At 37.2% G+C, this 62,768-nt stretch overlaps 3 pseudogenes; 2 read left to right on the forward strand and 1 right to left on the reverse strand.

The window, feature by feature from the left end:
• The first annotated feature begins 28,811 nt into the window (after positions 1-28,811).
• LOC108532515 (heterogeneous nuclear ribonucleoprotein A1-like) lies at positions 28,812-29,772 on the forward strand (annotated as a pseudogene).
• A 24,242-nt stretch (positions 29,773-54,014) lies between these two features.
• Positions 54,015-54,611, reverse strand: LOC108532516 (high mobility group protein B1 pseudogene; annotated as a pseudogene).
• Positions 54,612-59,414: 4,803 nt separating this feature from the next.
• LOC108532505 (serine/arginine-rich splicing factor 10 pseudogene) lies at positions 59,415-60,911 on the forward strand (annotated as a pseudogene).
• Positions 60,912-62,768: the final 1,857 nt, after the last annotated feature.

Here is a 62,768-nt window from a genome sequence, read left to right on the forward strand (position 1 = left end):
AAAAAAAAAAAAAAAAAAAAAAAAAGAGAGATAGTTGTAATATAAGACTTAAGACAAAAGACTTGGGAGCCAGGTTGCCTGGATTCAAGTTCCAACTCTGCCTTGGGCATTTTCCTTGTTCTCTTGGTCCCTTAGTTTCCTAATCTCTAATATAGGGATCAAGAAAGTGCATGCCCTAGGGTGTCATGAGGATTAAAGGCATTTATATTTGAGTGTTATTAGCAGTAATTATCTCTCTATTTTCCTGGAAAGATTGTCACATAGTATTATAGAATATTCATAACATACCTAGGTCTTTGTCAGACCCTGCTTCCTCCCTCTTTTATCTGTCAGAGGCATTTCTCCCAAATGAACCTTTGTATTCCTAACTCCACCTCGGCATCTGCTTCCCAGAGGACCCAACCAATATGGAAACTCTGCTAATTTGAAAGGGGGAAAGAGACATTTCATTATTCTACTTGCACTTCTTTGATTACAGATGTGGTCTAATGTTTATTTAATATCTTTATTAGGCTCTGAAATTCCCTGCTTTGTGATGTTCTTTGCCCATTTTTCCTGCTGGGATATTACTGTTTTATTAGTCTGTTTGTATAAGCTCTTTATATAGAAAAGAAATTAGCTATTTCTGTCATAATTTTTTTGATGTATAGAAGTTTTACATTATTATATAGTCAAATGCTGATAAATTACTTTATAATTCTTACTTTTGCTCTTATGTGAAGAAGCCCATTCTCTTTCAGAGATCAGAGTCACTTTAGTCTCTATTTGTTAAGAGTTTACATTTAGTCCATCTAGAATAAATTTCCACAAACATTGTGAAATGAAAATGAAAGTGATTATTTTCTGAATAACCACATCTCTCCAGACCATTTAGTGGACAATCTTGCCCTTTTTGATTAATTTGTCATGTCTTCCAATAGCATTTATTAAAATTTTATATAAGATGGGTTCTTTTCCTGTTACATTACTTTATTTGTCTTTTGCTGTACTCTGTACTTGCTAAATTACTGTAGTTTTATTATCAGTTTTAATATCTGCTGAGTCTCAATCAATAAACTTCTTAGGCTTCTGTGTTTTTTCCAAAGTGCAGTTATAGCACTTTAGATGGTTTCTATACAGAGGTCACTTTCTATTTCTACTCTCCTATGATTGGGAAATTTGTTATTCCTGAGGCTTGTGGTGATGATGATAATAATATGGAGAACTCTCATAATCCTGCTCCATAAAGGAGGAGAAACTCATTTGTGAAACAGGGCTGTTTAAAACACAATATAAATGTGATTAGAATGACCTCTTTAGCTGGTGTAGGTGCCTGTCAGTTTCATCCTATTTTCAAGTTAAGAGTCTGAGGTCCAGAATGTGACAGTGACATCCCAAGGCATAGCAGTGTGTACTTTGCAGTTACATGAAGCAAAGTTTCATGATGAAGGTGTGACCAATAGCATCATCTATTCTTGGATGAAGAAGGTGGTCAATAAATATAAACAGAGAAGTGAGTAGAAAGAGAAGATTATGGACAAAACTTGTTTAGTCACTTCTATTGCCTCCACCAGCATTTTTTCGACAATCCTGGCCAAACTGAGTTTAGAAGGAGAGAGAAAAGGGGAATGACAGGGAGAGCAGTAGACAGAAGATGCCAGCCAGCAGCTGCTGCAGGAGTCCTACTCGGTCATCTCCAGGATGAATACTACCAAGGAAAAACAAAAAACAAACCCCAAAAAGCAGGTATAAACACTTAAAGGACTACAGAATTCCTTTGTAGTAACAATCATGTGCTAGGTAAACTGCAACTGTGAGAATGTGTTTTACTTGCCGCAATTTCATTTAGGGTATAATTAACTCTTTATGTTATCTTAGGTATCTGTTGCCAGTGGATTTCTCTTGACCTCTATGGCGGGAGAGAAAAGACAAATGTTATTTTTTTTCCTCCTTATTTTTTTCACCAAATATTTTGGTGCCTTTTAAGTGGGTTTTTTATAAGCATGTACCTTTCATTCACTCAGATGGATAAATAGGAAAAGGGCAAACAACTCTTTCACGGTCAATAGAGCAAACAAGAATAGGATCACACATGCAGCTGAGGCTTAGAGAGTGAAATAGACTCTATTTGGAGATTCTGTGTTATTAGTCAGCATTCTCCAGAGAAACAAAAACAATGGGATATAATAGAGACATAAGATGAGATTTAATATGGGAATTGGCTCACATGATTCTGGAGGCCATTCTCAAATTGCTATAAAGAAATACCTGAGATTGAGTAATTTATAAGAAAAAAAGATTTAATTGGCTCACAGTTCTGCAGGCTGTACAGGAAGCATGGTGCTGACATCTGCTCAGCTTCTGAGGAAGCCTCAGGAAACTTAAAATCATGGCAGAAGGTGAAGGGGGAGCAGGCACATCACATGGCAAAAGCAGGAGCAAGAGATGGGGAGAGGTGCCACACACTTCTAAATAACCAGATCTTGTGAGAACTCACTCATTATTGCAAGGATAGCACCAAAAGGATGGTGCTAACCCATTTATGAGAAATCAGTCCCCATGATCCAATCACATCCCACCAGACCCCACCTCCAGCATTGGGGATTACATTTCCACATGAGATTTGGGCAGGTACACACTTTCAAACTATATCAGAGGCTGAGAGATGCCATCATCTGCTGTCTGCAAGCTGTAGAACCAGGAAAGCTGGTATAATTCAGTCCAAGTCAACCAGGAGCTCCAGAGTTTTAGGGCAACATAGGACGGATGTCTCAGTTTAAGAAGAGAGATCCAATTTGCCCCTCCCCACCTTTTTGTCCTATTCAGGCCTTCAATGGATTGGATGATGCTGACCCACACTGGAAAGGATGATCTTTTTTACTCCATTCATTTATTCAAATGCTAATCTCTTCTGGAAACATCCTCACAGACACACCTAGACATAATGTTTTACCAGCTATAGAGGCATCCCTTCACCCAGTGAAGTTGACATATAAAATTAACTGTCCATACTATGGGAAGAAAATTTTTCTTTTAACCAGTAACTTTTTACCCTATCTGAAGCAGCTACAATTTTAAAAGATGAAGGTGAAGATAGTTCTTAGGAGGAAATAGATGCTCCTGCGCTGTGCTTAGGGGCCTGCCAGCATCACCTAAGGCTGTTAAGAGTTGGCAAGCTGGGGCTGTGCTATGAAGCCATATTCTGAAATAGTCCCTTCAGAGCAGCAGTTAAACTCCAGACTGGATAAGGAATTTGAAGAGTCTTCTGTGTGGATAATAAAAGGTAATCTGACTTTGAAAAACACCTTGGAGGTGCACATTTTTATAACATTGGAAAACTAGATCAAGTCCTAGGAATAATGAGGCATCATCTCCCTCTGACTAGATGCTGCAGTGCAGGGCAAAGACTAAATTACCCAAAACCAACAATTATCACAAATATTATCTAGAAAAGGAAAGGCATAGTGGTCCTAGGTAAAGATGTTGGTTTTGAAGATGTAAATTATGGCATCATAGAAGATGTATATCAGCATGATAATTCAAAGTATGGATCTAATTGTCAAACAAATTCAGATCTGAATCTTTTTTTTTTCTTTTTTTTGAGACGGAGTCTCACTCAGTCGCCCAGGCTGGAGTGCAGTGGTGCAATCTCGGCTCACAGCAAGCTCTGTCTCCTGGGTTCACGCCATTCTCCTGCCTCAGCCTCCTGAGTAGCTGGGACTACAGGCGCCCACCACCATGCCCTGCTAATTTTTTTGTATTTTTAGTAGAGACAGGGTTTCACCGTGTCAGCCAGGATGGTCTCAATCTCCTGACCTCGTGATCCACACACCCCGGCCTCCGAAAGTGCTGGGATTACAGGCATGAGCCACTGCGCCTGGCCCAGATCTGAATCTGTTACCTTAAGGCTCTGGAACAACGGGTTTCTTCATCTGTGAAGTAGACGTATTATTTCTTACCTCACAGACTTGTTGTAGAAATTAAATGATATAGGTAAGTGAGGTACTTGGCCTAGAACCTGGCATATAAAAAGCACTCAATAAATGGTCGCTATTATCATTATTATTATTTATCATCATCACCCTAGAACAGAAGGAGCTAGGTAGGTTTTCCAGTCCATCCTCCCACTTCTAATTTGTATCACATTTAAATACTTACATAAAACAAAATGAGTCCCTTTCCTGTTTTTAAGAATACTTTAGGAAAAGAAAGTACACAATTTCCTACAGGAATTCTTTCTTATTCATAAATGTTTTCTAGTTTTTCCAAAATCCTCTCATGTTGCAACTTAAACCTATTTCTTCTTGACTAACTTTACTGAAGATGTAAAAGAGTTTCACATCCTCTTTAGTAACCTTCTAAAGACTGTACTTGAAGAAAATTCTGACAGTACTTCTTTCTTTCTCTTTCTTCTATGCCCCACCCCAAACACAGAGCTAACTTCTTCATTGCTTTCACTTCTCTGAGAGGAAATAATAATCTTACTAATGTTGGATTATAGTTCACAGGATGAAAAAAATTACAAGTCCTGAACACTAGGCAATGATTCTCTTGTAATATATCAAGGAATGGGTCTGTACCAAGAAGAATGATGGCAAAGCTGAGTAATTGAGTCAAGTAAATATACCTGTTCCAAATGGGAGAAATTGGCCAAAATGAAGGCACTACAGGCCCCATCCAAGTATAAAATCCAGAGGGGCAGTCAAATCTTAAAGCTCCAAAATGATTTCCTTTGACTCCATGTTGCACATCTAGGTCATGGTGATGCAAAGGGTGGACTCCCATGGCCTTGGGCAGCTCTGCCTCTGTGGCTTTGCAGGGTATAGCCCCACTCCTGGCTGCTTTCAAGTTCTGGCACTGAGTGTCTGCAGCTTTTCCAGGTGCACGGTGCAAGCTGTCAGTGGGTCTATCATTCTGCAGGCTGGAGAATGGTGGCCCTCTTCTCACAGCTCCACTAAGCAGTGCCCTTTTGGGGACTCTGTGTGGGGGCTTCAACCCCACATTTCCTTTCCATACTGACCTAGCAGAGGTTCTCCATGAGGGTTCCACCCCTGCAGCAGACTTCTGTCTGGACATCAAGGTGTTTCTATACATTCTCTGAAATCTAGGCAGAGGCTCCAAACCTCAATTCTTGACTTCTGTGCACCCCTGCAGGCCCAACACCATTTAGAAGACGCCAAGGCTTGGGACTTGGACCCTCTGAAGCAATGGCCTGAGCTCTACATTGGCCCCTTTTAGCCATGACTGGGATGCAGGGCAACAAGTCCTGAGACTGCACAAAGCATCAAGGCCCTGGGCCTTGCCCACAAAACCATTTTTTTCTCCTAGGCCTCTGGGGCTATGATGGGATAGGCTGCCTTGAAGACCTTTGACATGCCCTGGAGATATTTCCCCATTGTTTTATGAGGAATCATTACTTATGCAAATTTCTGCAGCCAGATTGAATTTCTTCTCAGAAAATGGGTTTTTCTTTTCTATTGCATCATCAGGCTGCAAATTGTCTGAACCTTTATGCCCTGCTTCCCTTTTAAACATAAGTTACAATTCCAAACCCATATATTTGTGGATACATAAACCTGAATGCTTTTAATAGCACTCAAGTCTGTCAGATGTAGTGGCTCATGCCTGTAAATCCAGTACTTTGGGAGGTCAAGGCAGGCAGATCACCTGAGGTCAGGAGTTCGAGACCAGCCTGACCAACATGGAGAAACCCCATCTATACTAAAAATACAAAATTAGCTGGGTGTGGTGGCAGGCATCTCTAATCCCAGCTACTCAGGAGGCTCAGGCAGGAGAATCGCTTGAACCCAGGAGGCAGAGGTTGCAGTGAGCCAAGATCGCACCATTGCACTCCAGCTTGGGCAGCAAGAGTGAATCTCTGTCTCAAAAAAAAAAAAAAAAAATAGCACTCAAGTGACTGCTTGAACGTTTTGCTGCTTAGAAATTTCTTCTGCCAGATGCCCTAAATCATCTCTCTCAAGTTAAAACTTCCACAAATCCCTACAGCAGGGTCCAAATGTCCTTAGCTAAAACATAGCAAGAGTCACCTTTATTCCAGTTCCCAAGTTCTTCATCTCCATCTGAGATCACCTCAACCTGGACCTCATTGTCCATATCACTATCAGCATTTTGGTCAAAGTCATTCAACAAATCTCTAGGAAGTTCCAAACTTTCTCGTATTTTCTTGTCCTCTTCTGAGCTCTCCAAACTGTTCCAGCCTCTGCCTGTTACGCGTTGCAAAATCACTTTTACATTTTCAGGTACGTTTATTGCAGCACCCACTCCCAGTACCAATTTACTGTATTAGTCTTTTTTCACACTGCTAATAAAAACATATCTGAGACTGGATAATTTTTGAAGGAAAGAAGTTTAATGCAGTCACAGTTCCACATGGCTGGGGAAGCCTCACAATCATGGCAGAAGGCAAAGGAGAAGCAAAGCCACGTCTTACATGGTGGCGGGAGAGAGAGCTTGTCCAGGGGAACTCCCATTAATAAAACCATCAGATCTTGTGAGACTTTTTCCCTACTATGAGAAAAGTATGGGATAAACCACCCTCATGATTCAGTTGTCTCTACCTGGTCCACTCCTGACACGTGAGGATTATTACAACTCAAGGTGAGATCTGGGTGGGGACACAGCCAAACCATATCAGAGTGATGGGGTCCTGGGGAGAGCGAAGTCCAGCAGGTTCTAATAAAGAGCTTGATTTGTTCGAGGGGTCAATGTCTCAGTCAGTTGGGCTACTATTCGCCTTAGGGTGAATAATTTTAAAATAATAGAAATTTATTTTTATAACTGGAGGCTGGGAAGTCCAGAATCTAGATGCCAAGAGATTTAGGATCTGGTAAAGGCTTATTCTGTACTCCAAAATGGCATCTGCTTCCTATATCCTCACTTGAAGGAAGGCAAAAGGGCCAAACAGGCTCCTTCAAGCCCTTTTATGTGGGCACTAATCCCATTCATGGTTGTGGAGCCCTCATGACCTAATCACCTCCTAAAGATCCCATCTCTTACTATTATTGCATTGGGGATTCATTGCACATGAATTTTGGAAGTACACAAACATTTAAACCACAGCATTCAGTATTGTGGAACAATCACACCTCTTCCTCCTGATTAAATTAAAATCACAGAAACAGAATATAAAAGGAATAATTTTAATACAAAAAAAGCAAAAAGGAAGGGCTCCATTGGTGAATAATAGATTATGCCAAATTTCTGGAAGACTGAGAGCTGATAGAGAAGTATCTGTTGGTGAAGTAAGAAGGAAGAAACCTCATTCTAGAGGGAGAGAAAAAGGGTGTGTGTGTGTGTGTGTGTGTGTGTGTGTGTGTGTGTGTGTGTGTAAGTATTAAGGACAGGGGCAGGACATTTGCATCTAAGGACAAAAACAATCTGAAGAATGCAGGAGAGGCACAGGACACAGATATACCAGGTACAACAAATAATGACATTAAGCAGTAAAAACAAAGGGATTATTTAGTATATATTCAGAAGAGTTCACCTCTCTAGGCCTCTTGAAAAAATCTTAGCATTTACCTTAAAGAAAAGTGTTCTTTCCTAAAGAAATGGAATAAGATCAATCTAGGAGATCCAACACCAATTAATAGGAGTTTCAGGAAGGAAACACAGAAAAAGTGGAGATAAAGACATTTTCAAATAAATACATTTCCTAGAGATGAAGGACAATGTCTTTATGTTAAGATATTCCCAACTCCTCAGCACAATGCAATGAAAAAACACCTATATCCATACAGATAACTGTCAATGTGAAGAATAAAAAGACACTGAAATCTTCCCTAAAAAACAAACAACATAGCAATGTTATCAAATAGCATTCCAATTCTCTACGATAATATGAGTTGCCAGAAAACAGTGGAATAGTATTTTTAAGGTTCTTTTTTTTTTTTTTTTTTTGAGACAGAGTCTCGCATTGTCGCCGGGCCTGGAGTGCAGGGCCGGATCTCAGCTCACTGCAAGCTCCGCCCTCCCGTGGTTTCGCCATTCCCTGCCTCAGCCTCCCGAGTAGGGCTGGGACTACAGGCTGCCCGCCACCTCCGGCCGGCTAGCTTTTTTGGTTTTTTTTAGTAGAGACGGGGTTTCACATGTTAGGCCAGGATGTTCTCGATCTCCGTGACCTTCGTCGATCCGCCCGTCTTCGGCCATCCCAAGTGCTTGGATTACAGGCTTGAGCCACCGCGGCCGCGGCCTGTATTTTTTAAGGTTTCTAAAGGAAACGCATTTTGAACCTGCCGAATTCTTGCTACCCACCCAAAACTATCAATCAGAATATGGTGCTAAACTAGACTCATTCTATATAACACTTAGAACATTTACCTTTCATATACCATTGTCTTAGGAAACTTCTTAAAGATGGTGTTCCAGTAAAATTCCCAAACAATCAAGAAGGTGAAGGAGACCCAGCGTGCAGCTGTGCTATCAAGTCTTGAAGGCAGCTCAGATTGCGAGAAGATGGATTGGATGGTCTTGAGTTTCCGTTGATGGAGAAAAGGCAAGATACTCAAGTCACATATCTGAAATTTCTGTAGAGTATGAAAATAATAATCAGGACTATACTAAAGGCAAATTGTGAACAAAGAAAGCGCGCTCTTTAAAAACATTTCATGGGAAAAAAGCCTACACAAGGAAAACATGAATCATATTATTAATATTGTGTCAATTTTTGCAATGTTTATAAATTACAGGTTAGTATTTTACCGCTTTCAACTTTTTTTTTTTTTTTTTTTTTTTTGAGATGCGAGTTTTGCTCTTCATCACCCCAGGCTGGAGTGCAATTGTGCAATCTCAGTCACTGGCAACCTCCGCCCCTGGATTCAAGCTGTTCTCATGCCTCGGCCTCCCAAATAGCTGGGCTTACAGACTTGCACCACCACACCCTGCTAATTTTTGTACTTTTAGTAGAGATGGTGTTTCACCATGTTGGCCAGGCTGGTCTCAAACTCCTGATCTCAGATGATCCACCCATCTTGGCCTCCCAAAGTGCTGGAATTACTGGTGTGAGCCACCACACCCAGCCCTGCTTTTCAACTTATAGGCAATGTACGTAATACTATATTTTGGTTGCAGAATAAATTATAAAATGTTATCAACTTTGGAGAGGCAAAAGAGAAAGTATAGAGGTTAGAAGTTAGGAAGAAGAACTGAATGGAAGGATAGAGGCATTAACATCCTATCTTACAAGCTGGGCAATCAAGGATAATACCTATCATTGATAAAATGATAAATGAAGCTGTGATAATAACTCTTAGAGTTACCAGGGAAGTAGTGGATGACATCACTGAATGGATAACTTACTTCTCATTTATTATAGAGGATGAAAATTCAGATAATGTCTTATCAGCGGAATCACCCCCAATATTTCAATGTAGGTTCTTTCTATTTTCCGTAGGTATCAGCCAGCTGAGAAATAAAGAGAAACAGTACAAAGAGAGGAATTTTACAGCTGGGTTGCCAGGGGTGACATCACATATCGGTAGGACCGTGATGCCCACCTGATCCTCAAAACAGCAAGTTTTTTATCAAGAGTTTCAAAAGAGGAGGGAGTGACAGAGAGTAGGTACAAAGATCACATGCTTCAAAGGGCAAACAGCAGAACAAAGATCACAAGGCAAAGGGCAAGAGCAGAACTACTGATAAGGGTCTATGGTCAACGGTGCATGTATTGTGTTGATAAACATCTTAAACAACAGAAAACATGGTCTGAGAGCAGAGAAATGGTCTGACCACAAATTCACCAGGGTGGAGTTTTTCCCCACCCTAATAAGCCTGAGGGTACTGCAGGAGACCAGGGCATATCTCAGTCCTTATCTCAACTGCATAAGATGGACATTCCCAGAGCAGCCGTTTATAGACCTCCCCCCAGGAATGCCTTCCTTTCCCAGCGTATTAATATTAATATTCCTTGCTAGGAAAAGAATTTCGTGATATCTTCCCTACTTGCACGTCCACGTGTAGGCTCTCTGCAAGAAGAAAAATATGGCTCTTTTTGCCCAATCCCGCAGGCAGTCAGACCTTATGGTTGTCTTCCCTTGTTCCCTTAAAATCACTGTTATTCTGTTCTTTCTCAAGGTGCACTGATTTCACATTGTTCAAACACACATGTTTTACAATCAATCTGTACAGTTAACACAATTATGACAGTAGTCCTGAGGTGATGTACATCCTCAGCTTACGAAGATAACAAGATTAAGAGATTAAAGTAAGGCAGGTGTAAGAAATTACAAAAGTATTATATGGGAACTGATAGATGTCCATATTAAAATGAAATCTTCACAATTTATGTTCCTCTGCCATGGCTCCAGCCAGTGCCTCCATTCGGGGTCTCTGACTTCCTGCAACAATGTCTAAAATTAATAAATCAAGCAATGATAGAAGAAGCATATTTAATAACACAGAAGTAATACCAAAAATGTGTTATAAGGGATTGACTCTACAGAATGAGGTGAAGGTAGAATCAATAGGGTGAAGAGTATTAAGTAAATAAAAATTTTATGTAGGGAGATAGAAATAGATTGAAAGACAAACAGCAAAGTGTTTGATAGAATGAACTTATTTTTTAAGTCATAGTCAACATAAAGCCTATAAGGTCAAGTTAATTGGAAAGATAGGAAGTCATAGAAATAAGGGTGTGGGGAAAAGAACGAGAGATCAGCTTGTTACCATGTCTATATAGAAGGAAGTAGACATAAAAGACTCCATTTAGTTCTGTATTTGAGATGCTGTTAATCTGTGACCTTACCTTCAACTTTGTCCTTGCAAGAGACATGTGCGAAGGTGATTTAAGGTTAAAAGGATTTTGGGCTGTGCAGAATGTGCTTTGTTAAACAAGTGCCTAAAGGCTGCTTGTGGTTAAAAGTCATCACCATTCTCTTAAATCTCAAGAAAGAGAAAAACATTTGTCTCCTGCCCCTCCCTGGGCAATGGAACATCTCCGGGTAATACCCATTGTGTGCCTTGTTTACTGAGTGAGGAGAAACCGCCTTTAGGAATAAGGTGGGACTTGCTGGAGCAATACTGCTAAAAGGTTTATGGAGATGTCGCATATACATCTCAAGGCACAGCATTTTCCTTTAAACTTATTCATATTACAAGGATTTTTTCATATGTCTTACTGCTGATTTCCTCCCTACAATAATCCTATTGTCCAGCCACTCCCTTATCCTTTTAATGACTAAGATAATTCTCAATAAATACTAAGGGAACTCAGAGGCCGGTGCCGGCGTGGGTCCTCTGTAAGCTGAGCGCCGGTCCCCTGGGCCCCGCTTTTCTTTCTCTACACTTTGTCTCTGTGTTTTATTCCTTTTCTCAAGTCTTTCGTTTCCACCTAACGAGAAACACCCACAAGTGTGGAGGGGCAGGCCACCCCTTCACAAGGGCAATATCTCGAGGGCAGCTGTTACTACGGGATCTCTAGCTCTCCTCTAAGGTATTTGATCTACTCCTCCCACAGTGCAAGATTTTCTGGTTCTAAAGAACTATCAAGCAGATAACGTAATCAATTATCTAAATTATTTACATCAGTATAAGAACTTTTTTTTAAAACAAAGACTAATTTTAATAGCAGTTTGAAGTTCACACCAAAACTGAGCTGGAAGTTATAGAGATTTCCCATATACCCCTTGTTCCCACAAATACGTATCCTTCCCATTATCAACACCCCACTCCAGAGCGCTGTATTTGTTACAATTGATGAATCTACATTGTTACATCTTTATCATCCAAAGTCCATAATTAACATTAGGGTTCACTGTGGGTGTTATACATTCTGTGAGTTTGTACAAATTTATGAGTATATGTATACATCACTATAGTATCATACAGAGTAGTTTCACTGCCCTAAAAATTCTTTGTGTTCCACCTATTCATCCCTTTTTCCCTCGAGCCCTAGAAACCACTGATGTTTTTCTTGTCTCCACAGTTTTGTCTTTTCCAAAGTGTTGTATAGTTAAAACCATACAGTATATAGCCTTTTCAGTACGCAGCTTACTCTCTCACTTAGAAATGTGCACTTTATGTTTTCTCAATGTGTTTTCATGGCACAATAGGTCATTACTTTTTAGTGTGGAATAATATTCCATTGCTTGGATCTACCACCATTTATTTGTCCATTCACCTACTGGAGGATATCTGGATTGCTTCCAAGTTTTGGCAACAAATACATCTACTGTAAACATCTGTGTGCAGGTTTTCGTGTGGACGTAAGTTTTCAGCTCCTTTGGGTAAGTACCAAAGAGTGTGATTGCTAGATCATACAGTAAAATATATTTAGTTTTGTAAGAAACCACCAAGCTGTTTTACAAAGTGACTGTATCACTTTGCACTCTTACCAGCAGTGAGAGAGAGTTCCTGTTGCTCCACATCCTTGCCAGCATTTGATGTTGTCAGTGTTCTGGATTGTGGTCATTCTAGTAAGTGTGTAGTAGCACATAACAACTTTTAGTACCCATAATGAAGTCAGGGCTACATCATGCAGCTGAATATTCAAAACATTAGAATAAACCTATTGGATCAGGAAGGGAGAAAAGAATCGAGATGACTGCCCCTGAACTGAGTGAGGCTCTTTTTGGTCCTCCAGGATTCAGGACCAGGATCCTGTGGGGTGTTCCCAAAGACCTTAGTCTCTCTAGTGAAACGAATAGGTCATTGGGCTTTGGTGTCTCAGATTAGAAATTGTAGGCTACAAGTTTATGGACTAGCAAGTTTGGAGTGTGTCTCCATGACAATATAATGAATTTGTACAACAATAAGGAGCTAAATGTCAGACAGACCTGGATGCAAACACTGGCTCCACTCTTAACTAGAACCATGAATAGCATTCTACCTTCCTAACATTGGTTTCTTTGTAGTATGGGAATCATTATACCCACACAATTAGATATTGTTTAGAACAGTGTTTGATAAATTGCTACTGTGGCTGCTAAACACAAAGTACATCATGAAATTCTGAAAATATAATTACAAATCAAAATACACATTTAAACAAAAAATTACGATGAGATACCACTTTATACCTGCTGGGATGGCTATAATCAAAAAGACCATATCAACTTTGGGCAAGGATGTGGGGAAATTGAAACCCTCTTTTAATACTTATGAGACTATAAGATGGAGCAGCTACTTTGGAAAACAGGATGGCAATTCCTCAAAAAGTTAAACATAGAGCTATCATATGACCTAGTAACTCCACTCCTGGAATATACCAAAGAGAAATGGAAACACAGGCTCACACAAGAACTGATACACAAATAATCATAGCAACATTATCTGTAATAGCCTAGGACTGGATATGACCTAAGTTCCATCAACTGATGAACTAACAAATAAATGTAGTAAATACACACAATGGAATATTATTAGGCAATAAAAAGAAAGAAAGTACTGATGCATGTTGCAATGTGATGGAGCTTAAAAACTTTCTACTGAATCAAAGAAGCCAGACACAAAAGGTCACGGATAGTATGATTTCATTTCTGTGAAATGTTCATGATAGGCAAATCCATAGAGACAGAAAGTAGATTAGTGGTTGTCAGGGGCTGGGAAAAAGAGGAAATGGTGAGTGACTGCTAATGGATACAAAGTTCTTTTTAGGGTGATATAAATGTTCTGGAATGAGATAGCAGTGATGACTGAACAACTGTGACTCTATCAAAAACCACTGAATTGTGTACTTTAAAAGAGTGAATAGTATGACACGTGAATTACATCTCAATAAAGCTGTTATAACATACATTTAACTTTAAAAATAAAATAAGTCATACTAATATTATGTATGTGAGGTGTGATGAAAAACAGATACGATTAAGGAAGGAAACAAGGAGAAAGGAAGGACTGCAGAATTAATCATGTTTACTTGTTACAACTCCAAAAGGCTTAGAAATTATTGTTTTAATTTGGATCATTAGGAGAAGCTAGGATTATATTGATAAGTGGCATGCAAAGGTTTCCAACAAAATCAGAACTTACTTTTTTTTAAGTTATAATAATATTTTATTTAAATGGTACAGAAGAAATTATGTATACTTAAAATGATTAAAATTCATGTTAGGAAATGCTAAAACCCAATAATTTACTGAATGATGAAATCTAAGTGATGAGAAAACATAAAATACTTTCATTTGGTCCTCTCACCTAACAAAACTATTATAAACATGAGATTATAGTAATTACTGAAATTGGGTTAAAGGCACAAGACAACACAATTCCTTTATACACATCCAGCCATTTTATACAAGAAACCATTATACCTTAAATGGAAGAGTGAACAATTTGTTTAAAATAATGAGAGTGCATTATGCACCTATAATGAAACCACTTTCTCCAAAGATCCAAACAGATTAACATTGCAAAGTGGTATTTCTATATAACACTGATTTCAACAATGGACATACAAAGTCACAATGTTTCCCAAGAAACCATTCACTTTATGGTTTCAAAAACACATTGTAGCTTTTCTGTTACTGATCTGCCTTGTTTTCAACTAGCTGCATGTTTATTCATCCACTTCAAATTTACATGTCCAGCCTGGCATGGTGGCATGGGCCTGTACTCCCAACTACTTCAGAGGCTGAGGCAGGAGGATCAGTTGATCCCAGGAGTTCAAAGCCAGTCTGGGCAACAGAGCAAGGCCCTGTGTCTTCAGAAATCATTCAAGGAGTGAGATAAACATTACAACCCCCATATACCAGGTAAACAACAATAACGGAGTGAAAAATGACCACATATGCCCTAAAGCAATATTGACGCAAACTCCTGATGTAATAAAGGCAGCAGTTGTAATGGGTACCTGGAACAGTATCATGGAATTGGAGAACTTACTTTTTTAATGAAAGGAAAGCTAGCTTGAAAGAAATGTTTTTGAGGTTTTCTTTTGTTTTTCTCCTTTTGTTTGGTTCAGGTTTGAAGTTTAGATTGGCTTGGCTTAAATTCAGGTGGGTAAAAAAAATATTGTTTTGGGAGGAATTAATATTTATCAAATTTTCCCTTCTTTCATGTAAACCCCAATGAATGATATGAAATTTGAAGAAATAGGAGAGAGCAAGAGCCATAGAATGGAGTCAGAAAAACCCTGCTCTTCTTTAAAATAGAGAGGCTAATTTTAAAATGTTGAGCTTGGGACCTGGAATGCAAAACATCTCAACTTAGCACTTTGAATGCTTTCTCCTCCCAAGCCGGTCGTATTCCTTTCTCTATCTTCATGTTAAGGCTGGGTGGAAGGTTCATCAATTCCTGGGTATGATCCAAAATAGACTTAGATTTGTATCTATGAGAACCAATGATCTTAGCAGTACGTGGCTTACATCCAATTCTCAGAACTTAATGCTTACCATTGTAACATTATGATAATAAAACACTGGCAGATATAAAGACATGTCATTTATTTTAGTCATATCGAATCTCTTAGAATAAATTATTTCTTTTTTAGAAAAAAATCTTTAAGAGTAAAATTTACATAAATCAAAGGTATTCCTGTTATAATTTTAAATGAACATCCATCTACCCCCAATGCTTTAAGTATTAGAGAGTAGACTTGAAGTCCGTCTAAGACTCCTTCCAGCTTTACATAAGGTTTCATTACTATGTTGCTTTGGATCCTCTTGTTCTCTGTTTTCTTCAGAAAATGATGCTCACAGAGGTTAGGTAAACTGGCCAAGGTAACACAGTAATGGCTGTACTATATTTCAACTCCAGCTTTTTAAATCCATGCTTAATACTTTTTCTCAACACCTCCCAGTTGCCTCACATGATTTCAGATTCTTCTTTGGGACTCCTTGAATTCACCCTATGTAGCATTTCCCTTGGCAAGAGAAAAAAAAATTAAAATGTGCTTTCTTAATAGGCAAAGCAGGAGATGTATAGTTCTTCAAATAACTTAAAAAGGGAAGTCCATATTTATTAAGTGAAAAGACCAAGTGCAATCATGTTAGCTTGAAAGGGGAATAAGTGATTACATGATATAATTGGACTGCTGGACAGGAACAGATACGGGACTTTTCCATGAGTTATTTATTTTGGTCTTTTATTTAAAGCAGCCCTTATTTTTAGATTGTTTGATTAACAGACAAATTAGAAACTCAGCCAATTTTTTAGTGGACAATTTTAGTTTTCCAAAAATGTCCTTGTATTTCCGCTACCCTCTTTAAAAATGAAACCTATCCATCTTCAGGACACTGGTCCCAAGACAGAGCATCTAGAAGTACCCAAATGCCTCCAAATAGATCAGAACCAATTCAACTATTTCTAGAAAAAAAACAAAGTCTGTGCTTCGTATTGGATGTCAGCAATATGTTCTCCCTGCTCTTCTAGATTGCTTATTTTCTATTTATCAAAATTCGTCAGCTAAGTTCATTATTTTCTATCCATCAAAATCAATTAACCAGCTACCTTGGAACCTATCACCCAGAATATTCCTTCTTTTCCTAGCCATTGTCTGTGTTCATAAGTCATATTGTGAAGCAAATGAGAATGAATTAGGAGGGAAAAAATGGGAAATAGGGTTTTAGGAGAGACGAGATTTCTCTAAGTTGGTCAGGCTGGTCTCAAACTCCTGACCTCAAGTGATCTGCCCACGTCAGCCTCCCAAAGTGCTGGGATTAGAGGCATAAGCCACACCACCCGGCAATATTTTAATTTTTTTGTAGAGATGGGGTCTTACTGTGTTGCCCAGGATGGTCTTAAACTCCTGGGCTCAAGCAATCTTCCTGTCTCAGTCTCCCGAAGTGCTGGGATTGCAGGCATCAGTCACTGCACCTGGCCCAGTCAGTGGGTTTGTTGTTGTTGTTGTTGTTGTTGTTGTTGTTGTTGTTGTTGTTTGTGTTTTGAGACAGAGTCTCATTCTGTTGCCCAGGCTGGAGTACAGAAGTGAGATCTCGACTCACTGCAACCTCCACCTCCCAGGTTCAAGCAATTCTCCTGCCTCAGCCTCCCGAGTAGCTGCGACTACTGGTGTGCACCACCACGCCCAGCTAACTTCGTTATTTTTAATAGAGATGGGGTTTCACCACGTTGGCCAGGGTGGTCTCAAACTCCTGACCTCAGGTGATCCACCTGCCTCAGCCTCCCAAAGTGCTGGGATTATAGACATGAGCCGCTGCTCATGTGGTTTTAGCAATGCCTTGTACATTAACTTTGACTGGCAAGACAAGAATTGAGCTCACAGAGAAATTAATGCTTAGATGGGAACTGAATAGGGTGAGAAAGAAAGGCAAAGAAGCCCACTAAAAGTCAGACTTGGTGATTGCGTAGGAACCTGAACATGAAAAGTCAGAGTAAATGGGAAAGGCCTCACCCAGACCACCACAGATTCCTGGGACCAAAGGCAAGAATGGTATATGGCCTCACTTTCTGATGGTTCATTGCCATTTCACCTCCCACCACCCACAACCCCATTTTTTTAGATAAGAATGTACATTTGACCCTTGAACAACACAGGTTTGAACTGTGTGCGTCTACTTAAAGGCAAATTTTCTCCTGCCTCTGCTGCTACCCCTGAGACAGCAAGACCAACCCCTCCTCTTCCTTCTTCTTCTCAGCCTACTCATCATGAAGACGATGAGGAAGAAGACCTTTATGATGATCCACTTTCACTAAACAAACAGTAAATATATTTTCTCTTCCTTATGATTTTCTTTTCTCTAGCTTACTTTATTGTTAAAATACAGTATACAATGCCTATAACATACAAAATGTGTTCTAAATGACTTTATGTTATCGGTAAGGCTTCAGGTCAATAGTAGGCTATTAGTTAGGTTTTGGGGGAGTCAAAAATTATATGTGGATTTTTGACTGTGCATGGGGTCAGCTTCCCTAACCCTTCATTATTCAAGGGTCAGCTGTACAATATATACATATTTAGGATTTCTCTTACCTTCAGTAGGTTTGGCTGTGGTCCCAGTGAACTATGTCTGCTGTCAAATACAGGGGTTGAGGATAGGACCAAGTCTAAGCCAATCTATGTGTTCCATCCCTTGATCACAATAATTAGGCCAATCAGTACCAATAATCCTGAGATCTAGGACCTCTCTTTGGGTTTTTCAAGGAAGAGTACCATCCTTTCTATTGGACTTAGAGACATGGGGTAACCTGGAGCTATGAATGGAGTCAATGCATTAGAACAGAGCTCAAAAATGAAGACAAACAGAAGGTGAGTTCTGATAGCATTGTTTGAGCCTCAAATCCTGCCCTAAATGAAGTCCCTGGATTTTTCAGTTCACGGGTCAATGAATTCCCCTTCTTTAATGAAACCAGTTTAAGTTGGGTCTTCCATCACTAGCAATAGAAAGAGTGCAAACTGATATACATTTCATTTACACAAATGACTTTGTGTAATGTTTTCATATTTTCAGTCATTTCTATTAGGAGATAACTTGCAGAATCTGTGGAAGTAGACATTGTTAGATATATATCTAGGACAAATGGAAGTAATAATGTACTTTGTAAAATATGAAACTATGAAACATTACTTTGTTGCACCAGAGCATTATTACAATCGGAACTCCTTCACAGACACATCATTGACCACCATTGGGACCACAAGTGAATCTGACCAATCTGAGGTCAGCAATGTCCAGACCGTCACATGCAGAGAGCTGTTTATTTATGTAAGCAATCAGAATTTAGTAATTAAACTGAGTAGTAGATGACGTTTCACTTTATAAGCAATGTAAGTCAATTTAGAAGGGAATTGCCAGAGATTAGGGACTAATAATAAAATAATAAGGTTATGCTAAAAAAAAGTTTGAGTGGAAAAAAAATGGCATGTGATTTAGGTCATGAAAAAAACATAGTCTTTTATTGTCTTCATATTTGACTTTCTGTTTTAAGTCTTGATCATTTTAATGACACTACTGATGGACGGGAAGGGAAAGGAATATTTATTTCTAAGTGTCTGTTATCAGTTAGGAAGCTTTCTGCAGAACAAACGCAACTAAAACTGGCTCAAAAGGCTGGGCCGGTGGCTCATGCCTATAATCCCAGCACTTTGGGAGGCCAAGGTGGGTGGATCACTTGAGGTCAGGAGTTCAAGACCAGTCTGGCCAACAGGGTGAAATCCCATTTCTGCTAAAAACAACAACAACAGCAACAACAAAAATTAGCCTGGCGTGGTGGTGGGCGCCTGTAATCCCAGCTACTCAGGAGGCTGTGGCAGGAGAATTGCTTGAATCCGGGAGGCAGAGGTTCCAGTGAGGCGAGATTGCACCACTGCAATCCGGCCTGGATAACAAAAGCAAAGCTCCAGCTCAGGGGAAAAAAAACAAAAAACAAAACAACTGGTTCAGAGAATAAGAGAGTTTATTGAATCACATAACTAGAAAGACTAGAGAGCAAACTTTAGGGTTACTTTGGGCCAAAGGTTTATAATATTATCATCAGGGTCATTGTTCCTTTTTTTTAAATGTTCATTTCCCTTGGTTGTGCTCTCCTTCTTGCACTGGCTTTTTATTTAGGCTGGCTTTCCATAGCAAGGTGGCTACTCACAGCTCCTAGGGCTAAATGCTTTCTCATTTGCACTGGGGGCAAGAAGGGGTTCCTTTTCCTTCCAACCATAAAACCAAATTCTTAAGCTTCCCACTGACTGAACTTTCTCACCTCTGAAAAAAATTAGAATGGCTAAGGAAGTCACAGTAATTTTAGACCTGGGAAATGAGCCCATCTAAACCAACAACCACCAGGCCTAGACTAGTGAGAATCCACCTCTAGAGTTAGGAGAGAACAGTCACATAGTTTCTACCCAAAGTAAGAGGGTGAAACGGATGTTGTGTGTGCAACCACAATGTTTTTCACTCTTATGTACCAGACTGAAGCTAAACAACAGGATGAATTTGCTGAGCACTTTCCTTGGCTGCCAATCTATACAGAGTTTTCACTGGAAAAGTACCTTGATGAAGAAAGTTATTCAGGGATAGCTCATGTGAGGGTTGTGTTCCCTAAGCGTTGCATAATTCCAGCCTAATTTTCCTGTAGGCATAAATGGAAACTAGGGAGGGATGGATTCTCATAGCACATGCATCTACTACGATTTTTGCTGATTTTCACTTTAATAGTTGTTTTATTTTTTTCAAGATTATTTCTAATATTTCATAGCACGCTTTCTTCAAAATGTACAGCCCAGTGTGTCAGGGTGTTTGGTCTTATTTTAGCATGTCTAGCTTCTATTCCAAAGATACTGATTTTCAGGACCATTTTCTTAGCAGCATCATTTGGACCACCTTCAAACGAATGCTTAGATGGTATTACTACTGGATACTAAAAATACTTTAAATTGTAATAACAGTGATTTTTTAAATGAAGGCAAAAATAGTTAGAGTTACAAAGTGCACAATTTTGGTGCCCTGGGTCATTTACCCTAAGCCCATTTCTGATCTCCCGTGACAGTGGACAGTATGACATAATCAAAAACACACATTTGATCTCTGTCTTCAGTTCCTGTCACAGAGCTCTTGAGAGTAATTTCCTGAACAACAGTTTTGTTAAGTGCATATCTTTTCTCTAATATTTGGTCCTTGACCTTGCTTTCTAACACAGAGCTCCAAATACCTTGGAATTTTTGTGTTTTGTTCTAATGAGGCAAACATTGGTGGGCTCCTGGGTGGAGGCTGGTCATCAGAAAGACCAAACCAGAATTAGAAGCTTGAATCTTTCAGCCGCAGCCCCCATCCTCTGGGCAGGAAACAGGGGCTAGAAACTGAGTTAATAATCAATCATCCCTGCATAATAAAGCCGGCATTAAAATCTCTAAACTACAGGATTTGGGGAGCTTCAGGGTAGGTGACCATCTGGAGGTCCTGGGAAGGTGGTGTGACTGCAGTGGGCATAGAAGCTCCGTACCCCTTCTCCATCCGTTGCCCTATGCATCCCTTCCATCTGATTGTTCCTGAGTTGTGTCTTTTATAACAACCAGTAATCTAGTAAGTAAATTTTTTTCCTGCGTTGTGTGCGCTAGTCTAGCAAATGATTCACCTAGGGAGGGGGTTGTGGAGAGCCTGATTTATAGTTGGCTGGTCCGAACCATGAGTGACAACCTGGACTTGGGATTGGCATCTGAATTGGGAGCAGTTTTGTGGGATTAAATCCTTGACCTGTGGAATCTGATGCTAACTCTGATTAGTGTCCGAATTGTAGGAGTCGATGCTAACTCTGATGAGTGTATGAAATTGAACTGAATTCTAGGATACCTGGTTGCTGTCTGTAGAGAATTGCAGAATCACTTGGTGTGGGAAACTTTACACACAGGCGCACACACACACACATACACACACACAGTATCAGAAGTGAATTACTGAGGGTGAAAAACAGTGAGTTTTTTCTATACAGACAGTCTCACATCAAACATTACCATGAGTCTTTTCATTTTCTGCCCTGGAGCCTTCTTTGAAATCTGAAGCCACAGGTACCTACTTGGCCCATAGGCAAACGAAGCCAGGAAGTATAGTAGGTGTTCAATCAATATATGCTGAATGATTGAATAGTAGAATATAACAGATTGCCATTAAACTGCCTTGTCAGTAGATGAGCACACTAAGGGGCACATATATTTGGAATCTGAATTACTTGGGAACTAGCAGTACTGTCCAGTAGAGCTTTCTGCATATCAGTGCTGTCTAATAAAATAGCCACTATCCACAGGTGGCTATTTAGCACTTGAAATGTAGCTGGTATGAGTAGCTGGTAAATAACCAATTTTTAAATTGTATTTTGTTTTAATTAATTTACAGTTAAATTTAAAGAGCCAAGCGTGTCTAATGGCTACCATTTTAGATAGCATAGGATAGGAGATGCCAACTGCTGTCACAAAAGTCCTCTTACTCCTTGCCACACTTAGCCTAAAAAGTATGTATTTAGTAACAGTTTGTGGGTACACAAAATAATTAGCCTACCTGGGAAACCCGCATGGCTTGGAGCAGCCCCAAAACTACACTGCAAGCCTTTTTTTCTTCTCAAAGTCAAGGTCTAGCAAAAACGGGCAGGTGGAATCAAGAAGTTGTTCCTTGCATGGAGCTCCTTGGCTTGTGTTTATGATGAGGTTTGAGCACAGACTTTCACTGCTATGTTTCTCTGTGTTGGCGCAGACAGGTAGAGGAGAATGCGACTTAGAAATGCATGTGACAGTTTAAATCCAGCCCATTCAGATTCATTTACATTTAAATAAGAAAAAAAGTGCTGCTTTTAAACAACCATTCATGTCTAGGAAAACATCTTTGAATCCTCTAATTTATTATTTGAAAAAGTCCCTTTCACTAGGAAGAAAAGGAAATATATGTTTTACGTAATTGTCAGTGTGCAGGTTGCAAAGACTGAACCTCTAGTTTCAAAGAAGTTTCTAAACTTGGTAAGCCCCCCTTCCCATTAGTAATAATAAAAAATGCTTTGTGTGCACACACCTAGTTTAACAGCTAGGTCACAGGCGGGCCTCAGGTGCTCAGGGGTTCTAGTCTCAGCTCTCTCACTGACTCAGCCTTTGACCTCAGGAAAGCTGGGTTAGATTTAGACTAAAGGCTCCACAGTGCACAGTTGGAATGTGTGCATCCTACGAGTTTTTCTCCTTTTCTGGAAACTCACAGCAGCACTTTTGATTCTGCTTTGATGGAATGGGTCATGGTACAGCTATACACCATCTTGACCAGTTCCCCAGGCTTCTCAGGGACTACCTTCCCCTTTCTTCTCTTCCACATTCCTCTCTTTCCCCATGCTACTTTTCCATGATGACTGTGGCATCATTTTAGATCTTGGGGTTACAAATAAATGCAGGCAGGTGAGCCTCATATATAGTCTTATTACTTAAACCTGCTTGAAGCAGTTGAGCACATTGGTGGTTGGTTGGTTTGTCTGAAGCAGAGGATTTGATCCCTGCACAACTGCAGTTGCCCCAAGAGCACAATGACACTTTATGTTCCAGACCCAAATCGGCAGTTTCACTGCACTCCCCACAGTCCCTCAGACCTAGATTCCAACTTGCATCTGTGTATCAAGGCTTCCTCTCCTGGGACCCCTTGTGGATGAAATCTGCTGTAGGTTCCAAGCTTGCAAATTTAGTTGTTACGGCTCTTTAGAGGTCCTAGGGAACTGAAAAAAAAAAAAAAAAAAAAAAAAAGCCAAGGCCAGTGTGGCTGACAGCTACTGGGGAGATTCTGCCCCCCTTCTACAGTCCAAGAACAACACGATGCCTCAAGCTGATTTCCAACGGCACATTTTTTAAATTTAGATTTTATGACTATGGCTTTTACTCCGGGTGAAATGAGTTGCTACTGGAGGATTTTGAGCAGAGGAATGACAAATTAGACTTAACTTTTAAAGTCTCCCTCTGGCTGCTGAATTTGGATCTCTGAATATTACTCACCCTTGCATTTTCCATTGCTGTGTTCCTGGCAATAAACTTTATGCTTGCTCTGCCTGCTGGGCTCGCTTCCTCTCCCTCACAACCAACAACAGGCTCTGCTCTTCCATCTCTGCTTCTAGACTCGACCTTAGTCAGTGAGGCAGCTCTACCTCCTGACCCAAGCATCACTCTTCCTGGCCATGCTGCTGCAGTGAACAGAGCCAGTGTAGCTGATTCCTTATCATCAACAATGTGTTAATACTTTATCATCTGAAATCAGTATTGAGCTCTGTATTTATTGAACTTCACATGGAATTTTCATTTTTCTTAGAGATCCCCAGGTCAGGATGACCCAAATTGTAAGTGCTCCTTCTCCCACACTGGCACCTTGACCCCTGCTGATCTTGGTGTCTCTGCTTCTCACCTTTAAATGTGTTGCTTCATAAGGATGTTCCTGCACTTTTCTGTATGTGAACCACTGCCTTTTCATGATCACTTATTAAAAAAAAAAGCTGAACTAATTTTTTATTGAAAATTAACTATTTTTGATAAAATGATGGAAAACCTGGACAATACAGATTGACTTAAATAGGAAAAATATTTGCAAATATCTATAATCCTACTAATACAAATATATTTTCTAAAATTATAGGCATATATATGTATAGTTTGTTTTACAAAATTACACTATATACCTATATTTGCATTCTACTTTTTCACCTTATAGTATATAATGAGCATTTTCCAATCTTGTTAAGTGATTTTTAGTAGCTGCATAGTACAGTGTGGCTGTATCATTATGTAATCTCCTACTTAAGTAATTGGACTGTTTCCAGGTTTTTGATATTATAACCATGTTATTGCAAATGTTATATATATGAATATCTGAATAGCTCTCTGACAATTTTATTCAATTAAATTCCCAGAAGTAGAATTATCGGGTCAGGCCAGGTGCAGTGGCTTACGCCTGTAATCCCAGCACTTTGGGAGACCGAGGCAGGTGGATCACTTGACGTCAAGAGTTCAAGACCAGCCTGACCAATATGGTGAAACCCCATCTCTACTAAAAATACAAAAATTAGCCAGGTGCAGTGGCAGGCACTTGTAGTTCCAGCTACTCAGGAGGCTGAGGCAGGAGAATCACTTGAACCTGGGAGGCAGAGGTTGCAGTGAGCCGAGATCATGCCACTGCACTCCAGCCTAGCAACAGAGCAAGACTCTGTCTCAAAAAAAAAAAAAAGAAAAGAAAAGGAAAAAGAAAGAATTATTGGGTCAGAGGGTAAAAACATATTAAAGGCAGCCTGAGACTCTCTAAATAAAACTTCAAATCCTGATGGCAGTGAGAAGCATCACATCATGGTCCAGTCCCCTCATGATCCCTGACCATGGACAAGATGTAAAGTTGGGGTGGATTCTAGAAGCCTCTGCATAAGCAAGGGGTTTAATAATTTAAACTAATTTCTAAAGACCTGCACCTGCCGGAGCATATTAATCAATGTTGATGAAGTAGCTTCAGCTATCAGGAATTGCAGATGGGTAAAGACATCTGGCTTCACACCACTGCTGGCTTCAGTTCTTAAGAACTTGAGTTCTTTCAGATCAGCAATGGGCATCAGGCAAAAATGTAATCATCTTCACTCTTTCTCTCAGTGCATGCAGTGAGCCACCAATTGACCTTTGCTCTGATTGCTAACTACATTTTGAGATTATACTAAATCGGAAGAGCAGCTATTCAATGGAAATGAGAGACTCGCAAAGCATGAATACTATTTAGATTGGGAATGGGTGGAAACAGCAAATTGCTTAGGTACTTGCAATATCAGCAAATCAAGGAGAGTAGGATTTTATGTAGACACATAACAGCAGAGAACGGCAGGGTGATTTTTTTTCTTGATTTTTGTGCAACAATCATCCTCTGAATGATTACTCTCCTACAACTGTATATTGATTCTCAAAATATACCTGTGATATAAATCAAAATACTTGCCTCTTTTGCAGATAAGGCAAGGCAGACAAACAGATTATTTTATTTGTCTCAAATCATTTATTTAGGCTAAATTCATTTCCTTCAACTTTTATTTGAATGCCTCCTATGAGCCAGGTACTGTGCTGTGTTACAGACTTATAAAGATCTTGCAGACAGGATCTCTGACCTTGCTTGAGGAAGGCGAAGTGTACTCATGGAAGCAAAAATTCTGCTAATGTGTTCAAGTACACTTAGGGAAGAAAAAAAGCTGCAATATATTGAGAAGGAAGTAAGCTAAACCAAGGCTAAAGTTAACATTTGTTTAGGTAAAAACTACAAATGCACCAGGAATCTGACATCTGGAAAAATGACATAAATGTGGATCTAACAGGTAAATTCATTCTCCACTATTGAACCCTAGAGATCAGATGCATTTACACCCAAATCAAAATTTGTAAAGATGAATAACTACTCTTTAGATCTTTTTCCAATGCAGTAATTGCTTTTCATAAAAGCTCATTATAAACACTTTCCACATCAATTAAAAATCAATGCCTTTGTTTGCATAATTGGAGAATGCCACGTCATACATGATGCTGGCTCAAGAAAGAAAGATTCAGATGAGCAGATCTGTTTACAATTACAAATGCTAATTAAGGGAAATAGTTGACCCTAGATAATTCAGTGATAGACTATAGAGTTTGGGGATTATTTAGACACTTTTCTTTTTCTCCTCTTTTTTTCCCCCTCCTACTGGATGGGCTTTCCCTATTTGCTACTTACTGCTACTCTCTCCTGGGCCTGTAGAGAGGCAGAAAGTTGAGGTCCAGCATCAGTTTTGCAACTCCATAGCAGTTCTGATGAGAGTTTGGAAGGAAACAATATTGAAGAACATATGTTAGTATAAATAATGTTTGGAAATTTTCCAGGAATTTTAATGGTCTTTGATGCTTCCAAGCCTTTTAACTCAAAGAATGAAAAATTAGCTAACACTGTCATTAAACATGCATAAGCTCAAGCTTTCCAAATTTTAACTGTCTAATCACCATTTAAACATAAGCTTCTTGTCTTATATTTTTAGAGGCATCCAGACAGTCCAAGGCCCATGCTTCACTTTAGGAAACTGAATGAATGTCACTGTAACAGGACATGTCCACGCAGTAATGGTCTCCTGCTGCTAGATAACATCTGAAGCAAATCCACTGATGAGAAATAAATGGGGAAGCAAAGCAGAGTGTATTTCCAGAGCCAGAAACACTGACCCTTTTAAGGCACTCGATCATTCTGACTTTGTTTCTATTTATCAGGAAGTGAGTGTTGAAGAATGAATCATGTTAGTTCAACAGACGCTGGCAGGATCAATAGATGCTTTTGCATCATACTCTTACTTGATGCTTGCTGCCAGAGAGGCTGCCTTATAAAGCAGAACCATGGGCAGAATAGCACTCCTGCCACTGAGAAGCAGTCTGCTCTGGCTGGATCAACTATTTTACATTCTAGATCAATTTTTATTCATCTTCATTTCTGATCCTATCTCTGGTTGAAGAAATAAGGCTCAGCAATTTGGGATCACCTAGCCAGCAGAATCAGCTGTCACTATACTAGTAGGAGAGTTTCATATATAAGCTGACACTTTGCTCCTTCAAAGGAATGATTCTTATTGTGCTTTTTCAAAGAGTGAGTGACTCTGTTTACGCATTAATTGCCAGGACTTAATGCACTGTGACTCAAGTGTTCATCTCTACCTCATGGAGTCACTGACTTCATGCAGATTGGAGGTCCAGCCAAGAAAACTAAATTCTTGCTTCAGTATTATTTTGTTAAGTAAAATTTGGAGTGTATTTTTCCAGTTCCCACTTCATTCACTTTGCAATTTTAGTAAAAAGGAAGGAAATGCATTTCCTTTTCCCCTACACTGTTGAGCTCTGGCTTTAGAATAGACCTACAACCTTGTAACATAACTTCAAATATCTCAAACATACACCTACAACCTTGTCATATAACTTTAAATATCTCAAACACAGAAAGCACAAACACTCCCCAAATCTTAGGGGTTGAGGAGAGAGAAAGACTTCAAAAGAAGTACTTAGAGCAAACATTTATGTTTAACTGGCTCACTAGGTATTCCTATTTCCTTTCTCCATGCCGCTTTCTACTGTGTAGTCAGTATTTACCTTGTTCAGCCTCCTTGAAGCCAGATGTGGCCAAGTGACACAGTAGCAGCCAATGAGCTCTAAAGGGAAGTGTACTGGGGGTTTCTGGGGAGGCTTTTGATTTCCTCATAAAAAGGACAGACATGGCTGTCATAGCTCCCTTTCCTCTTCTTCCTGCCTTGCACTTGAGTCTAGCATCTGGAGCTGCAGTAGCATTCTTGTGAGCATGTGGTGATAAACTGACACTTAAGAATGGCTGAGTGGGAGAAGTTTGATCTTTTAATAACATTCTTGAGTCCCTGCACCAGCCATGGACTATCTCTGGTCTATGAGAAAAAAAATGAACCACAATTTGCTACCTACCTTCATGGAGCTCACAGTCTATCAAGAGAGATAAACTGTAATAGAGTTTACCTCAGAGGATACAATAAGACACACTGCAATAAATTCTAATATTAGGTAAGCAGATGATACAATGAGAGTTCATAAGTGTAGCAGTTTATTCAAACTTTTGCATTGAGGGAGGATTTCCTGGAAGAACTGAGACTTAATAGTTCATTTGGCAAAATATTTGGGGAAGATAATTCTAAGCGGAGGGCAACATGTACAAAGGCCTAGAGGAGAGAAGGCATGATATCTTTGGGAAACAACCATAAAGAGATCGGTATGTATGGAGCTTAAAGTGGAGTTGAGTGAAATGAGGTTCAAGAGGTAAGTACAGCTATTATCATGGGTCTTGACAGCTTATGCAATGCAAAATCAATCAAGGACCTTCAACAGTGAAGTGATAGAATCAAATATGCCACACTGGCTGCAGTTGGGGAGAATGAATTAGAAGGGGAGAGTCTGCAGGCAGGGAAACCAGTCAGAGCTATGCTGTCCAATATCATAGCCACCAGCCACATGTGGCTACTGAGCTCTTCAAATGTGGCTGGTACAAATTGAGATTATTTAAAGTGGAAAATGCACACTGGATGTCAGAGACTTAGTGTAAACATAACAACGTAAAGTATATCATTCATTTATATATATGTATAATTTTACAGTGACTACATGTTGCAGTGATGATATTTTGCATATGTTGGGTTAAATAAAGTATATTTTTTAAACTAATTTTATCTCTTATATTTGTTTTTTAATGTGGCTATTAGAAAATTTCAAATTACATACACAGTTTGTGTACATGGCTGACATTATATTTCTATTGAACGATGGGTTACTTTGGCAATATATGTAAGATGATAAAGGCTTTAGTTAAGTTAAATGCAATTTGAGTGAAGTGGACTTACTTGAGGGCTATAAAGAATGAGGATAATGCCTTTCTGCCCATCGATGCCACCGAAGAAGCATCGTTAAAGTCTCTCTTCACCCTGCCGTTATGTCTAAGTCAGAGTCTCCTAAAGAACCTGAACAGCTCAGGAAGCTCTTCATTGGAGGATTGAGCTTTGAAACAGCTGATGAGAGCCTGAGGAGCCATTTTGAGCAATGGGGAACACTCACGGACTGTGCAGTAATGAGAGATTCAAACACCAAGCGCTCAGGGGCTTTGGGTTTGTCACATATGCCACTGTGGAGGAGGTGGGTGCAGCCATGGAGGCAAGGCTGCACAAGGTGGCTGGAAGAGTCATGGAACCAAAGACAGCTGTCTCAAGAGAAGATTCTCAAAGACCAGGTGCCTACTTAACTGTAAAAAAAAGATTTATTGGTGGCATTAAAGAAGACAGTGAAGAACATCACCTAAGAGATTATTTTGCACAGTATGGGAAAATTGAAGTGATTGAAATCATGACTGACCAAGGCAGTGGCAAGAAAAAGGGCTTTGCCTTTGTAACCTTTGATGACCATGACTCCGTGGATAAGATTGTCATTCAGAAATACCACACTGTGAATGGCCACAACTGTGAATCTAGAAAAGCCTTGTCAAAGCAAGAGATGGCTAGTGCTTTATCCAGTCAAAGAGGCAAAGTGGTTCTGGAAACTTTGGTGGTGGTCATGGAGGTGGTTTCGACGGGAATGACAACTCTGGTCATGGTAGAAACTTCAGTGGTCATGGTGGCTTTGGTGGCAGCCATGGTAGTGGTAGATATGGTGGCAGTGTGGATGGCTATAATGGATTTGGTAATGATGGAAGCAATTTCAGAGGTGGTGGAAGCTGCAATTATTTTGGCAATTACAACAATCAGTCTTCAAATTTTGGACCCATGAAGGGAGGAAACTCTGGAGGCAGAAGCTCTGGCCCCTATGGTGGTGGAGGCCAATACTTTGCCCAACCAGGAAACCAAGGTGGCCATGGCGGTTCCAGTAACAGTAGTAGCTATGGCAGTGGCAGAAGATTTTAATTGGGAAACAAGGCTTAACAGGAGAGCGGAGTCAGAGAAGTGACAGGGAAGCTACAGGTTGCAACAGATTTGTGAACTCAGTCAAGCACAGTGGTGGCAGGGCCTAGCTGCTACAAAGAAGACATGTTTTAGACAAATACTCATGTGTATGGGCAAAAAACTCAGGGATTGTATTTGTGACTAATTGTATAACAGGTTATTTTAGTTTCTGTTCTGTGGAAAGTGTAAAGCATTCCAACAAAGGGTTTCAATGTAGATTTTTTTTTGCATCCATGCTGTTGATTGCTAAATGTAATAGTCTGATTGTGACACTGAATAAATGTNATGGCTATAATGGATTTGGTAATGATGGAAGCAATTTCAGAGGTGGTGGAAGCTGCAATTATTTTGGCAATTACAACAATCAGTCTTCAAATTTTGGACCCATGAAGGGAGGAAACTCTGGAGGCAGAAGCTCTGGCCCCTATGGTGGTGGAGGCCAATACTTTGCCCAACCAGGAAACCAAGGTGGCCATGGCGGTTCCAGTAACAGTAGTAGCTATGGCAGTGGCAGAAGATTTTAATTGGGAAACAAGGCTTAACAGGAGAGCGGAGTCAGAGAAGTGACAGGGAAGCTACAGGTTGCAACAGATTTGTGAACTCAGTCAAGCACAGTGGTGGCAGGGCCTAGCTGCTACAAAGAAGACATGTTTTAGACAAATACTCATGTGTATGGGCAAAAAACTCAGGGATTGTATTTGTGACTAATTGTATAACAGGTTATTTTAGTTTCTGTTCTGTGGAAAGTGTAAAGCATTCCAACAAAGGGTTTCAATGTAGATTTTTTTTTGCATCCATGCTGTTGATTGCTAAATGTAATAGTCTGATTGTGACACTGAATAAATGTCTTTTAAGAAAAAAAAATGAGGATAGTTAGGTTATGTTGATGGTTGTATGGGAAGACAGAGTGAGTAAAAAGAGTTAAGGATGGCTCCCAGGTGTCTGATTTGGGCAATTGAGTGGATATCAGTGGTCTCCAATAATAAAACAAGAAAACAGCAGGAGGAGCGGGTTTGAGAGGAAGCTACTGAGCTCAGTTTTGGATAATTGAGTTTGAAGTTCTCAATACTCGGTTTGAAAAATTGGATAGGCAGGTGTGCATATGTATCTAAAGTTCAGGAGACAGAGTTGGTGAATTTGCACATACAGACATGATCAGACTGCAAGTGGCATTTAAAGCCTTGAGTACAACTGAGAGTACCCAGAGAGAGCAGGCTGTAGTGGAAGAGGACTGAAGAACAACCATAATAAACATATAGACTTCATAGCTATTAAGCAAATACCAACACTTACTCTAAGGTAGTGTTTTCCATATTGTGTTTTCCAGAACACTAGTCTCACAAGATATTCCTAAGAAGAAATCTTTCTGTGACTGGGAAGAATATTGCCCACTAGAGGTTACAACACACACTAACATATTCACGTAGCTACAGTTCTGAGAAGTCCTATAGCAAATAAACCTCTTTAACCAGGCATTTTAAAAATCATATATAACTACAGAAATCTTTCTTCTCCTCCAATAATACTGGTTAATTTCTTAGGAAATATACTCAAGAAACACACTTTGAGAATTGTTTTTTCTTTGGTAATCCAATTCATCAGTGGGACAAAATCAAATAGAATTATATTAAATATACGGCCTTTAGGGCAGATTTATAAAGAAATTACATTGTCATTTCTGTCAAATAGATATGTTTTCCATGTCTAGTTTCCTCTATGCAAGTGTAAGCATACTTTGGGGCATTTCAGTGCTTTCTAGAATTTTAAATGATTGGATTAAAATAAATACCTGATTTTCTCTGAGTAACTTACTAAGAATGCCAAAGAACTATTGTAAGTTCATAACAATAACTAATTCTTGTTTTAAGTTTGAATATGGGGTATCTAATGGTCTAATAAAAGATTATCTCATGGAAATAAAGTTTGAAGGACAAAATACTTTTGCAAGGCATCTATTAAAATTTAGGAGAGGCACAAAGTTAGCTGGGCTTTTGTTTCTTATAAACTGCTTATTCAGTTGAAAATGTACAAGCTACCATAATTTACATTACTTACGGTGCCTTTGGTGTGTTGATTCAAAAGTGAGTTGGGTGATAACACACCTTAAAAGAGGCAGCAGATGGCATAATAATTTCACTTGCTTAGCAGCTAATACTTTATCCGCTATGGGCAATGTCTAGATTTCTATGCTAATGTAGAGTACTAGAACATTTAACAATAGGAAGCCCCAACTCCCACAGTCAAGAGACTAGGTATAAGAGGCAGGTGTTACAAAACTGTAAAGGGCCATATCTAATAAACAAAAGGATTCAGACTAAAATTTTAAGTTTTCTTTAGATTGAAGGTATCTTGAAATGTCACAGTTTTAAAGCCACTTTAGAACCTGAGTCATGTTATCAGTTTGTACTTACACAGTCAATTTTACAGAAGAGGTTAAATAAATTGGATCTTACTTTTCCTCAGAACATTTCCACATGCTAGATGAGGAGTTATGGGAGAAAGGGTGACATAATGGGAAAAGCACTGGACAACAAATACCTGCTTCTCAAACTCACTAACTGATTGATCTTTACTAGATACTTAATTTCACATAGCCCCTACTTCCACATTGGTAAATCAATAGAATTAGTAGCTCTACCCGCTTCACAGGGTCGTTGTCAAGACCAAAAGCAAACAACAGATTTTACTAGAATGTAAGCTCCATGAAGGCAGATATTTTGTCTTTTTTGGTTCACTGCTATGCCCCTAAAACCTAGAAGAGTACCTGGCACATAGTAATCAGTCAGTGAATGCTATAAAATGAGTATTATAAATATGTAATATATTATATGTAAGGTATTATTATTATTATTCGCTAAACCAATGAAGACAAACAAAGTAGAGAGTGACTCGCTCAAGTTATTTACTAAGTCAGAAAGAATTTAAGACTGGATTTCAAAGCAGGTCTCTTGATGTTTTATCAATTTGGTCATTCAACAAAATTTTGACAGTATGTGCCATAGAGCATACTATGTGCCAAGCATGGTACAAATGCTGGATATACAGTGGTAAAAAAATATATACATAAGAGTCAAACATGGGATATAGACATTAAACAAATAAACACAAACATAAATGCACACAAATAAATTGTAATAAGAAAGGAAGGAAGAAAGAAGAAAGGAATGAAGAAAGAAGACAGGAAGAAGAACCTCTGAGGCAAAACAACAGGATAAAGTTTCCTTAACTTACATCTAGACTAAAAGTTTAAGCTAAAATTTACCCAAAAAACTGTTCATTCTTTTGATAAGATGTGTTTTTTTAGAGAGTGTTCATTTGTTTTATACATATCAGTATTTCCAACTATTTCATATCAGTATTTCTACCAAATTAGGAGAAACTTAACAATATCATCTAGAATTAACCATCCAAGACAGATGTATTAAAATAAAAAATTAGAAAACAATCACAGCATTAATCACTCACGCTTGTTATTTTAGTTCTCCCGGCTAGACGCTTAATGGTGTTTGCTGATCTTAATATTAAAATTGGGCCATCAATTTCAAAACATACCTTCAAAATGATCTACTGTAGTTAAGTCAGGTTTACACTGTGCTTTACTTTTAGTAGGCAGTGAAAGGGTTTTATTGTGTTAAATTTTCTTCTTTAGGTTGTTGAGGGTTAAAACTACGGTATACCTAAACATTATCTTCCCATGGGAATGTGTATTTGTTAAATGATTAGCTTTCTCATTGAAAAAAGATTTCTTCCAAGCTAAAGACACATAATGAAGGCTATGATTTATTATTTCTTTGAATTCTCAATGAATCCAGTAAGATGACTTGACAAGTCTACCTGCTTTTAATGGTTAATTTAGACTTTTAATCTATCCAAAATTGTTTTTTACCCTGCAAGGCAATATCAGGAGAAGAGCAAGAGTTGAAATCAACCGTTTCTTTTAAATGAACACAAAGAATGAGAACATTGTATTTTAAATTAAGGAACAACTGTTGGTAAATATGCTTTTCTAGCCTGAGATGGTTGACAGCTAGAATTTTAAGGTCAGGTATTGCCGATTGATAACTTTTTTAAACTTTAAAAAATAACAGTAAAGGCAGATGCATTTTGCTGAAGAATTTAAGAAGAAAAAAATAAATTTATATAACAAGACTACTGGAGATAGAAAAAAATGAATTTAAATACTGTTTAAAAAAAGTGTGACGGATTTTCTTTTAATCTTTTTTAAAGTGATAAGCCTTCAAAAGCTTTCTGCTTATAAATTAATTTGTTTTCCTAAGGAAGGGTAGCTTATAGCCTTAACTTTTCCCTAGAATTATAAATTTATTTTTNGTTAATTTCTTAGGAAATATACTCAAGAAACACACTTTGAGAATTGTTTTTTCTTTGGTAATCCAATTCATCAGTGGGACAAAAATCAAATAGAATTATATTAAATATACGGCCTTTAGGGCAGATTTATAAAGAAATTACATTGTCATTTCTGTCAAATAGATATGTTTTCCATGTCTAGTTTCCTCTATGCAAGTGTAAGCATACTTTGGGGCATTTCAGTGCTTTCTAGAATTTTAAATGATTGGATTAAAATAAATACCTGATTTTCTCTGAGTAACTTACTAAGAATGCCAAAGAACTATTGTAAGTTCATAACAATAACTAATTCTTGTTTTAAGTTTGAATATGGGGTATCTAATGGTCTAATAAAAGATTATCTCATGGAAATAAAGTTTGAAGGACAAAAATACTTTTTGCAAGGCATCTATTAAAATTTAGGAGAGGCACAAAGTTAGCTGGGCTTTTTGTTTCTTATAAACTGCTTATTCAGTTGAAAAATGTACAAGCTACCATAATTTACATTACTTACGGTGCCTTTGGTGTGTTGATTCAAAAAGTGAGTTGGGTGATAACACACCTTAAAAGAGGCAGCAGATGGCATAATAATTTCACTTGCTTAGCAGCTAATACTTTATCCGCTATGGGCAATGTCTAGATTTCTATGCTAATGTAGAGTACTAGAACATTTAACAATAGGAAGCCCCAACTCCCACAGTCAAGAGACTAGGTATAAGAGGCAGGTGTTACAAAACTGTAAAGGGCCATATCTAATAAACAAAAGGATTCAGACTAAAATTTTAAGTTTTCTTTAGATTGAAGGTATCTTGAAATGTCACAGTTTTTAAAGCCACTTTAGAACCTGAGTCATGTTATCAGTTTGTACTTACACAGTCAATTTTACAGAAGAGGTTAAATAAATTGGATCTTACTTTTCCTCAGAACATTTCCACATGCTAGATGAGGAGTTATGGGAGAAAGGGTGACATAATGGGAAAAGCACTGGACAACAAATACCTGCTTCTCAAACTCACTAACTGATTGATCTTTACTAGATACTTAATTTCACATAGCCCCTACTTCCACATTGGTAAATCAATAGAATTAGTAGCTCTACCCGCTTCACAGGGTCGTTGTCAAGACCAAAAGCAAACAACAGATTTTACTAGAATGTAAGCTCCATGAAGGCAGATATTTTTGTCTTTTTTGGTTCACTGCTATGCCCCTAAAACCTAGAAGAGTACCTGGCACATAGTAATCAGTCAGTGAATGCTATAAAAATGAGTATTATAAATATGTAATATATTATATGTAAGGTATTATTATTATTATTCGCTAAACCAATGAAGACAAACAAAGTAGAGAGTGACTCGCTCAAGTTATTTACTAAGTCAGAAAGAATTTAAGACTGGATTTCAAAGCAGGTCTCTTGATGTTTTATCAATTTGGTCATTCAACAAAATTTTGACAGTATGTGCCATAGAGCATACTATGTGCCAAGCATGGTACAAATGCTGGATATACAGTGGTAAAAAAATATATACATAAGAGTCAAACATGGGATATAGACATTAAACAAATAAACACAAACATAAATGCACACAAATAAATTGTAATAAGAAAGGAAGGAAGAAAGAAGAAAGGAATGAAGAAAGAAGACAGGAAGAAGAACCTCTGAGGCAAAAACAACAGGATAAAGTTTCCTTAACTTACATCTAGACTAAAAGTTTAAGCTAAAATTTACCCAAAAAACTGTTCATTCTTTTGATAAGATGTGTTTTTTTAGAGAGTGTTCATTTGTTTTTATACATATCAGTATTTCCAACTATTTCATATCAGTATTTCTACCAAATTAGGAGAAACTTAACAATATCATCTAGAATTAACCATCCAAGACAGATGTATTAAAATAAAAAATTAGAAAACAATCACAGCATTAATCACTCACGCTTGTTATTTTAGTTCTCCCGGCTAGACGCTTAATGGTGTTTGCTGATCTTAATATTAAAATTGGGCCATCAATTTCAAAACATACCTTCAAAATGATCTACTGTAGTTAAGTCAGGTTTACACTGTGCTTTACTTTTAGTAGGCAGTGAAAGGGTTTTATTGTGTTAAATTTTCTTCTTTAGGTTGTTGAGGGTTAAAACTACGGTATACCTAAACATTATCTTCCCATGGGAATGTGTATTTGTTAAATGATTAGCTTTCTCATTGAAAAAAGATTTCTTCCAAGCTAAAGACACATAATGAAGGCTATGATTTATTATTTCTTTGAATTCTCAATGAATCCAGTAAGATGACTTGACAAGTCTACCTGCTTTTAATGGTTAATTTAGACTTTTAATCTATCCAAAATTGTTTTTTACCCTGCAAGGCAATATCAGGAGAAGAGCAAGAGTTGAAATCAACCGTTTCTTTTTAAATGAACACAAAGAATGAGAACATTGTATTTTAAATTAAGGAACAACTGTTGGTAAATATGCTTTTCTAGCCTGAGATGGTTGACAGCTAGAATTTTAAGGTCAGGTATTGCCGATTGATAACTTTTTTAAACTTTAAAAAATAACAGTAAAGGCAGATGCATTTTGCTGAAGAATTTAAGAAGAAAAAAATAAATTTATATAACAAGACTACTGGAGATAGAAAAAAATGAATTTAAATACTGTTTAAAAAAAGTGTGACGGATTTTCTTTTAATCTTTTTTAAAGTGATAAGCCTTCAAAAGCTTTCTGCTTATAAATTAGTTTGTTTTCCTAAGGAAGTGTAGCTTATAGCCTTAACTTTTCCCTAGAATTATAAATTTATTTTTAAATCAACTTTATTGAGGTATAATTTACCTAAAATAAAATGTGTTCACTTCATACATACAGCCAGCTCTTCTATAACTTAGCTAGTATTTCTAGAACTTACAGTGCTATTGAAATCCCCACAATTAGAAAAAAAAAAGACCTGGGAGAAAATGGGTTTTGAAAAACAATAGTCAGATACTATGCCATTCACACACACACACACACACACACACACACACAAAGATATTGCCTAATATTACCTAATAAAATGGTAACATACTTGAACAACTTTAAACCAACTCTAACAAACATCTGTAGAACACTCTACTCAACAACAGCAGAATACCTATTCTTCTCAAGTGCATAGGGAACATTCTTTTGGATGGACCATAAGCTAGACTATAGCACAAGCCTCAACCAATTCAAAAGGATTAAAATTATACAAAGTATATTCTCCACCTACCACAATTGAATGAAATTATAAACCAATAACAAGTAAATTTAGGAAGTTAACAAATATGCAGAAATTAATTAGCACACTAATATTAATAAATAATGTGTCAAATAAGAAAGTACAAGGAACATTGGAAAATACTTTGAGATTAATGGAAATGAATATACAACCTACCAAACCTTATGGGATGCAGATAAAGCAGTGCTTGAAGAAAAACTTATAGTTTTAAATGCCTACATTAAAAAAGAAAAAATATATCAAATCAATAACCTAACCTCCCACCTTAAGACGTTAGAAAAAGCAAAGTTTTTTTTACCACTTCATGACAAAAAACGCTTAACAAACTAAGAATACAAGGACAGTTCCTCAACACTTTTATAAAAAGTATCTACAAAAACACCCAGCTAACATCATACTTAATGGTAAAAAATGTGAATGCTTTACTTACAAGACCAGAAACAAAATGAGAATATTACCACTTGGTACTTCTATTCAGTATTGTTCTGGATGTTCTGGCCAGGGAAATTAAAAAAGAAAATGAAATAAAAAGCATCCAGTTTGCAAAGGAAGACGTAAAACTATGTCTAATCACAGATGACATGATCTTGCAAACAGAAAATCTTACGATATCCACACACAAAAAAAACTATTTAAGGTAATAATCAAGTTCAACAAGGTTGCTGGATATAAGCTCAATAAACAAAATCTACTCTAGTCCTATACACTACCAATGAACAACCCAAAAATGAAGTTGAGAAAACAATTTTATTTACAATATCATCAAAAAAAGAAACTATTTATGGATAAACATAACAAAAGTACAAGACTTGTATACTGAAAACTATTACACATCATTGAAGAAAGTAGAGAAGACCTAAGTCAATGGAAAACCATCCATGCTCATGAATAGAAAGACAATATTGCTAAGATGGCAATTCTCCACAAATTGACCTAAAAATCCAATTCAATTCCTATTAAAGCCCCAGCTGGCTCTTTGCAGATGTTGATAAACTAATTCTACAATTCGCATGGAAATGTAAAAGACAAAAAATAGCCAAAACTATCTTAAGATGAACAAAGAGGAATCATACTTTCTGATTTCAAAACTTACTATAAAACAACAGTAATCAGGACAGTTTGGTAAAAACCCTCACATTTACAGTCACTTACTTTTCAACAAAGTTGCTAAGTCTGTTACAAATAGAAGTTCAAAAACAAACAAAAACAAAATTGCTAAGACAATTCAATGGAGCTTTCCACCATTATAAGTTGTTTTCAACAAATAGTGCAAGGACAACTGGATATCCACATACAAAAGAATGAAGTTGGACCCCACATAATATAAATAATTAACTAAAATTAGATCAAATATCTAAATGTAAGGGCCAAAACTATAACACACTTAGAAGAAAACATAGGCTTTAATTTTCATGACTTTAGAATAAGCAAGAGCTTCTTGGATAAGACACTGAAAACACAGGCAACAAAAGAAAAAAATAGATAAAACAGACATCATCTAAAGTAAAAACTTTTGTGTTTCCAAGACACCATCAAGAAAGTGAAAAGCCATATTAAATCTTCTAATCCATGAACAGGGGATATTTTTCCATTTATTTGTGTCTTCAGTTTCTTTCATGAATGTTTTATAGTTTTCAGTATACAGATCTTTTACCTCCTCAGTTACATTTCTTCCTTTTTTAATATTTTGCCATATTTGCTTTATATGAACCATTTCAAAGAAAGTTACAGACATGACACTACTTAACCATGCATCTCCTGAGAATGGGATTCTATATAACCTTAATACCATTGTCCCACTTAAAATGCTTCCCTAATTTAACATGAAGTCCGTATTTCAGATTTTTCCACTCGTCTCTTTTTTTAAAAAAAGTAGCTACTGTCATCCCCCAAGCAGGATTCAATCAAGATTCTCACTTTCTGGAAATACTCGTCCTGTTGTCTCGTTGAGTTTTCTTTGCAGTGTCATTAATTTAACCTATTTTTTATGTGTGTCATTGGTGGCTTTATTTATTTACTTCCATAGGTTTTTGGGGAACAGGTGATATTTGGTTACTCAGTTAAATTTATTTCTAAGTAATATTTTTATGCTATTGTGAATGAGAATGTTTTCTTGATTTTTTTCACATAGTTCATTGTGAGTATACAAAAATGCTACTAACTTTTTGATGTTGATTTTGTATTTGCAACTTTACTGAATTTATTTCTTACTTCTAACAGTTTTTTGGTGGCATCTTTAGGACTTTCTATATATAAGATCATGTCATCTGCAAACAGAGACAATTTTACTTCCTTTATGATTTAGGTGCCTTTTATTTCTTTTTCTTATGTATTTGCCCTGGCTAGGACTTCCACTACTATGTTCAATAGAGGTGGCAAGAATTGGCACCTTGTTTTGTTCCTGATTTTAAAGAAAAAGCATCTAATTCTCTTTACTGAGTATGATGTTGGTTATAGATTGTCATATATGGTTTTATTATGTTGAAAACATTCCTTCTCTACCTAATTTGTTGAGATTTTATCATGAAAGGATGTTTTATTTTGTCAGAGCCTTTTTCTGCATCTATTGAGAAGATCATATTATTTTTATCCTTCATTCTAGTAATGTGTTGTACAACATTTGTTAATTTACATATGTTGAACCATCTTTGCATCCCCAAAATAAATCCCACTTGATCATTAAAGTAAGGTGTAGGATCCTTTTAAATTTGGATTATTAGTATTTTGATGAGGTATATGATTTTTTAAATATACTGTTCAATTTAGGTTGCTAGTATTTTGTTAAGGATTTTTTTATGTTGACCTAAAATTTATTTATTCAAAAAAACAGACATATCTAAATGAAAGGTATTACTCTAGGTTTCATGAAGACTATAGACATGGAAATGAATTTATTTATATAACATACTTATATTAGGTGCCTTAGTAACTACAGAAATTAATGCACGGTCTTTGCCTGACAGGAACAGAGAGTCCAAAATGATATAAAGAAACCATATTGTTTTTACTCCTGCTTAAACATAAACCTTCTATGCCTATCATTTCTCTAAACTTCCCTTAGTTTCAGGAACACTCCTATTTTTTAGTCCTTTCAATCGGCCAGTCAGTCTGGTAAACAAACCTTTGTGTTCCAGGCTATAAAAAATATAAAGTTGGGTAAAAAGTGGTGGCTGCTTCTGGGGATCTTGTGTTCTTTAGAGAGTAACAGATTAATGTAAAAGAAAAGAAAGATACACACAGTTGCACACGAAGCTGAGGATTTTGTATCCGCATTAATTGGGGATTTTGTCCTATAATTTTTTGTAGTGTTCTTGTCTGACATTGATATCAGGATAATGCTAGTCTCATAAAATTGAGTTTGGAAGTCTCCTTCCTCTTCAACTTTTTGTAAGAGTTTGAGAAGGATTGGCATTAATTGGGCTTTAAATGTTTGGTAGAATTCAGCAGTTAAAGCTATCAGGTCCTGGTAGCTTTTTTTATCTCTGCTCTGATCTTCACTATTTCCTTCTTCTGCCAAATTTGGGCTGAGTTTATTTATTTTTTTCTAGTTTCTTGAGATGTAAAGTTAGGATGTTTATTTAAGATCTTTTTTTTGATGGAAATGTTTAGCACTATAAAATTCTTTGTTAGAAATTTCCAAAGCCGAAGTAGCTTAGACAAATTCAGTGCAATCCCTATCAAGGTCCCAGTAGCATTTTTCACAGAAATAGAAAAATAAAATCTAAAATTCCCATGGAAGCACAAAACACCCCGAATAGCTGCACAAAAGAACAAAGTTGGAGGTATAGCAATACCTGATTTTTTTTTTTTTAATTACAAGCTACAGTCTTCAAAACAGTATGGTGTTGGCATAAACACGGACATATAGACCAGTAGAACAGAATGGAGAGCCCAGAAATAAGCCCATGCATTTATGGTCAATTGATCTTTAACAAAGGTGCCAAGAGCATCCAATGGGGAAAGGACAGTTTCTTCAATAAAAGATATTGGATATCCACGTGCAAAAGAATAAATGGACCCTCATCTCACACCATATACAAAAATCAACTCAAAACACTTAAATGTAAGACCTGAAACTGTAAAACCACTAGAAGAAAACATGGGAGAAAGCTTCTTGATGTTAATCTGGACAATGGTTTTTCAGATATGACCCCAAATGCACAGACAGCAAAAGCAAAATTTTTTAAAATTGGATCATTTCAAATTTAAAATTGAGGCAAAGGAAACAATCAACATCATAGAGTATTTTCATAATAGCCAAACAACAGAAACAACCCAAATGGATAAATGAAATGTGATGTATCTACACAATGGAGTATCATTCAACAATAAAAATAAATTAATGGCTAAAAAAATTTGAGTTAAAAAAATAAATAGATGAAGTATTGATACATGCTGCAAAATGGATGAAACTTTAAGAGCGTTATACTAAGTGAAAGAAGCCAGAAACGAAAAGTTACATATGATTTTATTCCATTTATATAAAACATCCAGAATAGGCATTTTTAGAGAGATAGAAAGTAGTTTGGTGGTTGCCTACAGCTGGGGATGTTTGTGCTAAAAAAAAAAAAAAGACAGTGACTAGATAGAAGATTTTTTGTTTGGGGGGGAGGGTTATGAAATTGTTCTCAAATTGATTATGGTGATGGTTGCACAATTTTGAATACACTAAAAACAGAGTGTACACTTTAAATGAACACATTGTATATGTGAATTACATCTTAATAAGGCTTCTGTAAATTTGCAATTAAATAGAAAATACACAAAGAATAAAGAAAAGTCAAGAAATCAAAGCTGCTTTTAACAAATGATTGATAAAATAATAAACTCCTAGTTTAAACCAATGAAAAAAGAGAGAAGACAGATTTCAGGTATAGAAAAGAAAGAGAAGCATCACCATAAATATTATAGATATTGAAAGTATAGGTATAATAAGGGAATTTTAAACATTTATTCCAATAATTTTGACAACTTAGATGAAATAGATCAATTCCTTGACTGTCAAAATTATACAACCAAACTGGTAAAAAAAGAAATACTTTTGCAAAAATCTAAATAGCTCTGTATTAGTTATGTAAATTTAAATGGTAAATTAAAACCTTCCCACAAAAAGCACTCTAGTTCCAGATGGATTTACTGGTGAATTTTAGCCAAATTCGAGGAAGACACAATAGCTAACTTACCAGAAAGTTTCAGAAAATAACACCAGTACTTCCCAGCTCATTTTATAAGTCCAGCACTACCTTGATACTAAGAGTCAAACTATTATAAGAAAAGAAAATTGAAGATCAATATCTCTTCTGAACCTAGATGAAAAAGTTTCTAATAAAATTATCAAATATGAATTAGCACCATAAAAAAGGATAATGCATCCCAAGTGGAATTCATCCCAGAAACAAAAGGTTGGTCTAAACTTTGAAAAAACAATCAGTGTAATTCACCATGTTAACAAACTAAAAAGAAAAAAAAAGACAAAACTCCATATGTTCCTATAAATAGATTTAGAAAAATCATTTGATAAAATTTAACGCCTATTCATGAAAAAAAAAAAAACCTCTCAGCAAATTAGGATAGAAACAAACTTCCTCAAAATTTTTATCTCTGAGAGTCACCCAAGAAGATGCAAATCAATTGAGAAATATACTGTTTCATTGATTAGAAAAATCAATATTGTTAAGGTATCAGTTCTAAGTTAAAATATAGAGTGGATGTAAATCAAATCTCCAGCAATATTTTTTGTAGAAATTCACAAGCTGATTCTAAAACTTATATAGAAATACATGTTAGGTGACCTAACATGACTGGAATAAAGTTTTAAAGGGGAACAAAGTTGGAGTGCTTATATTATGGGATTTTAAGACTTACCATAAATCACAATAATCAGATCAGTGGAACAAAGTAGAGAGTTAAAAAACAGAACAATACATATATGTTTAATTTATTTTAATCAGGGTTCCAAAGATAAAGAAATAGTCTTCTCAACAAATGATGCTGGGACAATTGAATATTTGTTCAATAAATAGAAAAACTATACTTTGATCATTACACCATGCTACAAACGTACTTGAAATGTATCTTATACCTAAAAGTAAATATTACAACTTATATACCTTCTAGAAGAAATATAATAGAGGAAAACACAGAAGAAAATGTTTGCAACTATGGGGAAGGAAAAGATACCTTAGAACACAGAAAGCACTAATTGTGCATGAAATTTTTAAATGGACTTTATGAAAATTACAAAATTCTGCTCATTGAAAGATACAACTAAGAAAGTGAAAAGTGGCTGGGTGCGGGCTCATGCCTATAATCCCAGCACTTTGGGAGGCTGAGGTGGGCGGATAATCTGAGGCCAGGAGTTTGAGACCAGTCTGGTCCAACATGGTGAAACCCTGTCTCTACTAAAAAATACAAAAATTAGCCGGGCGTGGTGGCGAGTGCCTGTAATCCCAGCTACTCGGGAGACTGAGGCAGGAGAATCTTTTGAACCCGGGAGTTGGAGGCTGCAACGAGATGGGATTGCGCCACTGCACTCCAGAGTGAGACGCTATCTCAAAAAAAAAAAAAAAAAAAAAAAAGAAAGTGAAAAGTAAGTCCACGATTTGAAGAAAATATTTGTAACACATATATTGACAAAGGACTCGAAAAGAGATTGCAAAAGTATTCTTACAACTCAATAAGAAGAAAACCCAATTTTTTGTTGTATTTTCATGCTGAATGAAAATATTATTATTGAATATTATGTTGAATATTATTGAATATTATGTTGAATATTATTTTGAAAAATTTGAAACCTACACAAAAGTTAAAAGAATAGTACAGTGAACATCTGAAAACCCTTTACCTTGATGGACCAGCTTTTTACATTTTGTTAAATTTGCTTTTGCCTTTGCTACAATAAAGGCTGTTAATGTTTTCGGGTTTTTATTTTTTCATACTTTTAAAATTATACTTTAAATTCTGGGATACATGTGCAGGATGTGCAGGTTTGTTACGTAGGTATACACGTGCCATGATGGTTTGCTGCACCCATCAATCCGTCATCTACATCAGGTATTTCTCCTAATGCTATCCCTCCCCCAGCCCCCTACCCCCACAACAGGCCCCAGTGTGTGATGTTTCCCTCCCTGTGTCCATATGCTCTCATTGTTCAACTCCCACTTAAGAGTCAGAACATGAGGTGTTTGGTTTTCTGTTCCTTTCTTAGTTTGCTAAGAATGATGGTTTCCAGCTTCATCCAGGTCCCTGCAAAGGACATGAACTCATCTTTTTTATGGCTGCATAGTATTCCATGGCGTCTATGTGCCACATTTTCTTTAGCCAGTTTATCATTGATGGGCATTTGGGTTGGTTCCAGTCTTTGCTATTGTGAACAGTGCTGCGATGAACATATGTGTGCATGTGCCTTTATAGTAGAAAGATTTATAATCCTCTGAGTATATACTCAGTAATGGGATTGCTGGGTCAAATGGTATTTCTGGTTCCAGATCCTTGAGGAATCGCCACACTGTCTTCCACAATGGTTGAACTAATTTACAGTCCCACCAATAGTGTAAAAGTGTTCCTATTTCTCCACATCCTCTCCAGCATCTGTTGTTTCCTCACTTTTTGATGATTGCCAGTCTAACTGGCATGAGATAATATCTCATTGTAGTTTTGATTTGCATTTCTCTAATGACCAGTGATGATGAGCTTTTTTTCATCTGTTTGTTGACCACATAAATGTCTTGTTTTGGGAAGTGTCTGTTCATATCCTTCACCCACTTTTTGATGGGTTTATTTTTTTCTTGTACATTTGTTTAGGTTTCTTGTAGATTCTGGATATTTGTCCTTTGTCAGTTGGATAGATTGCAAAAATATTCTCCCATTCTGTAGGTTGCCTGTTCACTCTGACAGTCATTTCTTTTGTTGTGCAGAAGCTCTTTGTTTAATTACATCTCATTTGTAAATTTTGGCTTTTGTTGCCATTGCTTTTGATGTTTTAGTCATGAAATCTTTGCCCATGCCTATGTCCTGAATGGTATCGCCTAGGTTTTCTTCTAAGGTTTTTATAATTTTAAGTCTTACATTTAAGCCTTTAATCCATCTTGAGTTAATTTTCATATAAGGTGTAAGGAAGGGGTCCAGTTTCAGTTTTCTGCACATGGCTAGCCAGTTTTCCCAACACCATTTATTAAATAAGAAATCCTTTCCCCACTGCTTGTGTATATCAGGTTTGTCAAAGATCATATGGTTGCAGATGTGTGGCATTATTTCTGCGGCCTCTCTTCTGTTCCATTGGTCTATATATCTGTTTGGGTACCAGTACTATGCTGTTTTGATTACTGTAGCCTTGTAGTACAGTTTGGAGTCAGGTAGCATGATGTCTCCAATTTTGTTCTTTTTGCTTAGGATTGTCTTGACTATGCAGTCTCTTTTTCAGTTCCATATGAAATTTAAAGTAGTTTTTTCTAATCCAGTGAAGGAAGTCAATGGTAGTTTGATGGGGATAGCATTGAATCTGTGAATTACTTTTATGATATTGATTCTTCTTATCCATGAGCATGGAATTTTTTCCATTTGTTTGTATCCTCTCTTACATCCTTGAGCAGTGGTTTGTAGTTCTCCTTGAAGAGGTCCTTCACATCCCTTGTAAGTTATATTCCTAGGTATTTTATTCTCTTTGTAGCAATTGTGAACGGGAGTTCACTCATGATTTGGCTCTCTGTTTGTCTACTATTGGTGTATAGGAATGCTTGTGATTTTTGCACTCTGATTTTATATGCTGAGACTTTGCTGAAGTTGCTTATCAGCTTAAGGATATTTTGGGCTGAGACAATGGGGTTTTCTAAATATACAATCATGTCATCTGCAAACAGAGACAATTTGACTTCCTCTCTTTCTATTTGAATATGCTTTATTTCTTTCTCTTGCCTGGTTGACCTGGCCGGAACTTACAATATTATATTGAATAGGAGTGGTGAGAAGGGGCATCCTTGTCTTTTGCTGGTTTTCAAAGGGAATGTTTCCAGCTTTTTCCCATTCAGTATGATATTGGCTGTGGGTTTTTCATAAATAGCTCCTATTATTTTAAGATACTATTATTTTAAGATATAATATTATTTAAGATATAATATTAAGATAATATTATATTAAGATACTATTATTTTAAGATCAATTCCTAGTTTATTGAGAGTTTTTAGCATGAAGTGGTGTTGAGTTTTATCAAAGGCCTTTTCTGCATCTATGAGATAATCATGTGGTTTTTGTCATTGGTTTTGTTTATGTGATGGATTATGTTTATTGATTTGCATACATTGAACCAGCCCTGCATCCCAGGGATGGAGCTGGCTTGATTGTGGTGGATAAGCTTTTTGATGTGCTGCTGGATTCAGTTTGCCAGCACTTTATTGAGGATTTTCACATCAATGTTCATCAGGGATATTGGCCTGAAATTTTCTTTTTTGTTGTTGTTGTGTCTCTGCCAGGTTTTGGTATCAGGATGATGCTGCTCTCATCAAATGAGCTAGGGAGGAGTCCCTCTTTCTCTATTCTTTGAAATAGTTTCAGAAGACATGGTACCAGCTCCTCTTTGTACCTCTGGTAGAATTTGGCTGTGAATCCGTCTGGTCCTGGTCTATTTTTGGTTGGTAGGCTATTAATTACTGCCTCAATTTCAGAACCTGTTATTGGTCTATTCAGGGATTCAACTTCTTCCTGGTTTAGTCTTGGGAGGGTGTGTGTGTCCAGGAATTTATCCATTTCTTCTAGATTTTCTAGTTTATTTGCAAAGAGGTGTTTATAATATTCTCTAAATGGTTTTTTATTTTTTAAGTCATTCTTTCTTTTTTTAATTTTATTTTTAAGTTCCGGGGTACATGTGCAGGACAAGAAGGTTTGTGTGTCATGGTGGTTTGCTCCACCTATCAACCCATCACCTAAGAATTAGACCCAGCAGGTATTAACTATTTTTCCTGATGCCATCCCTCCCCTTACCCCACCCCAGACAGGCCCCAAGTGAGTGTTGTTTCCCTCTCTGTGTCCATGTGTTCTCATTGTTCACTCCCACTATAAGTGAGAACATGTGGTATTTGGCCATCTGTTCCTGCGTTAGGAAAACCCAATTTTTAATAAGGGAGAAGGATGTGAATAGACGCTTTACAAAAGGAGATAAAAGAATAGCTATTATGCCTGAAAAAAATGTTCAAAATCATTAGTCATCAGGGAGATGCAAATTAAAACCACAATGATATACTGCTATATACCCACCAGAATAGCTAAAATAAAAAAGATGAAAAATTCCAACTGTTCCTGAAGATCTGGAGCAATTTCAACTTTTATATGTTGTCAGTAGGAGTATAAAATGGTATGACCACTTTTGAAACCTATTTGGTTGTTTCTTATGAAATTGAACATATACCTACCACATGACCCAGTGGTTCCACTTATATTTAAGAAAAATGAAAGCAAATGTCCACAAAAAGGTTAGTGCATGTTCACAGAAGTTTTATTTATAATAGCTGAAAGCTGGAAATCACACAAATACCCATCAACAGGTGAATGGATAAATACGTTTGGTATATCCATACAATGAAATATTTCTCAGCAATAAAGAACAAATGACCTACTGAAACAATCAAAAACATAGATGAATTTCAAAAACATTACTCTGAACAAAAGAAGCCAGACATAAAACATATGCATTACACTATATATGATCCATTTATATGAAATTATAGAGCAGGAAGAAGTACAGTAACAGGAAGAAAACCTATTGTTGCCTTAGGCTGAGGGCAAGAATCACTGCAAAGTACACAAGTGAACTTCTCGGGGTGAGGGAAATGTTCTGCATCTTGATTTCATGGTTCACATGGACATAAACTTTTGCCATACTCTGAACTACATAGTCAGTTCTACTATAAAACTTGCTTTTGAGAATGCAAATTTGTTACAACATGATAGGTAACAATTTTAACACAGCCTGAATTTTAATCTTGTTTATGTGTGATTTTGTCCACTAAAAACACTAGAAGAATGCAGAATATCGCCCTCACCTGAACCAAGCCATAAACATACCCTGCCATTCTTTGTCCTGCTGTTGTCATACATTATAATTCAAACTCTTATAAACCCCACCATACACTGTTAGTACATTTGCTCTTCAAAGGTTTGTTGTTGTTGTTGTTGTTGTTTGTTTGGTTTTTTTAGAAATGGTAAAATGAGAAAACACATTTTGTGTTTTCCCACATATTACCATTTCTGGCACTCTTCATTCATGTGCATGGAAATGAGTTTGTACCTGGTGTCATTTTTGCCTTCTAGAGTAACTTTAACATTTCTTGTACTTCAGGTCTGCTTAACTTATAGTCCATGTTTTCTTTTGTTCAAAAGGCTTTATTTTGCTCTCATTTTTAAAGGAGATTTTCACTCAACAAAGAATCCTAAATTAACTTTTGTAAAAGCAAGTTAAAGTTTTCATCCTATTGCTTTCTTTAGACTTAGGCTTGCATTATTTCGAACACAAAGTTCTTGCATCATGGCTAGCATTATATCTAACACAAAATCAGTATTAATTCTTATCTTGGTAACCTTGTATTTAATGTTTTTTTTCTCTGGCTGCTTTTAAGAATTTCACTTTGTCACTGGTTCTCAATAATTCCAATATGATGTGCCTGAGAATGCATTTCCTTTCAGTTATTCTGCTTGGGGTCTGTTGAGTTTCTTTGATTTAGGAATCAGTTTTCACCTTATTTGGAAAATGTAAGTCATTATTCCTTCAAATACATATTCCAGCTCCTCTCTTCTGATCTTTTCAGGACTCCAGTTACACATATGTTGGATCACTTGGAATGTTCCTCAGGTTACTGAGGATCTGTTCTTCTTCTTCTTATTTTCTTTCTGTAACTCAGTTTGGATAGTTTCTATTACAATATCTTCAAGTTTGCTGTTCTTTTCATTTGCCATACCTAATCAGCTGATAATTTTATCAGGTGAATTTTCACGCAGATATGACATCTTTCAGCTCTAGAAGTTTCCTTGTTTGTTTTTAATACCATCGATTTCTGTCCTCAGTATGCTCAAGTTTTCCTTTAAATATTTGGACACATTTATAATTGTTCTGATGCATCTATTTCATTCATCTCTGTAATTTGACTCACTTTCTGCTGATGGATTTTCTTACTTGCATTTTCCTGCTTCTTCACATGTCTTACTTGTATTGGATACCATACACTATAAATACTATGTTCTTAAGATTTTTGAATTTTGTTTTCTTCACTTAGATAGGTGAATTTGGCTAGCAGGTAAGTTTTTTGCCAATCATCTTGATCCTTTTGGGGTTGTTTTTGACCTTTGTTAGTAGTATTCTATGGAGTTTTACTCTACAACTTGTTAAGCTTATTTTAAGGCACAACCCTGGGGTACATACTGAATTCCCAGGATTTTCAGTGAGGTCCTGTGACTCTGGTGATTGAAACTCAAATGTCTCTCAGCTACATTTAAGCTGTAGGAATTGTTCAATTTACCGTCCTCCAGTAATTGCCATTTGTCTGGCCTTGTGGCATTTCACAGTATGCATGTGCACCTTAGTATACAGCAAAAGACTCAATGAAACCCCTGTGCAGATTCCTAGAGCTTCTCTGAATGGCTCCTACAACCCTGGAGCTGTGCCCCACAAACTGAAGCTGCTACAGCTTTCCCCAAGTCTGCTCTCAGTCTCTTCCATAAAGAGACTGCCATGCTTTCCTTGGTTTCTGATTCCTATGTTGTTCTGGAAAGGGACTCCAGGCAGAATACTAGGGCTTTCATGAAACTCACCTCATTTGTTTCTATTCATTGAGACTGCACTACTGCACTGCATGTTTTCCAATATCAGAAAATAGTTGTTTCACATATATTGTCCAGTTTTCTACTTGTTCACAGGTAAAGGACAAGTGTGGTATAAGTTACTCCATTACAGACAGAAGTAGAAGCCAGAATATTTTTTAAAATCTAATTTGAGCTTATTATGTGTTGGGCTCTTATAATTGCCATAGTATTTATGATACTACATTCATTTAATTAATATAAAGCTATTTCATTTACATTACCTGATTTAGTCCTTCAAACACAGTGAGCCAAAGGTGACCTTTCTTATGATCATTTTATAGTCAAAAAGATTGAGGTTCACAGAGGCAAGTGAATGCTCAAGTGAGACTCACAGAGGCAAGTGAATGCCTTACACACCTTGTAAGGCTTGGAGTTAGGAGTATGACATTCAGCATAAACTACTAATGCTAAAGCTTGTCTCCTGGCTTCCTTTTCCTTAGATCTCTGGTTTCATCCACTACTGCCAAACTCTTATCTATCCATCCTTCCTTCCTTTCTGTTTCTCCTTCAGGTTTTAATTATCTTTTGCCTTAGATTTTAATCATCACCTTTGCTGTCTTAGCATGGCCAAACATTTTTAAAGAAGTAACTCATTCTTTAATTTTATTCTTTGAAAACCCCTATCTTTAATTCACTGCCATATTTTTTAATTTGAATGTCAAGCAACATGCTATTATCAATCTATATCATACCATAACCAATACATTCCAGAACCTTGTAGACCTCTAAAGCTACACACTCTCCAACCAGCCCCTACATTGTCAGGATTCATGCTTTTTTTTTTTTTTGGAAACACAGTCTCACCCTGTCGCCCAGGCTGGAGTGTAACGGCATGATCTTGGCTCACTGCAACCTCTACCTTCCGTGTTCAAATAATTCTCCTGCCTCAGCCTCCAGAGTAGCTGGGATTACAGGTGCCTGCCACCATGCCCAATTATTTTTTGTATTTTTAGTAAAGATGGGGTTTCACCATGTTGGCCAGGCTGGTCTCGAACTCCTGACCTCAAGTGATCCACTTGCCTTGGCCTCCCAAAGTGCTGGGATTACAGGTGTGAGCCACTGCACCTGGCCTGGTTATGCTTAATCCATTTGTATCATCTTTCCTCCTCTGTCACCCACTTCCCCTAAATTACTTTGACCTATGAAGCTACAGCAATCTTCTCAGAATTTTCCCCAGTCCAAATGAAAATTAAAGATTAAAAAATTAAAATATAAAGGAAGAGGAGAAATTTTAAAACTAAACAGAATTAAACTTAAACTAAAATAAACCAGCTCCTCAGTTAGATAGACAACAAATAGATTAAATTATAGCATTTCTTTTTTTTTTTTTTTTTTCTTTTTTTTTTTTTTTTTAGACGAGAGTCTAGCTCTGGTCGCCCAGCGCTGGAGTGCAGATGGCGCGATCTCGGCCACTGCAAGCTCCGCCTCCCGGTTTCGCATTCTCCTGCCCTCAGCCTCCCGAGTAGCTGGGCTACAGGCGCCGGCCATCTCGCCCGGACTAGTTTTTGTATTTTTAGTAGAGAGGGGTATCACCGTGTAACCAGATGGTCTCGATCTCCCTGACCTCGTGATCCACCCGTCTCGGCCTCCCAAAGGCGGGATTACAGCTTGAGCCACCGCTCCCGGCCTTTTTTTTTTTTTGAGATGGAGTTTTACTCTTGTTGCCCAGGCTGGAGTAAAATGGTGTGATCTCGGCTCACTGCAACGTCTGCCTCCCAGGTTCAAGCAATTCTGCCTCCGCCTCCCAAGTAGCTGTGATTACAGGCATGTGCCATCATGCCTGGCTAATTTTGTATTTTTAGTAGAGATGGGGTTTCTCCATGTTGATCAGGCTGGTCTTGAGCTCCCAACCTCAGGTGATCCGCCCGCCTTGGCCTCCCAAATTTCAATCAGTCTCATACAGGGACAACCAACAATAACTTGGGAAGATTATAAGATTCAGCAAATTACCTTGTACCTTAAGGTACAGGAGGCAAAAGTGTTTGAATCTTCCATGACACTTCTAACCAACAGTGTGATTGCGTGGAGCACTATACTGAGGAAAAAACAACCCTGAGACCTCATAGAAATCAGTGGGAAAGGCTTCTGTGATTCACATCGTCTGTCATGTGCCTGATGGGAGATGGGGAATGGCAAGAATCTGTGCCATAAATTTGTAGACTCTATTCTAGCTAAGAGCAGTAATATTTAAATTGCATAATGTGTCAGAAATAACATATTAAAACCTTATAGACTGGACTTTACCAAATACTGGGATTTAAATATAAAGAGGAGGTAGGGTAAAAATCAGCTGGGTATCCTAATCAACCTGACAGGATTCTTCATTACATTGGATAATCCAAACGGAATTAATCCCTCCCCGGGGAAGACAGTAACTTGTTGGGAGTCAGAAAGTAACAGATTTCTTCCATCTCTAAGTCTTTTTATTTTTAAGAAGTTATTTTATGAATCTCATAAAACTCTAGATCACCATATTACAACTTTAATCAATGTAGAGTGATATTCTAACTTCTGTCTCCTCTTCTCACAGGATTTTAAAATTCCTCGAAAATTACTGGACAATGTCACATTTAGCAAAATGATTAAAGTGAAAAAAATAATGAACCAAGTATTGGCAAGAATATGGAGCAGCTGAAAATCTTCCACACTTTTGGCAATGTATATTGGTACAACTACTTAGGAAAAGTGTTGAGCATTGTAATGGAGCATGTTACCATCCCGCAAGTTCATGCTTAGGTATATATACAACAGGAATGTTTATGTATATATCTTGTGTACTTCTTTTGGTGAATATATATATATTTGCCAAACTATATATATACTCATCTTCCTCATGTATATATGTTCATCTTATTTATATATATGTTCATCCCCTTGTGTATATATATGCTCACCAAAAGTGAACAAGATATAAATATGTGTGCATAAACTTGATGCAAAAGTAATTGCTGTTTTTAGTGGCAAAAACAGCAATTACTTTTGCACCAACCTCATACATACATATATGTGTATATATAAGAATTTCTGTTGTATACATACCTATGAATACATTTTTTTTTTCACCAAAAGAAGTGGACAAGAATGTTAATAAGTAGGGTCATTGTAATAGCCCTAAAACTTCACCGGAAGAAATGTACAAAAATGTTCATATCAATATTATTTGTGATACCCCAAACTGTAAAAATCCACATGTCCATCAACAGTAGAATGGATATTTGTGATACATTTAAGCAATGGAATATTATACAACAATGAAAATGAACAAACTACAAACACACACTGGATGAATGTCACAAATATAATGTTGAGTGAATGAACCCAGACCTTCCCCAAAATCACATATGATAATTATTCAATTTGAGGTAATTTTCAAAACCAGGCAAAACAAATATATGGCCATGGAAGTCATAATAGTGATTACCTTGAGTGAGAGTGGTTTCTAAGTGGTTTCTAGGGTGCTGAAATTATCCTCTTTCTTGATCTGTGTGCTAGGTACACGTTTATTTTGGGAAAATTCATCAAGCTCTACCCCTATACTGTACCAAGCAAGGTTAGTTCCCACTGAAATTACCACCAGAACAGGGCTATCTAAAGATACATTTAGTAGTGTGTTAACTGTACAAAAAAAGACACTGTACAGTTTAAAAACAAATCTTACACAAACTTACATTTCAATTTTTTTCTTTAAAAGGAGTGAATCGTGTACAGGGAGGTTAAATGCTTTACAGACAAGAAAAAAAAAAACAACCTGTGCTAACATTAACTTATTCATCATCATCTCCTTCATCATCTTCTTGTCCTCCTCTTTCTTCTTTTTCTTGTTTTTTTCAGCCTTGACAGCTCCCTTTTTGCTGCATCTGGCTTTCCTTTAGTTCGGTATGCAGCAGTATCCTTTTCACATTTTTCCTTGAACTTTGCAGCATTCTTTTTATAGGGCTGCTAGTCATCTTCAGCAGTGCCATTCCACATCTCTCCCAGCATCTTTGCAACATCACCAATGTTTAGGCCAGGATGTTCTTCTTTGATTTTTGGGTGATACTCAGAACAGAATAAGAAAAGGGCTGAAGAAGTCCTCTTGGGTGTATTGGGATCCTTGAACTTCTTTTTTGTCTCCCCTTTAGGAGAGATGTATAAGTTTTCATTTCTCTTTCATAATGGGCTTTACCCACCTTTGTCATGTCTTCCAATTTTCCTTTTGCTTTAGCAGAAGTAGTCTTTCACCTCTCTGAGCACTTCTCAGAAAACTCTGAGGAGCTGACTGAGGCATCTGGGTGCTCCTTGTGCTCCTCCTGACAAGTTGGCACAAAGAACACATATGATGACATTTTGCCTCTTGGCTTCTTAGGATCTACTTTGCCCATGTTAGTTATCTTTCTTCAACAAGGCACAGAGTTGCCCAGTGCCCATATGGCTCTCACTTGCCCCAGCACCCTCTCTGTGGAGCTCAGTGTACTGCAACCAATTGAATATTTTTACCATAGAAATCTGTTCATGTGTAATTATATATGTGTTTCTATTTATATTTAATAAAATGAAATTGCCCTCTCTCCCCTCTAAAAAACCAATTAGTAATTTTCTTGCATTCAAAGAATATTTGCTATGTATGTAAAAACACTTTCAGGGTAATGAAGTTAGTATTTTGAATTCAATACAATGTAGTTATTGATTTCATAGAACTGTAGGAGTAGACATTTAATAAAAATTCAAGTAATTAATGGGTCTTAAAAGAGTTTTGGTGCCTCCTCCTATCACTACTACTAATTCCTCCTAAATACTCATCAAAAGTAGTGACCTAGTATAGTGGCGTCTGTTTATTTTGCCTGCCCAGCACCCAGTAGCCCATTTTTTTGGTAAAGTCACTTCAATATTTCTTTGGGGAATTTCTTCTACCCTACCACATGCACTTTGGTGAGATTATCAATTCTGCCTTCTTCTGACCAAGAAGTGGGCATGTAAACTAAACTAGGCCAAGCAGATTCTCTCCCCTTAGAATTTAAATCTTGAGTGACACACGGTCAGAAAACAGAACTAATTCACCTTGACAGTAGCTCTCTGAGGAGGCTGTTCATTGGTTTCTGTGAAATAGATCTCTTACGCTGCCCTGCTGCTTCGTATCCTTTCCAAGTGCCAGTTGCGTGGCTTTTCCTTTGATTCTGTGACCCACTCTATATCCTTAAAATACATGACTTTCATTAAGTCGGTCAATTTCTGTTGACTGTAGTTGACGAACACTGATACAGCTGGATATAAATATATTCACTACTATTATGCAAGAGAGTCCATGCATTTAAGTTTTGCCTTACTTTTTGCCAGAACTTGCTTCTTTATAAAGTCTATGTTAGTCCTGCCTAGCTCTACTTCCGAAGCTTCATTGTATACATATACTCTATCCTTTAAATGGCACATGTTTGAAAACTACTATCATTTTTCCCCATATGCCTTTTCATCAAAATAACTCATTTTCTCAATTAAAACATATATGACTACTACACATCCACTAAAATAGCTAAAAGAACAGACAGTTCCAAGTGTCGACAAGGATGTGGAGAATCTGGAACACTCATGCTTTGCTGGAGGGAATATAAATGACATAGCCGCTTTGGAAAATAGTTTGGCAGTTTATATCATTTACAAACTTACTTAATATTTTAATGGGTTTTAAAATAAATGTAAATACCTATTGTAATGTCATCTTAGGAAACAATTTCATGAAATCATGGTCTTTATGTTAGTTATCTTATCCTACAATGCATTAAATATACACTTAATTATTAATTTAAAATGTGATTTACTTATAAGCTAAATTAATTCCTTGTACCATGAGTGGTACAACTCCTCAAAGTTTTCTGAATACAGGTATTGATTGCCCTTTGGGAAACACCAGGTTGTTGTCTTTAACTTAAAATTTTGAATAAAATAATTTTCATTAAAGCAATAATCAACTTTAGAAGCAGTATTATAAAGTTTTATAGGCCAAGCCATCAGAGACATGCAAATCAAAACCACAATGAGATACCATCTCACACCAGTTAGAATGGTGATCATTAAAAAGTCAGAAACAACAGGTGCTGGAGAGGATATGGAGAAATAGGAACACTTTTACACTGTTGGTGGGACTGTAAACTACTTCAACTGTTGTGGAAGACAGTGTGATGATTCCTCAAGGATCTATAACTAGAAATACCATTTGACCCAGTGATCCCATTACTGGGTATATACACAAAGGATTATAAATCATGCTGCTATAAAGACACATGCACACATATGTTCGTATGTTTAGTGTGGCACTATTCACAATGGCAAAGACTTGGAACCAACCCAAATGTCCATCAATGATAGACTGGGTTAAGAAAATGCGGCACATATACACTATGGAATACTATGCAGCCATAAAAAGGATGAGTTCATGTCCTTTGCAGGGACCTGGATGAAGCTGGAAACCATCATTCTGAGCAAACTATCGCAAGGACAGAAAACCAAACACCACATGTTCTCACTCATAGGTGGAAATTGAACAATGAGAACACTTGGACACAGGATGGGCAACATCACACACCGGGGCCTGTCGTAGGGTCGGGGGAGGGGGGAGGGATAGCATTAGGAGATATAAGGATTATAAATCATGCTGCTATAAAGACACATGCACACATATGTTCGTATGTTTAGTGTGGCACTATTCACAATGGCAAAGACTTGGAACCAACCCAAATGTCCATCAATGATAGACTGGGTTAAGAAAATGCGGCACATATACACTATGGAATACTATGCAGCCATAAAAGGATGAGTTCATGTCCTTTGCAGGGACCTGGATGAAGCTGGAAACCATCATTCTGAGCAAACTATCGCAAGGACAGAAAACCAAACACCACATGTTCTCACTCATAGGTGGAAATTGAACAATGAGAACACTTGGACACAGGATGGGCAACATCACACACCGGGGCCTGTCGTAGGGTCGGGGGAGGGGGGAGGGATAGCATTAGGAGATATACCTAATGTAAATGACGAGTTAATCGGTGCAGCACACCAACATGGCACATGTATACATATGTAACAAATCTGCATGTTGTGCGCATGTACCCTAAAACTTAAAGTATAATAACAAAATAAAAAAGTTTTACAGGCCAAGTACAGTGTCTCACATCTGCAATCCCAGTACTTTGGGAGGCCAAGGCAGGAGGATTGCCTGAAGCCAGGAATTTTAGACCAGCCTGGACAACATAGCGAGACCCTACCTCTACCAAAAAAAAAAAAATTTAATTGGCCAATCATGGTGGCATGCTCCTGTAGTCCCAGCTACTCAGGAGGCTGAGGTGGAATGATTGCTAGAGCCCAGGAGTTCGAGGCTGCAGTGAACTGTGATCATACTACCACATTCCAGCCTAGGCAACAGAGTAAAACCCTATCCCTAAAAAAAAAAAAAAAAAAAAAAAGATTTAGATAGCACATAATGAGATATAGAAAGTGTTAGGCCTTTTATTCATTTAGCAAATACTTTGAATTTTTTTTGGGGGGGGGGTTGGCTTTTTATCAATGGAAAGTGACTGAAGAGTCAGAGATGTGGAAAACCTCCAGAGCCAGGATGTCTCCCTTCTACTCTATGTCCAACATAAGCATGCAATTTCAGGGAAGAGGGAGACCTCCACACAGGAAAGAGAAAAAAGAAATATAACAAAATGTTAAGTGGTTGTTTTAGGAATTATGGGTCATTGAGTTCTTTCTTTAAATTCTTAATTATGTTCATTTCTCTACTTGCCAAAATTTAATATGCTTCCATTTTTTTAGATAAAAACCATACAGTAAAACTTTGTTCTTTTAGATACCTTGGATAAAAAGACATACATATATACCTTCTGTTGTTGATAAGAATAAATTTCTAATTGTATATTTTTATTCAAAAATAAAAATTCAACCAAGCACCAGAATGTGTGCCTGTAATTCCAGCACTTTGGGAGGTTGATGTGGGCAGTTTGCTTGAGCCTAGGAATTCGAGACCAGCGTAGGCAACATAGTGAGACCCCATCTGTACAAAAAATAAAACAGTTGGCCAGGCATGGTGAGAACCATGGCATGTACCTGTGGTCCCAGCTACTCAGAAGGCTGAGGTGAGAGGACCACTTGAGCCCAGGAGGCCAAGGCTGCAGGGAGCTGTGATTGCACCACTGCACTCCAGCCTGGGTGACAGGGAGACCTTGTCTCTAAAAAAAAAAAAAAAAAAAAAAAAAAAAAAAAAAAAAAAAAATTTAAAAGTAAAAAACAAAATTTAATTGAAGATATCAATTTTTTATTTTAAAAATATTCATATTCACATACAACCTTTTGTGGCTAATTATGCTGCCACCTACTTCCAGTTCTCAAAGCACTAGTAGTAGGTGTTTGGTTCATTATTATGTGAAAAATATAATCCAAACAAAACAAACAAACAAAAACTAATGGTACTCAATTGCTAGAGTAAAACACAAAAACAATGGGTTCTGAAATAATGCGCCTAAAATCTGGTAATTATAGCTTGACAATTTTTAAAGCTCTATAGGCTCAGTGATGTGATATGTAGGATTTGCTTGTAAGTGCTGTAGAAGGGATGATGACAAGCTGGGGGCTGGGAAGATGGAAGGGACAGGTAAAATGGGAACAACAGCAGAATATTGATCATTGCTGATGCTGGGTAGGGGTATTCATTATTGTATTTTCTTCATATTTGAAAAATTCTATAATAAAAGTTTAAAAAATAATTTTACAAACCTCTAAATATGCATGATCACAGAAACCTAAAGCAACCTCTGTTATATTCCCAAAATAGAATAAAATAAACAAACAAAAAACTTACTCAGAAATAAAGCTCCAGGTGGCCTATAAAGTGTTTTGTGCTTTCTATTTGTATAGGCAAGTAAGAAAACAATTATTGACCAGTAAGTACACAACTATTTTCAAGTTGTATGAAAGGCTATTATCGCCACCTGCTGGACAGTTATTGACTACTTGCTGTAAAAAATTAACAAGATTTTTTTAAAACCAACAATCATTATTTAATAGGTCCCCCCACCCCATCTTAAGCATCTAGTTAACGAACAGTATAAATAAAACCATCAACTTTATATCTTTATTTGTTTTTATATTAGTAATGCTAATTAATGTTACATTACATCATTTCTTAGTGTGAAATGCCTGCTGCTAAAAAGGTATATATCATAAAATTTTGGTTTGCAAGTACGTTCATGATCATCCTATGATGTTCTTGTTTTACAGAAGATCACAGAACTTGAGTTGTTTGCCCATAGGGTAAGAACCCAGAATTTAAATTGTTTACACATAGGGATAGTCCAGAAAGTTATAAACTAGTCCTGGCTCTTAAGTTCAGTGCATTATCTTTTTAAAATATTGACTTATATTGCAAATTTTATATCTTCGATAACTTGGCTAATTGCACACACCAGTGATTCTCCACTTTGGTGCATCAGAATGACTTGTGAAATTTTTAAAATAAAGCTGGCACCAAAGCCAGAGATTTTTACATCCAGCCAGGGTTAAAAGAACTATTAATAGATACCAGTGGTTCTCAAAGTGTGGTCTCTAGACAAGCATCATCATCATCATCATCATCACCATCACCTGGTTAGAAATGCAAATGTTCAAGGTCCATCCCAGAGTACTGGGTGGGGGGGCTGTAATTTGTGTTTTGCAAGCCTTCAAGTGATTTGGATACAAGCTAAAGTTTGAGAATCACTATTATTTACAACAAAACCAGTAAATTCCTACTCTTTTACATAAAAGAATTAATTTAGCTGTAGTAGAGCCCTCTGGCTGTGCGTGTCTGAGGATCAGCTGCTGGGGGCTGGACAGTTTGCTGAGCCCCTTATTATCCCCTGGTGCCTGGTGCTGAGACTCACACAGCGGTCACATCCAGCTACCTGCGTCCCCCAAGGTGCCTCTGTTCATCAGGAATAGAGCCAATAACAGCAGGTTCAAAGATCTATGGCATGAATTTGGTCGTTATGATCCTATAGTTGATGTGTATGTTCCACTTGATTTCTACACTCACTGTCCAAGAGGAGTTGCTTGTGTTCAACTGGAGGATGTTTGTGATGCTGAAGATGCTTTACCTAATTTGGACAGAAAGTGGATTTGTGGATGTCAAATGGAAATAGTTTGCACAGGGGGATTGGAAGACCCCAAATCAGATGAAAGCAAAGGAAGGTAGGAGTGTGTACAGTTCTTCATGCTATGATTCTAGAAGCCAACGTTATGAAAGAAGATCAAGAAGTTGAACTTTTGTTTACATCTATAGAAGATCTAATAATCCTAGAAAGGGTGGATGGACTGGAAGACCACGGTGTAGCAGAAGCCATTCCAACAATGACAGAGTTCAACACCAAAATCGCTGTTTTTCAAGATCTAAATCCAATTCAAGATCAAGGTCCAAGTCCCAGCCCAAGAAAGAAATGAAGGCTAAATCATGTTCTAGGCCTGCATTGCATGTCAAAATTAGAGGCACCTCTAAAAGAGATTCCAAAACACATTACAAGTCTTACTCAAGACATAAAAACGAATCAAGGAAAAAAGAACCGCATTGCTCCAAATCCCAGTCAAGGTCACAGTCTAGGTCTAGGTCAAAATCTAGATCAAGATCTTGGATTAGTCCTAAATCCAGTGGCCGCTGATAGTATAAACTATGATCATTTTTAGGCACATATCATTCATTTGTTCATAGATTGGTTGACTTAAATTATCAGGAATACAATGTTGCAATGATGTTTAACAAACACTTGCTAGTTTTCCCTGTACCAGGCAATGGTTATATTAAAATGACATGCTGTTGAGAAGCCACTCTTAAGAGTCCAGTTTGTTTAATGATATGGGCAGCTACCAATTTGTTGTGTCTCTGTATATTTTTGTAAAGATTCTCATTTTTATGCTTGAAGTATTTGGTGAAAGATGTTGGTTGACCATAATTTGCAACATTCTTACTAAAAATAAACTTTCGTATTCATATTTCATAGAACTGTTAACTTAGAAAGAAGATAGAATGTTACAAAAGTGAAGTTGTAGCCACAGTACAACACTGATTGCTCAGACACATTTAGGTTCAGAGTGGACCTTTCTGTCTTATCAAGATGTCTAGGCTCTTGATAATAGTTTATGATACAATGTGGATTAGTTCTTTTGTTAACTCCACCGTCTTGGGGAATAATGCCAACTGAGTCATGTAGTATTTTCAGGGAGATTTAAGTTTTTGACTGAAACATGGAGCCTTTACTTTTTTTCTGGTTGCTATAGATTTGGAACAAGAAAACATCAGAAAAACTCACCTTAAAATTTGTGGAGGTCAATAATGGTAGAAACAATTTTAAGGGGAAAAGAATGTTCTTACGTAGTTTTTCTAAAATTTAAGGAGTACTGTTGACCATAATATTGCTTAGTTTTCTTACTGCCCTTAGAAGCAAGTGAATTGTTTCAAAGTAGGCTGTGTGTGTGTGTGTGTGTGTGTGTGTGTGTGCGCGTGTGTGTGTGGTGTATAGTGTAAAAGAACTGAAATGTTGATGCTTACAGCATTTGGCCTATACATTTGCATCAAAATTTGCCTGTTTCTTTATGTAGGGGGCTTGCATTTCACACCTCAGTTTATTTAACGTGAGGCAAGTTCAAAAACAGCACGCTCATTCTAGGCGATTCTGTGGTGCCATGAAATTTAAAATGATTTTGGAAAAAAAGATTAGTAAGTTTTAAGAAAGAGTCACATCTTTTGAATTTTGACTACCAGTGTAGTACTTGACTAAAATAAAGAAATAATACCCTTTACCATTTATAATTTCTAGTATTTCTCTGAAAGATTGTTTTGGGGACAAAAGCGACTTGACATATCCAATCTCATTTTGGACAAAAAGCTAGTATCTTTTAAAATCTCAGATTGCTTGCTTACAGATATAAGTAAGAATTATGTAGAAGCAATTCCTTTAAGAGGATTACTTATTTCAATTGTTTTTAGTAACCTAGGCTTTGTCCGTAGAGAACAAAACAATGGCAGTAAGCTGAGATAGCTCTGTTGGGAGAGCATTAGACTGAGAACAAAACGATGGTTTTTAAATACTATTTGTGGGAAGTGCTTAAGGGGTTGATTGTAGGACCTTTGTATATCTGATACTATTTCTTTCATTTCTTTAGTGTTTGCAGTTCATGTTCTGTTCTGCTATGCAATCATTTATATGCATGTTTCTTTACTTTTTAAAGACTTTCCTGGATATATAAACAACAAAAAGTGTATTTAAAACTGTAGCAGTAGTTTGCAGTTCTAGCGGAGAGGAAAGTTGTAGGGCTAAACTTTTCTACTTTTCTTACAGAAGCTTCTAAAAAGGCATTTTATAGTTCTCTTTAACAAATATTGTGTACCGCTTTTAAAACATCAATATTTGGATCAAAGCAAGACCCAGCTTATTTTCTGCTTGTTGTAAATTAAGCATACAGAAATAAACTTTATTTTATGAAGGAAAATTTTTCCCTTCATTTTGCTATAATAAAAA

The sequence above is a fragment of the Rhinopithecus bieti genome, unplaced genomic scaffold, assembly GCF_001698545.2.
Source record: "Rhinopithecus bieti isolate Rb0 unplaced genomic scaffold, ASM169854v2 scaffold_8675, whole genome shotgun sequence".
Classification (NCBI taxonomy): Eukaryota; Metazoa; Chordata; class Mammalia; order Primates; family Cercopithecidae; genus Rhinopithecus; species Rhinopithecus bieti.